Source organism: Capricornis sumatraensis, chromosome 1 (assembly GCF_032405125.1).
Source record: "Capricornis sumatraensis isolate serow.1 chromosome 1, serow.2, whole genome shotgun sequence".
NCBI classification, from domain to species: Eukaryota; Metazoa; Chordata; class Mammalia; order Artiodactyla; family Bovidae; genus Capricornis; species Capricornis sumatraensis.
This window is the reverse complement of record NC_091069.1, coordinates 176982221-177033788: the sequence shown is the minus strand read 5'-3', so window position 1 is coordinate 177033788 and position 51568 is coordinate 176982221. Positions and strand designations below refer to the sequence as shown.

The window sequence follows — 51568 nt, the reverse complement described above, 5'->3', positions numbered from 1 at the left end:
GCCAGGCCTCCCTGTCCATCACCATCTCCCGGAGTTCACTCAGACTCGCGTCCATCGAGTCAGTGATGCCATCCAGCCATCTCATCCTCGGTCATCCCCTTCTCCTCCTGCCCCCAATCCCTCCCAGCATCAGTCTTTTCCAGTGAGTCAGCTCTTCGCATGAGGTGGCCAAAGTATTGGAGTTTCAGCTTCAGCATCATTCCCTCCAAAGAAATCTCAGGACTGATCTCCTTCAGAATGGACTGGTTGGATCTCCTTGCAGTCCAAGGAACTCTCAAGAGTCTTCTCCAACACCACAGTTCAAAAGCATCAGTTCTTCGGCGCTCAGCCTTCTTCACAGTCCAACTCTCACATCCATACATGACCACAGGAAAAACCATAGCCTTGACTAGATGGACCTTTGTTGGCAAAGTAATGTGTCTGCTTTTGAATATGCTGTCTAAGTTGGTCATATGAAAATCAAAACCATAATGAAGTATCATCTCATGCTGGTCAGAATGGTTATTATCAAAAATCTACAAACAAATGCTGGAGAGGGTGTGGAGAAAAGGGAACCCTCTTATACTGTTGGTGGGAATGCAAACCAGTACAGCCACTATGGAGAACAGTGTGGAGATTCCTTAAAAAACTGGGAATAGAACTGCCATACGACCCAACAATCCCACTGCTGGGCATACACCTGGAGGAAACCAGAATTGAAAGAGACACATGTACCCAATGGTCACTGCAGCAGTGTTTACAATAGCCAGGACATGGAAGCAACCTAGATGCCCATCGGCAGACGAATGGATAAGAAAGCTGTGGTACATATGCACGATGGAATATTACTTACCTATAAAAAGGAACATATTTGAGTCAGTCCTAATGAGGTGGATGAAACTGGATCCTATTATAAAGAGTGAAATAAGTCAGAAAGGGGAAGACAAATAGCACATATTAATGCATAAATATATGGAATTTAGAAAGACAGTAATGACAATCCTACATGCAGGGCAGCAACGGGGACGCAGATGTAAAGAACAGACTTTCGGACCCAGTGGGAGAAAGCAAGGGTGGGAGGATTTGAGAGAATAGCATTGAAACGTGTATATTACCATATGTAAAACAGATGGCCAGTGCAAGTTCGATGCATGAAGCAGGGCACCCAAAGCCAGTGCTCTGGGACAACCCAGAGGGATAGGGTGGGGAGGGAGGTGGCAGGGGGTGTTCAGGGTGAGGGGACACATGTATACTGTGGTTGGTACATGTTGGTTGATATATGGCAAAAGCCATCACAATATTGTAATTATCCTCCAATTAAAATAAATTAATTAAAAAAGAAAGATAAATACAGTATGATATTGTTTATATGTGGAATCTAAAATAAAACAACAAACTAGTGAATAAAACAAGCAAAAAAGCAGACTCACAGATACAAAGAACAAAGTAGTTGTTATGGGGGGGCAATATAGGGGTGGTGGAGTGGGAGGTAGCAAGTATTGGGTGTAAAGATAGGCTCAAGGATGTATTGTACAAAATGGGGAATATAGCCAATATTTTGTAACTTAATTTTAAGGGAAAAGTAACCTTTAAAAATTGTATTAAAAATTGAAATGAATAATCAGTAAACGTGTACCTTAGTCCAAGCAACTTAGCAGCAGCAGTCCGTTTGTCGGTTACCAACTTCAACTCAAAGTGTCCACCAGGGGGCGTCAGAACCCAGGACTATGGCGCTTCATTCTGAATGGTCTATGTTGATCCAGGGCTTGTAAACTCTGGGCTCATCTGGCTCTTTCTCTAGCATGGCAGAAGGCGCAGGCACGTGGGAACAGCTGGCAGAATCTCCTCCCACTGCTCTAGTAACTGTCTGAACTGTTTGGAGGCGTGTGAGCCCAGCTGCCCGAGCAGCTCTGAAGAGCTCCGACTTGCTCGATAAGATGAAGGCACTGTCCGTTCTCGGTCCTGGGAAGACGTGACCTAGGTTAACAGATAGCCCCATGCCAAATAATTCCTTTAGAAATCCCTCTCTAAAAGCTCCACTAAGGGGCAGATGGTCCATTTCTGACTAAGAAATCTCTGCCCTTTGTCATACTGCATCGTTTGCTCAGATATCTGTCCTAACCCCACACCTCACTTCCCTCGCACCTCAGCTCAGGCACTGGAGGTACTCCAGGGAACCAGCACCCACTGTTTCTGTTTGCACATGGTGAACTTTTAAAACCAATGGCTGCTGAGCCCCACCCTAGAGATTCAAATTTAATTGTTCTGGGGTGGAACTTAGGCAGCAGAGTTTTTAAAAGCCCTTCCCATGTGATTCTTATGTGCAGCCTTATGGAGAATCTCTGGGTTCAAGGCACTACTCAAGTGTAGGAGCCTGAAAAAAATACAGAATCTCAGCATCCCCTTCCCAGCTTGCTGAATAAGAACCTGTTTGAGAAGCACTGGTCAAGTCAGCATACTGTTTCACTTCATCCATGCTCATCGCCCTGGCCAGAACCACAGGCCTCCCCAGCTTTCTCAAGTTAGAGCACTTGCCTTCAGAAGTTTTTGCCTCTGACCTACAGAGAGAAACACATTTTATAGCAGGATGTACAGCACACACGTGTGTAGATAATGAAATTAAAATATCATAAAAATACTTCTATTATCCTTACTGAAGCAAACTTGGATTCGTTCACTTGCGCACAGATAATCTACTTTCTTGTGATCAAGAAAAGTGCAGCATTCATTGCAGGACACCACGCAATGAGTCCAGGCAGCTAGAGTTCCAAAGACCCAATTTCCTGATGATTCCAGGAAAAACTTTTAAAGACCGAGTGAGGGAGGGGAGATTGAAGGATGCATGACCAGCTCATGGATATTCTTCTGATTGGCTGGTGGTGATGTAATTGGGAGTCAACATCACCAACCTGCTGGTTCCAATTGGTCTGGGGTCTACATGCTTGTGGGCAGCACACAGTTAACTTATTCCACCTGGTGGGAGTTTCAGTATCTGCCAAACAGCTCAAAGGACATGGCTCAGGATATTATCTATAGCCCTTGAGGAGGAACTAAAGGTTCTTGACGTTGTTTAACGGCTAAAGTATTATTGTTTCGTCTTGCTTGGCTGTTATGCTTTCTTTCTGCATTTTCTTACCTCTCTGATCCAATTTATTTTTTCTTGTAACTTGGGGAGGGCCTAAGAGGCTAAAGTTTTTCTACAGAAAAGAGGCAGGCAGAAGACATGGTGGGGCGGGTGGGTGGGGGCGTCTATCCCGGGAAGCCCCACAGAGTTACACTATCTGGTTGTTTACACTGTCTGTGATGAACTCTAATCCATTCAGTAGGTATTCCTGGCACCTACTGTATGCCTGGCATTGTTCTAGGTGCCTGTGCCAGTCTGTTCCCAGGCAAAACTTTCTGTTATTATGGAGTTTATGTTGGGGTGGTGGCAGGATAGGGTTGTCAGAAAGTTAAAAGTAAATCATGAATATGAAGGGCATGCTTGAAGATTAATATTACAAAGTTTCTTTTAAAACATATTTGGGGGTACTTACGAATCCTGATTGTGGTGTTTTTTGATCTCAGTCCTGGGTATACACACTTTGTAAAACCCAAGTCTTTGCATTTCTCTGGATGCATGTTATGACTCAGTGAAAAGTTCAAAAAAAATTATATTCTGATATTTTCTATTATTGTCTTCTCATTTAAAAAAAGCCAATTAAAACACTAAATTCAGTTCAGCTACTATTAGGTTGTGACAGGAGTTTAAAAAACATTGCTTTCTTTTAAAACACAAAACAGAACCAAAGAAAAACCTTCAGCCCAATAACTCCACAGCATCTACCACTCTTGAGCATCTGCTTACAGGTATGAGACAGGCTGCCTTCCTGCTTACCTTGTGTGCAACTGTCTCAAGCCTTCTTAAGGGCAGTGCCACAAGCCTCCCTCAAGCAGCTCGGGCCACCTCTGCTTAGAACTAGACCTGACAAGCCCTTCTCCCTGCAGAGTCACTCTGCTGTGGGCAGCTCTCTTCAGGTTCCAGTTCTGGGAAGAGACTGGCACAGGCACATAGGAGGGCTGGGGTTATTTCTGCAGCCACCTCCTGAATCTTCTGAACCTTGTGCTTCTAGCCTGTCTCATTTACTCCATTATGGTGTCAGTCCCCTTGGGGGAGATGAGACTCCCTGGCTACTAGTACCAGAGTCATCAGACAATGCAGAGAAGGAGCCATCCTCTGAGACAATTCCCATCACAGCCCCCACTGCTCAACGTGGTGGTGGGGACAGTCCAGAGTCGGGCCTGGGTAGGATGGGTGTGGGGAGCAGGAGGCCTCTTTTCTGTGAGCCTACGGTCCAGATAACCCTGAGCTAGGGACACCAGAGGCATGGGTCTGGCCCCTGAGAGCAATGGAGGGGAGATGGGAGAATGGGGAGTTGGGCTCCCCTAACAGAATCAGCAGGACCATCCACTATGTAGGTGGTTTGACCTCTTGCCTTGTTTAATTTTGAGCTTGATTTATCAGCAGAAAAACTTGCTCCAAATCAGTTGTTTGCATCTACTGATCCCCCAAACCTAGTCAGACCTGATGCTCCCCAAAGTCCCTGGGTTTGGTGTTGCTTTGCTGTGTCTTAGTGGTTCAGAGCAGACTTGGGAGTCAGAAAACTGGATTTGAATCCTGGCTTCACTACTGCCAGCTGTTGCTTAATTGTGTACAGCCTCATTTCTATCACCTGTGGCGTCTTGCATGCCCTACACCCTGTCTCGGCCCAGGTTGGGTGCATTCACCTTCCTGCTCTGTGGCCCTGGCTCCATGACAAAGGGCAAACCCTACAGACACTGGTAGCGAATGATTTAGTAGGAAGTTGTCCTGCTCACCTCACAGAGCAAGACGCCATGACCCAAATCCACCCAGTCCAGCCCCCATAGCCGTCTAGAACCCACCCCTTCTCATTGCCCCACTGTCCTCAGACCAGAGCCTTTGGGCCCAATGCCGGAGAATAGGCACGCAGAGAAGACACCTTTACAGAGTTCTCTGCTGTCTGATCCTTGAGACAGTTCTGTCTGGAGTTGTTTGATTACTATACACATTTTACAGATGAAGTACGGTCAGTAACAGGGCAAGTCTTCGGGTTCTAAGCCTCACCCCCCGCAAGGCTGCCTGGGGCTGGGTCAGGCAGGCTGCACGGTCACGGTCACGGAAGAAAGAGCTCTGAATTTGCTCCTCCTTTCGAGGTGGAGGCCCAAGAGGGAGCAGTGGAGGAGGGAGGAAGGCCCCCTTTGCCTGGAGCTCTTTCTGCTTGTACTCCCCTAGCAAGAAGTGTCACAGGCCTGAGCCCAGCTCCCCCTTAGACCCAGGGAAAGGGTCAAGGCGGTTCAGTTTGGCCTCTGGGCTGCTGCTGAGAGATTAGGATTAGACTCCCTCTCTGCAGTCACTCACTCACTGGACTGGGACCTTGGAAACTTCCCAATTCAGTCTCTTCACTTCAGATACGAAGGAACTGAGGCCAGGGGAAGTGATGATTTTTTTTTTTTTTTTAAACACTACATGGTAAGTCTGGGGAGCGGCTGAACTGCTGCTTAGAATTCGAGGCTCCTATTTCAATGCTCCTCCACTGGGCCCTGTTGACTACACCGGCTGTGTGAACTTTCTACCTTCTGCTTCACGTCTTCTCCCTTTGGCTCCACCAGAAGGCGCAAGCAGCTCGTCCGGTGGGATGAAGAAGGGGGAGTGGTAGCCGGTTTGAAGGAAGAGGGAGAGGGAGGAGTAAGTGGGACAGGGCCCCTTAAAGGGGCGGGTCAATCCCGCCGGGCCCCGCCCCCCCTGGGGCGGCGCAGGCGCAGGCGGGCTCCAGGAACTCCGGCGGGAGGGCGGGCGCTCCTGGCTCTCGGGCCGGCGCGCTGGGCCGCAGCACCTGCGGGGGCCGGCGCAGGGCGCGGCGCCCGGCGGGCGGACCTCGACGCCCAGGAGCGAGGGCGGGGAGCCGGGACCGGGATTAGGGGCGGAGAGGGAGGGGACGCTACCCCGTAGCCCCCTCCCCCGGGGGACGGGGCGGAAGCAGCCGGGCTGGGGGCGGTGTGAGCGGGCGCCGAGGACGGCACCATCTGGAGGGGCGGGACCGCGCGGCCTCTGGGGGGCAGGCGAGTGCGTTGGGCAGTGCCGGCTGGGGGCCCCAGGCGGGGTGTCGTGCAGGAAGAGCGCGGCGGGCTCAGCCCAGGGCTGCCGGAGCAGCGGCCGCAGCGGGTCGGGGTTCTCAGCTGGGGCCCGCAGCAGCTCCGCGGGCTGAAGCTCGGCGTGGAGGAGCAGGGGGGCGTGGGTCCGGCGGTGCAGGAGGAGGGCGGGGTGGGCCCGGGGGTGCAGGAGCGGGGTGGCCGGGGCCACGAGCCCAGCCTGGGGGTGGTGTGGGGGCCGCCGGACGGCGCGGACTGGAGGCGCCCGCCGCCGTGGACTGGCTCCGCGGGCTGGCCGGTGGTGCAGGAGGAGGGGCTGGGGCCCCGCAAGCAGCACCAGGAGAAAGGGGAAGGCAGCCCCGCAGTGCAGGAGCGGGGGGAGGCCCGCACCGGGGTGCAGGAGCGGGGGGAGGGGAGCCCACGCCGGCTGCTGCAGCAGCCCGAGCAGCTGTCCGAGCTCGGGGAGGGCTCTTGGGAGCGCAGAGACGAGCTCGAAAGTTCCGGGGAGCAGTACTGGGAGAGCTGCGGGCACCTCAGACGGGAGGCGGTGGTCCTGGGAGCGGTCCCGGCCCGTCGCAAGAGACTCGAACTGCTGGGGAGGGCCCGGCCAGTGGGGCCCCGGGGGCCTGAGGGGGAGGGACGTCTGGGGGTGCAGGAAGCGAATTGGCTACCTGGGGTACAGGAGGGACAGGTGGTGCGGGCTGTCCAGGAAACATACCTGGACGGGAAGGGGTCCCAGGAAGGGGAGGGGCCCCCTGAGGGGCACAGGATCCGGAGGCGCAGGCGGAGGAGGAGGTGGTAACCCACGGGCCGGCTGCTCAGCACCAGGGCCGGGCCGGGCCGGGGTCGAGGTGAGCGCAGAATGTAGGGGCTTGGGGAGAGGGGAGCAGAAGAGCACCGCGAACCTGGGGGCGATGGAAACCATTGCCCGGTAGCAAGCAGAGTCCTGCTGGGTCCTTTTCTGCCACCTCAGCTGGGACATCATAGAAGCAGTGTCTGCAGTGAGCCAGTGGAAGGCAGCAGGTAAGGAAGCCCAGTTCTGTTCTCAGTTGGAATTGATGTGCTTGGAAGGAGGGGGCTGTAATTATCTCAGGAGAGCGTGGTCTCCGAACTGCCTTTTTTTCATTCCCCGTGTTTAAACCTGGAGAGGACCCAAGCAGTGCAGTTTTCAACGGCAAGGCAGGGCCCCTCCCCCCAGCACTGTTTGTGCCAACTGGAGTGATGGGACATTTCCTTAGAGTCTAGACTGGTGGTGAGACTGTCTGGGTGACTGCCAGGCCTGGGCAGAAGGAAGAGAGTGGTAGCCCTAGGGTGAGGTTGCAGAGGAAGTAATCAGCTCCCCCCACCCCACCCCCCCCAGCCAACTACCGGTGGAGGTAGGGGTGCTTCATGCCCTAGCTGGGGTGGTGCAGTCAGCACAGGCTGCCTCACGTCCTCAAATCACATTCCAAAAAAGGGAAGGGGCAGCATTGCAAGGACAGGACCTTATCTTGTAACTGTAGCCACATGAGCTGAGATGAGTGTGGCAACCAGTGACTTGGGCACGAGCCTGACCTGCTCCCGCCACACCTTCTTGTCACATTTGATTAATAGTGAGGGCCCAGAGCCAAGGATAAATAGTGGGCAGGAGGTTGGAGAGCCACTGGTGAGGCCCTGTCTCCGTGTGGGCTCTCAGGACCGCAGTCTGAAAATGAGGGAGAGGAGGGGTATCTGCATCGCTAGACTCTGGGCATCCTGTGTGGCCCAGACCTCAGCCCCGCCCCAAGGAGGTGGACAGATGAGCAGCTGAGCTGTGGCATCATGAGTTCTGTACCAGTCAGGGCCAGCTTCTAGCCCGGTTTAGAGGTAGGGCTTGCAGAGGTGGGGGCTAAATTTGGCTTCCTTTTGACTCTTTCATGGTCTGGGTGCCAGGCTGTTCATTCCTGCCCCATAGGGACTTGGTGGTTCATCTGTGGGCCTCATCCTCTTAGGGATGTTCATCTCTTACCTGGCACTGTGTGGGTTCTTGCTTCTCTAGCCCTCAGGCAGAGGTGGGTGCAAAATTGCTGCCTATCTCAGGACCATCGCCAAGACCCATCTCTGCCCCAGCCCAGGGAGTGGCTCTGAGTCAGATGGCCCCCAGAACCCCTGTCCCAACCGGACTGGGTGGAGATAGTCCTTTTCTATCAGGCATGGGGAGTGGTGGTGGCATCCTCAGCAGGCAGCTGCTGCAACTCCGCTGGAGGAGCCGGTTAGCCTGCTCCCCATGCAAACCCAGACTTGACTGTCAGCTTCATCCCACGCCTGCCTGTCATCCTGCCACCACAAACACTCAGGCACCGGAAGTTCAGCTGCTGTATCCAAGGAGTCTGGCTCTTTTGGGATGGCCAGACTGGTTCTGGCTCTCTGGCTTCAGTGGAGAGAATTGTTCTGAACACAGACACACAAGCGCACACCTTTACCCTTTTTCAGGTTGATTCTTGAATTTGTGGTAGATGAAGAGAAAGAGGACTTTGGCAGGTCTGGGTTTAAACCATTTACTAGCTATGTAACCCTCTGAGGCAAGGTCATGTCTCTGGGCTTCAGTTTCCTCCTCTGTGAGGTGGGCTGCTGTTTTCCCAACAGCGTCCTCAGTGCAGAGGGCTCAGACCCTTTGCCAACCTAGCGTCCACCTTCCTAGGAGCCATGGGAGTGGGCATTAGGTAGGAGGGGTTGGTGCTCCCAGACCTTTTCCTGTGTCCCTGAAGTCCATGATTATTCCCCTGCCCTGTGTTATATTCTGGAAGATGAAGTGCTTTTTCATTTTTAATAACAGCTTTATTGAGGAACATATTGGAACATATTTTAAACATAATTTAATAAGTTTTAACATTTGTATATACCTGTAAAACTACCACCACAATCAAGATAACGAATATACCCATTATTTTCAAACTGCCCCCCCACAAAGTTTTTTGTGACCCTTGGTAATCCATTCAGCCTATCCCTCCTTTGCCATCCCCCTTCCCTAGATAACACTGGTCTGCTTTCTGTCTCTACACATTAGTTCACATTACCTAAAATTTATGTAAATGGAATCATACAGTATTTTTGTTTGTTTGTTTTGGCTTGGCTTTTTTTAAGTCAGCATAATTATTTTGAGATTCATCCATGTTCTTGTGTGTATCAATTGCTTATTCCTTTTTATTGCTGAGTAGTATTCCTTTGTATGTGCATACCACAGTCTCTTTATCCATTAACCTCCTGATGGGTTGTTTTCAGTTTTTGGTTATTACAGTAAAACTGTTAAGAACATTTGTATAAGTATTTGTATGGACACACACTTTTATTTCTCTTGGATAAATCCTTAGGACTGGAATAGTTGGAGCATATGGTAGATGTACATTTCATTTTTTAACAAAGTGCCAGACTGCTTTCCACAGTGGTTGTACCATTTTACATCCCCACCAACTGTGTATGAAAGTTCTAGTTTGCTACTTTGTCAGCATTTGTCAGTCTCTTTAAATTTAGACACACTAATAGGTCTGTAATGGTATCTCGTTTTGGTTTTAATTTGCATTTATGTAATGACTAATGTTGAGCATCTTTTCATGTGCTTATTTGCCATCTGTTTATCTTTGGTGATGTGTCTGTTCAAATTGTTTACCCATTTTTTAATTGTGTGTGGGTTTTTTCCATTCTCAGTTTTGGGCGTTCTTTTGTATTCTGGATTCAAGCCTTTTATGGGATATATGATTTGAAAATATTTTCTTCTGGGCTTTGGTTTGCATTTTGATTCTCCTAACTGTCTTTCAAAGAGCCAAAGTTTTAAATTTTAATGAACTTCAATTTACCAATGTGTTCTCTTATGAATTTTGCTAGTGGTGTCTTAAGAACTCTGCCTAACCAAAAGCATGATGGTTTTCTCCTATAACTCTTATAGTTACGGATTTTACATTTAGGTCTATGGTCTATTTGGGTTTAATTCTTGGGTTAGTATATGGTGCCGGGTGTTCAGTTTTTTGCATGTGGAGGTCCAGTTGTTCACCAGAATTTTTTGAATAGACTTGTTTCTCCATGGAGTTGTCTTTGTACCTTTATTGAAAATCAGTTGTGTATGTGTAGATCTGAGTGTGAATTTTGTTTTGTTCCATTGATCTAACTTTTCTATCTTTATCCCAGGACCACATTATCTTGATCACTAGATTTTATGATAAGTCTTGAAATCACGGAAAGATCTTGAACTTTGTTCTTCCTTTTCAGAACTGCTGTAGTTATTCTGGGTTTGTTGCACATTTGTATTTTAGAACCATTTGTTAATTTCTACAAAATAGCCTGCTGGAATTGCACTGACTCTATAGACCAATTTGGGGAGAACTGATACCTTAGCAATACTGAACCTGACCCATGAACAATGTATATTTCTGTTTATTTAGAATTGATATCTTAGAATATTGAAACTGACCCATGCACAATGTGTACCACAGTATTTATTTATATTTTTGAGTTTCACCAGTGTTTTGTAGTTTACAGTGTACAAACCTTTTAAATCTTTTGTCAGATGTATCCTTAAGTATTGCATATTTTTGATGTTGTTATAAATGGCATTTTTAATGGAATTTGGCATTTTGTTTAAAAATGTACCTACCTTAACTGTGGTGAAATATACACAACAGAAATTTACCATGTTAACCATTTTCAAGTGTATAGTTCAGTAGGGTTAGGTACATTTATGTTGTTGTGCAACCATTGCTCTCATCCATCTCCAGAACTTTTTTTTTTATCTTGCAGAACTGAAACTCTGTACCTATTAATCAACCCCTGTATTCCTCTTTCTACCTCACCCCCTGGCAATCGCATTCTACTTTCTGTCCCTATGAATTTGACTACTCTAAATACCTCATACAGTATTTGTCCTTTTGTGACTGGCTCTTTTGACTTATCGTAATGTATTCAAGGTTAATCCATGTTGTAGCATGTGTCAGAATTTGTTTTCTTTTAAGGCTGAATAGTCATCCATTGTATGACTATATTACATTTCATTTATTCATCAATCAATGATTGTTACGACCTTTTGCTATTGCCAACAATGTTGGTGTAAGATGGTGTTGTTTTTTAAATTTCAATTTCCAATTTTTTACTTCTGAATATTATATACTCATATCCTCCCACCTGCTAAACAGACTTGTTCCGGTAGCTTTTTTGTAGCTTCCATTGGATTTTAGACATAGACTGTCATGTCATCTGCTAGCACAGGCAGTTTTACTTCTTCCTTTCTGATCTTTATGTCTGTTATTTCTTTTTCTTGCCCGATTGCACTGGCTAATCCTCTGGTATAATATTGAGTGGAAGATTGGATATATTGTTCCTGACCTTCAGGGGAGAGTGTTCAGTATTTCACCATTATGAATAGTTTAAGTTTTTCATGTGTGATCTTTATCAGTTTGAAGAAGCTCCCCCTTCTATTCTTATTTTACTGGGATTTTTATTAGAAAATCCATAGAAATGGATGTTGGATTTTGTCAAATGTCTTTTTCTGTGTTTATAAAAATGATCATAGGGTTTTCTTTTTTAGTTAATGTGTGGAATTGTCATGCATTAATTTTTTTCAAATACTAAATCAACCTTGCATTCCTGAGACAAGCTCCATTGGGTCAGGATGATTATTCTTTTTGTTGCTGAATTCTGTTTTCTAAAGAATTTGTGAAGATTTTTTGCATCTGTCTTTATGAGGTTAGTTTTCTTTCCTTGTAATGTCTGCAGGATTCATGATATACATCTTTAATTTATTATAGTCTGCCTTCAAGTGATGTAAGAACCATAAAATAGTACATTTTCACTTTTTCTTTCCTTTACGCAATTATTGTCAGAAATTTTATTTATGCATGTGACACCCCCCACGCAGCAATGGTAAAATTTTTGTTTAAACCGTTAATTTATCTTTTAAAGTATTTTGAACAGTAAGAAAAATATGTTAACTATTTAACCATGTAGTTGCCATTTCCAGTGCTCTTGCATTTCTTTGCATAAATCTATGCTTCTATACTGGAGAAGGAAGTGTCAACCCAGTCCAGTATTCTTTCCTGGGAAATCCCGTGGATAGAGGAGCCTGGTGGGCAACAGTCCATGGGGTTGCACAGAGTTGAACATGACAGCAACTTTCACACACACATGTTTCTATATGGTATTATTTTTCTTCTGTCTGAAGGATTTCTCTTAACGTTTATTGTAGTGCAGGTCTGCTGGTATCTAATTCTTTCAGCTTTTATTTATTTAAACAGTTTATTTAGTCTTTATTTTAAACTGATATTTTCAGTGGAATAGATTTCTAAATCACTAGTTTTAATGACACAGTGCCTCTGTCCTCTCATTTCCATTGTTTTCTGCAAGAAATTTGTTGTTATCTTTGTTCCCTGTATGTAGCATGTCTCCCTTGCCTTTCTCAACTACTTTTTGAGATGTTATCACTGACTTTGAGCAATTTGGTTATGATGTGCAATGATATAGTTTTCTTGTGTTTTGTGTTTGAGTCACTGAGCTTCTTGAATCTGTGGGCTTTTAGTTCCCTGTTCGGTAGCCTGGAAACTCATAGGGCTGACTTCTCTTTTCCTCTCTCCTAGGTATCACTGGTCTTTGTATCTTGATATACGGTGTCTTCAAAACCATTTTGTATATTTTGTCCATTTTTCTGTTTTCTCTGTCAGGAGGATAAGTCTGATCTATATTGTTCTGTCTTGGCCAAAGATGGGGATTTTACTTTAATTCTCTCATTACCACCCCCTACTCTTCCCATCTTCCAATCCATCCCCTCTGGATGTATCTCATTTTTCATCAGTCTGTACTATGCATTGTTTATGGTATGATGTAGTGAACCGTGACTTTTCCTTTCCTGCACACTTTTTTGTTTTTCCTGGAGTTGACTTTTCTTGTTTGCTTAGTTTTCTATGTACTTTGCCGGAGAAGGCAATGGCACCCCACTCCAGTACTCTTGCCTGGCAAATCCCATGGACGCAGGGCCTGGTGGGCTGCAGCCCATGGGGTCGCTGAGAGTCGGACACGACTGAGGGACTTCCCTTTCACTTTTCACTTTCATGCATTGGAGAAGGAAATGGCAACCCACTCCAGTGTTCTTGCCTGGAGAATCCCAGAGACAGGGGAGCCTGGTGGGCTGCCGTCTGTGGGGTCGCACAGAGTCAGACATGACTGAAGCAACTTAGCAGCAGCAGCAGCTATGTACCTTTCAGTTAGACTCTCCACTAGCTGTCTAAATTTCTCAGGATGTCAATTCTTTTAAGAATTCTATCAAATTCACCTTTCTGATGAAGTCTCTTTCAGACCTTGTGCTCTGACAGCATGGATTAATTGCTCTCTATCCCTGATGCTTAGCTGTCCTCCTGGGCTCTCCCTTTCAGTATCCTGGGCATTTCCATCACTGCCTTTCTGTGTTGCGTTTCCCATTTCCTATCTTCCCCTTTGTTGGTTTATTCTCTAGTTTGGTATAGCACATCGTTCAATAGCTTCCCAAGAGGAGGGTGATAGAGTGGTAGATTATTCTGAGACCTTGCCAGTCTCAGAGTCACTCAAGTCACTTAATTACTGAATATAGAGATCTAGGCTGGAAATGGGCTTCCCTGATAGCTCAGTTGGTAAAGAATCTGCCTGCAATGCAGGAGACCCCGGTTCGATTCCTGGGTTGGGAAGATCTGCTGGAGAAGGGATAGGCTACCCACTCCAGTATTCTTGGGCTTCCCTTGTGCTCACCTGGTAAAGAATCCGCCTGAAATTTGGGAGACCTGGGTTGGGAAGATCCCCTGGAGAAGGGAAAGGCTGCCCACTCCAGTATTCTGGCCTGAAGAATTCCATGGACTGTATAGTCCATGGGGTCACATACAGTCCATAGGGTCACAAAGAGTTGGACACGACTGAGTGACTTTCACTTTCAGGCTGGCAGTTGCTCTGGAATCTTAAAAACATTGCTGTTAAGTTCCAGAGTTAACATTGATGTCTAAAGTCATTCCCAATTCTTATTTTGTTCCCTTGCCCAGAAGTTTATAGCGTCTTTTCTTCATCTCCAATATTCTTTAATTATGTAGCTTTGGTGTGAACTTTTGCTCTCCATTGTGGCAATTCCCTGTACTTTTTCCTCCATCCCTTCTGTTGTGATTTTAGCAATTTTGATAGCAGAAAATCTCTGTTGGTGTTATTTTATCCCATGGCATGGATGAGATAGACAGAAAACTACTAAATTCACCTTAAGTTTAATAGACATATTGGAAGAATGGGTTAGGATTTTTGGCTAGGGAATTATCCATATTTCACTAAAAATAAGAAACACCTTTTTTTTTTAAAGGACTTAATTTGCTAACATTTTAAGACTCAGATTTTTTTTAACTAGAAAAATTAAGAGAAGTATGTGAATCTAAGGAAGAAATTTTCAGAATGAATTTCTTAGAAATTTAGTAGAATGGTTTTTCCATCAACTGACATTGATAGGATTTAGTGTTGAGAATTATCATCGGAATAGTAAGTAGTCCCGTAAACTGGTTCTCATGGCCATGATGAGAAGGGCCTTCTGAGAGTGGTCAGGGTCAGTGGGGGAGAATATTTGAAAACATGACTGTTCTGGCCAGGACCAATGATTAGCACAATTACAGACTTTCTCCAGAGCAGCAGTTCTCAACCCCAGTCTGGATTCATCTGAAGAGACTTACCGACATGGTGCCTAAATCTCACTTGGAGCAAGTTTAGAATCTCAGTGAGTGGGACCCATACATTGACACTTTCCTACCCACCAGGTGATTTTTTTAATACACAGCTAGTGCAGAGAACCACTGCTCCAGAGTTTAGCAGAGACCCTTGCTTCTCAGAGTGTAGACTAAGGACCAGCACATTATCACTGGGAGCTTGTTAGAAATGCAGAACTTAGGCCCTACCCCATATCTGTGGAATCTGAATCTGCATTTTAACAAGAATCCTCAGGTGATCTGTATGGGCATTAAAGTTTGAAATAGTACCTCAATTATTTATTCAACAAATAGATTTGCAGATAGATCTGTTGAACAAATTTATAAGCACCTACTGCCAGGGCAAGATTGCTGGGAGAGGTGGTGATGGGTCTGTTGAATTTTTTATGTCTCCTGTCCTGTTTGTAATTTCTTATTCCCCTTGTTTTAAAAAAAATAATATCCTCTTCTTGTTTTGTATAAGAAGACAAGATAAAATGTCTTGTCTCTCTCAGGATATTAATGAGCATTTTCTGTCAGAAATTTTCTTCTCTTGTGTAGTCTGTTTCTTCTCAGCTCTTTTTTTCTGTGTTTTTCTTCCTTCCATGTTAGAGGCTTTGCTTGGGCGTCTGAAAATTTTTTTGTCGTCTACTCTTGACTATAAGCACTGGGTGGTCTTGTTGACCGGGCCTCTTCGTATGATGACCTGGCTGGACAGTTTGAGGGGGGCTCCAGGGTTGGTTTCTTTGTATTTTTCTTGCCTGATCAGGGTCTCGGGAAAGGATACCCCTGTCCTCTGGTAGGAGATGGAGGCCTGGCTCCTGGTTGCTGGAGGGAAGGGAGAAGGGCAACTAGAATTGCCACATCTGTGTGTGCTCTCCTTTTTAGGGCCACGGCACCCGGCTCTCAGCCAAGCCTGCTGTGCCAGTCAGGGACCGGCAGTTTACCTCTGAAGGAAAGTCCCGACTTTGCTGGGTGGTACCAGGGCAGCCACCCAGTGGCTTTGTACTGGGGAGGGAGTCCAGAGGGGTCTTACTGCTTCTTAAACAGCTTTTAACTAATCCTGTGTATTTTTAGCACTTCTCTCTGTCTCCTGTTCTTCTTCTAGAGGTTTCTGGGGCTGCTCGTTCCCAGGTCTTCTGAGGATTCTGTGGGGGGCAGTCAGGCACTTTTCACCCTGAGATTGGGGGTTTTCTCAGGTCGGCTCTCCGTAGCCACTGGTTCATCCGCTTTCTGGCTGCTGAAGCTTTGTTGTGGTTTTTCTCCTCTACTCCTCTTCCTGTCCTTAGGGACTTTTGCCGTTCAGAAAGTGTCTCTTTCGACGGTTGCCGCCTCAGTAGGGTTTTGGGAAGAAGTGGAATTATGTGCATGTGTGCCATGTGTCTTTTCCTGAAACCTCTGTCCCCTCTTTAAACTTCCTCCCAGGATCCATGAATTCATTCAGTTAAATATAAACAAATAGGACCCAGTCCTGCCCTCCATGAGCCCCAACCCTCCAACCAAGCTGTGTCGTGTCCGGTTGTATATGGACTGAGTTCTGGTTCACCTCTTACTCCCTGCACAACCCTGGTCATGTCTCCAGAGCCTCAGTTTCCTCATCTGTAAAACCGGGATAATGTAGGGTAATAAGGGGGAAGGTTATTCAGGCAATAAAAAATGAAAGCTTTTAGTAAAGAACTTGCCACAGTGTCTTTTTGAGGACCCGGGCTGTGACTTCTCCGTCACACTCCCCCAGACCTAGCATCGGGTGAGCACATAGTGGGTATGTGGTGAGTGACTGGAGGAGGCGGGTGTGGAGAAGTTTGGTCTGGGCCCTCCTTCAGCACCTCTAGGTTCTGGGAGCCACAGGCTTCTGCTGGAGGTGAGAACTCCAGGTTCTCCGTCTCTGCCTGTCGCCTGGATGCTGTGACTCCCACTGAGGCAGGTTCTCCTCCCAGGCCCCTGACCTTGGCCAGGCTGCCCCTTCGTGGCTAGAAGGGAATCACCGTTGCTCTGAACTGTTGATCTCCCCTCACTCGTAGGGATCCATTCCCTACGACAGCTTCTAAGGCGCCTGAGATCTGGCGTGGTCCTTCCCTCTCAGGGTCTCAGTTTCTTTATGGCTAAAATGGGTGGGATTTAAGCGACCTTAAAATATTATGTAGTCCCTGACATTTCTCTCCCTCCCACCTTCGGACTCCTCCTCTCCCAGTTCAGCAGTCCACCCTGCGCTGGATATTCGTAGTTCCTAGGGTTCTGCTGTGGACATGGTCCCAGGGGGATGAGCAGTCCTGCTCTCAGAGTAAATGCTCTCCAGTTCACAGCCCTGGCTTTATTCCCCACCCCACCTCCAGGCCCCAACAATAGGCCCCTTCAGCTCTAGGCTCTTGCTGAGGGGCTGGGGGTGGGGTGAGGCCCGAGCGGGACCAGCCCTGGAAGAGCTCTGGGAGTGGCTGGCTGCTGGGAGCCGGACTCATCCTTCATCTCTTCCCAGGAGCCTGTACTTCTGGGCCTTGGTGCCGTGATGATGCTTGGGCCAGAGGGTGCCGAGAGGCAGCTTGCTGCAGTGGCCTGCATCCCAGCCCTGGCACTCAGGCGTGTGTGGTGCGTGTGTGCAAGAGCCCTAGACAGCTGCTGGAATTCACCCACTGACACACGCGGGTGGTGTTTATATGTGGGGGAGGGATGCCTCAGGAATGTGTCAGGACTCTGTGTCCTCTCTCCGGGTGTCATGGTTGGCACACCAGTCTTCAACTGAGGGAGCATGAAACAGCTACAAAATTTGTTCAAGCCCAAATTGATAGATATGGGGAGGCGCTGGGCTCAGCCTGGGCCCGTGTTGTGCTGTTTAGTCAGCTTCTTCCCTTTGCTTTCTGGAAGTTACACTTCCTTCTCTGTTGGAGTCAAAGGAGATGAGGCATAGGAGGGTCTCTGGACCTGGTGTGTGTGCCCCGGCTTCCACGCCCTGCCTTCCCACCCTCTCACTCCCTTGTCCCTGTCCTTTCTCTCTCTTTGAGGCTGGGATGCCTGACAACCCAGACCCCCTTCCCGTCAGTCAACCCTGCAGCATCCTGTACCCCAGCTCTCCCTCCCTCAGCATCTCCGTCCAGTCTGATGAGAAGGCAGTCTTCAGTCAAAACTCCCCCTCTGTCTTGAGGGACTGCTGTGCTCTCCCCCGGGGCTGAAGTAGCTCTGTGGGAGCAAAGTAGCTTAGTAGTTCTGGGACGGGGGTAACTGTGACGAGATTGGTTGCCCACAGAGTTACTTGGTTTTCTGGATTAGAAATAATGACGGAGGGTAGGGGTGTGGAGGGGAGCGGAGCAAAGCCAGAGCCAACGAGGGCAACCAGGCTTATTCCTGATGTTCACTGGACATAAGGTGGCACCAGCTCAGTGGAATAGAGACAGGTCCATCACAAAGGCTTGAGGTCCTTTTCAGCGAACTCTCTTGACCACCTATGCCTTGCCAGATTCTTCCTTCAGGGTGACATAAACAGATGGTTATTTTACAATGTACAAACCACAAGAGAGGTACATATGTAGGGCTCCCTCAATATAATTTTATATTAATACAGAGTGGTACAGAAACAGTGACCCTTAAAGAATCAGAACATGATGGATAATTAAACATTTTTTTTCCATTCGCTTAACTATTTTCCATGTGTGCTATTATGTGATATGCCACTTTGGTTTCAAATATATTTTAACAAGATAACATAGGAAGCATTGTAAAAAAAAATAACCATTTGGGAATAGGAAATAGGAATTTACAAAGGAAGTGATGTTTTAGCTGGGTCTTGAGGGATGTGTAGGAGTTCTTGATGTAGACAGTAAATCACAAAGCTTAGCGCAAAGACATTAAGCCAGGAAAGGCTATTTGATTTGGTTGGAATATGGAGACATTTGAAGGAAATGATAAAAGGGGTGGAGGTGGACAAATATGCGAGAGGTGGATTGTTGAAGGGCCTTGTGGTTGGCTCAGTGAGGAGTTACAGAAGGATGTAAGCAGGAAAAGAACTTCAGACCTGTGTTCAAATGACAGTGTAACTGTAGGGAACTATGTACCAGATGCTGTGCCAAGTGTGCTATTCATGACCTCACTGAGTTTGCACTTGATGCAGGAGGCACTGTTTATTTCCATTTTACAGATAAGGAAATTGAGACTTAGGGGTTGTCATTTGCCCAAATGATTAGAGAGAGATACAACCAAGATTTCAGTTCAGGTTCTTTCTAACTCTTGTCCCAGTGAGATTGATGGGAAGAAGAATGAGGAGGCAGAGAGCAGATTTTATGGTCTGCCCCATGGGGGAGTAGGGAGTTATGGTCTGGGAGCCCAGGGTGAGGTTTCCAGCCTAGGTGGCTGGCGTTGGCTTATGACATTTTCAGTCCGGAGACAGGAGCACATGCTTGGTTTGAGGTGGAGGAGGCTGAGCTCAGTGTAGACATGTGTGGTACCCCTGCATACCCCTGGCAGAGCCAGCTGGACATGTCTGGAAACACAGGTCTAGAGCTTCAGGAGCTCAGGAATGCACATGGGGCTAATCGGAGCCCTGGGAGGAGAGGAGGTGACCCCCAACCGCCACCCCCCAGGTACAGAGAGAAGGAAGGGAGAGTTTCAAAGTCTTAGGAAATACCACCAGCTAAAGGAGAAGGGTGAAGAACCTTCAGGGTTAGTTAGACTCAAGGCCTGTGCGCCCAGCAGTGCTGGCAAATATGCCTCAGCCTTGACTGTCCCAGGACCTCAGCTGCCAAGCTCCCCTGGAAGGGAGTGGGTCGCTGTGTCCTGGAGATGGAGAGGGTGTGGACAGCCATGGTGTGTGTCTGAATCACCCTCTTCTCTCCCTTGGCCTGTGGCCAGCCTCCTCCCAGACCAGTGTGATTTCAGACCTGGGATGACCTGAAGGAGTGAGGTTTCCTGATGCAGTTCCTCTGGGATGAAGTCCCACGGGGAACCAGCCTGGCCCTGGTCCAGAAGCTTAGGCCCTGCACACAGAGGGGTGAGTTGAAGTTGACTGGGCTTGGTGGGGCTAGCATGTGGAGGCAAGATAATCCGCAGGTCGGAAGAAGAGCCATAACCTACCCCCCGCCCACCCCACACACTCTTTCTCCTCTCCTATATGTTATCTTCTCTCCAGAGCCTGGAGAAGAGGGAAGGCAGAGGTGGGAGAGGGCTGGCCTGGAGGTGGGGTTGGCATATATTCCCGAGAATACGGTAGATTGTTTTGGAAAAATCCTCTGGCCGGAAATTACATGTCACGTCTGCTCCTCAGTGTGGATCTGTCACTCCACTGATGCTGTAGGAGAGCCTGGGGGAGGGGAGGGGAGGGGACAGCAGAGGCAGGCTGGTTCCTGGCCATCATTGGCTCCCTTTGGAGATAAGGGGCCAAGTTGTTGATCACGGGGTGTACCTGTGGGGTGGATTCCCCAAACCCGAGAGGCAGTTTGGATCTTGTGGATGTCTTGTAACAGGATGGCAGTAGGAGGCAAGAGATTTAGGAAGGGAAGAGGCAGGGAGAAAGCAGGAAGGGGCAATGGTTTAGATCGGACCCTTTATCCAACCTGGAGAAGGGATGCGTGGGCATCTTTTTCAGCCTCTCTCTCTCCACAGTCTCCTGAGTTTGGGTTCCTGCTGCTGTTCCCAAAACCAGTTTCTGCCTTCTGGAGCTCTGGAGACCTGCAGTAGGAGCAGAGGAGCTTCTGCCTAGAATAAGCACCCTGCCTGGTAGGGTCGCTTCCCTGGTGGCTCAGCAAGTAAAGAATCTGCCTGCAATGCAGGAGACCCCGTTCGATCTCTAGGTCAGAAAGATCCCCTGGAGAAGGGAATGGCAACCCACTCCAGTATTCTTGCTTGGAGAATCTCATGGACAGAGGAGCCTGGTAGGCTACCATCCATGGGGTCACAAAGAGTTGGACACAACTGAGTGACTAACAACACGTACCCTGGCAGGGTCATCCCCTGTACCAACATGCTTCACGGTGGAGAAGGAACTTTTGAAGACAGTGAGCCTTATGGGATCTCACTTGGTGCCCACTTGGGGTCTCTTTCCTCAGTCTTGAAGTGGTGTGTGTTGATGCCTCCTCCTCTGCCTCAGTCCCCAAAGGGGTGAGGGTGCCTTGAGCTCAGCCCTAAATAGCTGGTGCTGAGGAGTCAGTGGATGCTTCACATGCCATCGTAATGAGAGGGTGTGCATGTGGCACCTTGGGGCCCTCCGGGCTAGAGGGAGAGGGAGCCTCTGCAGTGGGCCTTCCTCCATTGGCACTGTCCTCATCGCGGCACTGGGGAGACTGCCCGTTGGACTCATGTTGGAGCAGCTCCTCCAGCATGAAGTGTGGGTACTTGCACTCTTCTGAGGCCACAGAGGTCAGCCCCAGCACTCTCCCCAGCCCTGAAGGCTCTGGGCTCCCTGGCGCTGGGCCAGCATAGTCTTGGGGTGGGGTCCGGGAGGGATGGCAGCAGGGAGAAGTCAAGGCCGGGAGACGGAGGCGGGGGCTGCGGTGGCCTGCGGTCTCCTTCCCTGTGCGGATGCTGGGGGCGTGGCTTCCATAGCCGGCGAGGAGTGGGCTGGGCAGGTTAGCTGGGAGTGCGGAGCGGCAGTGCGGAGCCGCGGCGGTGCACTGCGGAGCCTGCCAGGTGGGCGCATTCTTGCAGCCAGGTAGAAGCTGGGCTGGAAGGAGAGGTTTCAGGCCCCAAGGTCTGGAGGGAGGGGTCTCTGGTTGAGTCAGGATAGGGGCTCTTGGATGGACTCCCCTCCTTATCATGGAGTATGGGGGCCCTTGAATTCCCAGGACCTGACCGGTGGCTCTGAGGTCCTGGAGGCGGCCAGGGGCTGAGGGGAGCTGTGGGTCTGTGGTCAGTAAAGGTGCGGGCCCCCACCTGGCTCTCTGGGTCGGGGCGAGAGGGCAGCTGGTGGCGCTGCTCTGCGGAGAGGTGGCTCCTTGGAATGGAGGCTGGGCACGGGATTGGGGGAAGGGCAGCCGCAGGCACAGCGGGAGAGGCCGCTAACCAACCCCCTCTGCTCGGGCTGCAGGTGGCAGATGTGGGGCGCATGTGGGGCAGAGGACCCGGCCTTCCCCTGGCTGAGGCGCTATAACGGCCCCTGCCCTCCTTCTGAAGGATGTCGGAGGCCCGGCCCCTCAGGACGCAGGGCAGTGACGCTGCCGGTGCGCTGGAGCGGTGGGGGGCTGCGGGAGGGCTCTGCTCCCCTCTCTGGCCCGAAAGCCGGGAGTTTGGATTTCATGGGGGAGAGATCGGCATATCAGCGCCTGACTGGGGCCGAGGAGGAACCGCAGGTAAAGGGGCAGCCAGATAGCCGGGACCCCGTCGCCTGCTGGTGAGCTAAGGGCAGCCTGTCAGCAGTGAGGGGTGTCTTTGCTTCTGGGCCCCAGGACAGATCCTGGGGGCTAGGAGGCCGGGTGAAGAAGGGTGGTGTGTTTGTGTGTGGGTTAGGATGGGAAAGTCAGTAGTGGTGAATTCCTGTTGCTGACATCTGCTTCAGTGTCTCTTGAGTCCTTAGGACCCAATTAAGCTGCCCTTTGGGCTTGCCTTAGTGCTGCATGGGAGCACTGGAAGCGCTGCCAAGATATGGATTTAGTCTTACACGGACACAGAGTCCGTGTGCCTGGACATTCCCTCTTACTGGCTTTATGAATCTGCATATTAAGCCAAATGTCCCTGTTTGCTTTGGAAAATATGATCAGGGTGTTTATGGGTCTGCCTCCCTTACCCTTGGAGATCAAGCACTTTCTCTCTTGGCCAATAGAGGGCAGTCACCGACAGGACAAAGCTGGGGAAGAAGGGTGCTGTTTTCCAAGGCTGGGAGAAAGGGGTCCAGAGCTGGTCTGAGCTTTGACCCCTGACCACGCTTTGCTTTTCTTCACAGCCTCCTACAGCTGGATTGCTGAGCAAGTTGTTGAGGCTTGTTCTTACCTGACTTGCAAGGGGAGAATCAGGTCTGGGGTTCCAGTGAGTTTGGGACACATCTTTCTGGGCGGTTGTAATTTTCAATTCGGCCCTTCCAATCCAGTAGTTCCCCCAACTTTCGACAGAGGGAGTGATCCTGCTTAAATTGTCCCCTGTAAGTCAGGTGCCTGGGTCTCCTTCAGAGTGGTGCTTGGTGGGAGGAAGGTAATAGGTTTCTCTGTGCTGTGGGCATTGTGTGCCAGAGTTTAGGGGAAAATTAGCTCTAGTGTGACCGCGACCTGACCTCCTCTTGTCCATTAGCTGTGATTCCATTCTAAGACTGGTGATTCACTGGGACCCAGGAGAGGCTGCACCTGGCTGGCATCATAAGTGTTGGGTAGTGGGGGATGAGAGGGGGATGGGAAAGAGGGACTGATTGCTGGGGGTGTCCCATTCCCCCTCCCCCTGCCTTGGGTCCAATCAGGAAACGTCTGTGCCTTCAAGCACCTCCTTGCCAGGAAGGTCAAGCACTGAGAGAGAGGCCCTAGAAAGAGCCTGGGATGCTGACTCCCCAAAACTCTCACTCCAGCTGCCTATTCCACCAGCCAGCTCGGGCTCCCAGAACTGGTGGCCAGCTGGAGAGGGACAAGAGAGCAGTGTGCAAGAAACAGGGGCTCCCCGGGCATGGCTGAGGGTGGGGGCTGAGGGAGCCTGAGAGAACTTCCTGCAGCTGTCAGGTGTGTCTGGGGGCTGTAGTGAGGGGGGTGTAAGAGCAGCTGGCATCCTTGAGGAGGGCCAGAGGGATCAATTGTCAGCTCTAGGAACGTGGGGGGCCCAGGGGGGTTGATGGAGTGACGCAGTTCCCTCTAGCTGGGGCTGTGTCTCTGTATGTAGGTGCTGTTCAGGAGACATCTTATAGCCTGGAGTCCTATAGTTTTGGGGTGAGCCATCACAGGTTTTAGGGGCGTATTTGTTTTTTTTGAGGGGGCTTTGGATCTTGGCCAGCTGGTCTGGGGAGGCGGCATCCTGGGTGATGTGCATAGCAGACAAGGGAACCCCAGGGGAGGGGGTGGAGATTCCTCACTGTCCCCCCCACCCCCACCCACCCTTGGCTGGACTGCCCCACTCTGGCAGGCTGCCAGACTCCTATTTCCGTCGGGCACCAGGGTAACAGGGCCGCATTAGGGCCTGAGCCAGGAGACGCCCAGCCAAGGCTGGGGCTGGGAGATGGGGGAGGGTCTCTGAAGGATCTGCATGCAAGGTCCAGGATTGACTTTCTGGTGTCCAGGCCCCCTCACTAGCCCTCAGAGCCCCCACACAAGCACATATGGGGGCCTCTTTGTATATTGCTGCTTGATTGATATGGCCCCCACCCTAAAATCCCAGGAGTTGTCTGTGACTATGGGGGCTGGGGTGGAAGCCAGAGACAGGGGGCCTTGTGTATGTGGAGGTGGGGGGGGCAGCGCGGGTGGCTGGGAGGAAGAGTCCCCCCATTCCCGCCGCCTTCTTGGCAGTGATTCAGAAAGGTCCTTTTTCAGCCAGTGTCAGAGCTGCTCAGCTGGGGAGGGAGGGAGGCGGAGGGAGGGCGGGCAGTTGGGTGGGGGAGCCCGGGAGTAGGGCTGAGCTGTGACCACTGCACTGGAGAGAAGACAGAGAGACAGGACAGAGGACCCAGGCTACAGCCACCCCAGAGAAGAACTAACTCGCTCCTGCCAGGCTGTCCAGCTGTGGAAGCAGCTGTAGAGTAGGGCAAAGGGGACCACCCTATTTTTCTGCTGTATTCACCGCTCCTGGTGTGGGCTCTGGGGGGCCTCTGGGGCAGACCTCTGGCTAACCTCCCTTCTGGGCAGTACCTGCAGTTCAGGAGCTGAGACCACTGCTCCCCATCCCCCCCCACTTCTTGGGCCAGAGCCCCGGTGACCTGGTCAGGGTGGGTCCGCCTCCGTGGAGATGCCAGCAGCTCGTCGGTTCCCGGGCCTCGAGCTCTCGTTCCCTCTTCTAGCCAGACTCCGGCGGAGACTGTACACAGTGAGTGGGGGGCTGGGGGCGGGAGTGGACAGCCGGGACTGCATCAGCTCGTCAGAGCCAGCCCTGCACTGCGGGCCAGCGAGCAGGATGGGGCGGGCTCGACAGGGGCTCAGGGCTTCTCTGCTCCGGCGGCTGCGTTCTTGGTGACGAGTGTGTCAGAAAAGTGTTGTGTGGGAAGTGTGTGTGCCAGCCACGAGAGCTACACGTGTCAGACACAGGTGTGTAGACTGGGCTGTGCTGGGGGAAGCAAAGACACGGGCTGGTGGTGGGGTTTCGGGGGAGGACTTGTCCAGGGTCACCCTGGGCTGGGGGGTAGAGCCAGGGCTGGGACCCTGGCTGCGTTCTTCTTTTCCCCGGGATCCCAGTGTTCTCTCCCATCTTCCCACACAGGCCCCCCCACGCAGAGCAGCCCTGTTCCCAGGGTTGGGGAGCAGGGAGATTTGTTAGCTGGTGTTTCAGGAAAAAGGAACAGGCCAGACTGTGCTTTCTCAGAGACTTCTTCAGGGGAGGGGCCCCTGGGTCTCCCCCAGCCCTGACCACACAGGGCAGTTCTTTGAGCTGTTCTCAGGAGTGGCTGCCTCCTGCCCCCAGGAGTGTAGGGTTGCAGGGCCTGGAGCCCTGGGACTTGGGGACTGGGGAGGATGCGATGGGGGTCTTCAGATCACCTGCTCTGGTGGCCAGCCTCATCTTAGGCTCAGCCGTGCAGGGGGTGGGATCACTCTGCTCCAGGGACCAGGTAGTGATGATGGAGGCACAAGCTGGCCTCCTCTGGTCACTCCACAGAGAGACACTGCCTGGGTTAGTGATTTTCACAAGGGTCCTTTGGCGTTTTCTTCTGGAAAGAAGTGGTGCCCTGTTCTCTTTAAGTCCATACCCCCTTGTTTGTAATGGATGGCTTTGTTGAGGATAAGTGAGTTAATCAGCTAAGTGCTTAGAACTGTGCCCAGCATCTGGTTAACTGTAGTTGAAGTGTTAGTTATTTTTGTTTTTCTTAAATAAAATTAATAGAAATACAGCCTGTTTATTCTGTGTGTAGGAGCACATGCCTATGTGTGTAGTCAATCAACATAATGCCTCCTGTAATATAAAAGAAAACTGAAAGGAAATCAGTTGTAACATCTCATATATTCTACTATGTGAGTGCAGTGGGACAGTTATGAAGCAGTCAGATGCTAAGACCTCAGGAAGAGCCAGCATGGAGGCAAAGATGTTGTCAGGCAAGTGCTGACTGAGAGGAGACATTTGAAATAGTAAGGATGGGCTGTCTGCAGTGACCTCTTTCTGAATGGTGGACAACCTCTCAGCTCCAAACAAAGCAAAAGGCCAGTTTCTCCTCAGTTTAAACAGCAGTTCCATTCTAGGAAAATTCAGTCTATATTAAAATTGCAAAAATATTTTCTTGTTCATGTGTAAAATGGAATTTGATTCTCTGTTCAGATGATTTTAAGTTTTTCACCTGCATAAATTAAGTTGTATGGGATTTGGGACTGTATGAGAATCCCAGCCACCCATTCACTGCCACTAGCGGTCCCCAACATATTGACAGCCAGACATGTTCTCTAAGGGGGCTACCCAGCCCTCCTGAGAACCATGTGGGTGAACAGTTAGGGCTTACAGTTTGGAAACCCCCTTCTGGGCCGCCGCCTTGGTGGAGGAGCCAGGGTTTGAACTGAGGGCGTCTCGTTTCTGTCCGTGGCTCTTTGTACTGCCCAGGGCTGCCTGGGAAAGTCTGAGCTCCTGGCACTGGGCTGGCAGCTCCGCTGGGAATTGTGGGGGCAGGAGGCTTGCCCTGGGCCCGGGCTGTGAGCTCCTGCTCTCCCAGAGTGACCTGAGAGGAGAGCTGGGGGCACAAGCCTGCCTCCCAGTGGGGAGGAGGGGTTCTCGGAGCAGCTGGCCTTTGCCCTGGTGCCTGTCTTCTTCAGCGGGGATTGAACGCAGGTCAGGGGTGGGCCAAGCCCTCAGCTCTGAGAGGGTCTTACTCAGACCAGGATGGGTTTGATGTCTGATGAGTCAAGCTGCCTAGCTTTGTGGGTGCCGCTGGCCTCATTCTCTGGGCCCCAAGGAGTGTAGGCCAGAGCCCACTCCCTGGTGGCCCTGTGCCTGACTGTGACCTGCACGTAGTTTTGTTTGGCCAGCACAGTGTACACACGTGCTTGCGTGTATATACTTCAAACTTGAATTAGTTGACATAGTTCAGAAGTCAGGAGAAAGATCTAATGTCAAGTGTAAACAAGGAACAGAATGGTGTGGGTAATGGGTGAGTATGTGTGTGGGGGGAAAACAAGTCTGGAAGAATGGGTAAAAGTCATTAACGCAGCTGACTTTGGGGAAGGGGGTGAGGTGGCTGTGCAACAGGTGGGGATGAGACTTTATTATGGCTTCTGTGTGCCTTTTGGTATTTCACATGTGCCTTTATTACCTTTTCAAAAAATTTTAAAAGATATTTACTTGGCTATGTCGAGTCTTAGTTGCTGCACGTGGGATTTTTGTTGCCCTGCACAGGCTTCTCTCTAGTTAAGGCTTAGCTGCCCCACGGCATGTGGGATCTTAGTTCCCTGATCAGGGTTTGACCCCGAGACCCCTGCCTTGGAAGGTGGATTCTTTACCACTGGACCACAGGCAAAGTCCCTCAAACTTTTTTTAATGGTGAGATTTCACACATAGATTCCGATTTCCGGTATTTCTTTTAAAAATTGAAAAGCTTTGACACCACTGGGCCACAGCCTGTTGTGACAACTGTTGACTGTAGCTGAGCCACACTGCCTCCCTGGGCTGCGGCTGCGAGCCCGCCCCGGCCTCCACCCCTCTTTCCCTCCGACCTCCTGTGGTTCTGTGTGGTGCCTGGGGAGTGTTTTTTGGACCAGAGGAGAGGCTCCTACAATGTCAGGCATTGGGAGGAACATGCTAGAGCTCATCTAGTCCCTGTGGGGTCCCTCAGATCTGCAGAGCTCATGGATGGGTCTCAAGGGACACTGCACCGCCCCCCCCCCAAACTTTTTTAAGTAGAACATTATGAATAAGAATGTGTGTATTTTCCTGGAGACACAATCGATATTCTCATCAGATTCTTACAGAGTTTGTGATGCCAGGAGAGTCGAGCCAGTGGGGAACCAGAGGACAGAATTTGATCTCAGGTCACTCGACCACAGGTGACAGATGTGGGGAGTAAGACCCTGACTTCAGGGCCCGGGCCATGTCCCAGGCACCCCAATTCTACCCCTGTTGCCATAGGAAGCAGGGCATGGCTGTAGGCTCTTACCACGTACGGCTGTTCTGGGGAGCAGGAAGGGGGTTTGAGTACTTCCCTGCAGCACACAGTAGGATGTGGGTAAGCCCAGGGCAGTAGCAGGGCCGCATGTTACCTCCCTTCCTTCTGCAGTCCCTAAGCAGCTCTTCTGTTCCCACAGAGGCTGGGGAGCAGCAGCATGCAGCCGGAGGAGGGCACGGGCTGGCTGCTAGAGCTGCTGTCCGAGGTGCAGCTCCAGCAGTATTTCCTGCGGCTCCGCGACGACCTCAACGTCACCCGCCTGTCCCACTTTGAGTATGTCAAGAACGAGGACCTGGAGAAGATTGGCATGGGCCGGCCCGGTAGGTGGGGGTGTTGGCCTCGCCCATCGTCACCCCATGGACCAGTTACCTTGTTTGTCCTTAGAACTGCCAGCCTCGTGGAAGAGCCCTCCCTGCTTTGTTCCGTGGAGCGGCAGAGCTGAGAGCTCTCGCTGCCTCTCCAAGATCCGGCCCCCTACCTCCCCAGGTGGGGCAGAGGGGTATCAGTAGACGCTGTGCACGATGAGTGTGCAGTGGTGAAGGTGAATTGCAGTTGGAGGAGTCTGACTTAAATTTCCAGCTACTCAGGATTAACTACACACTGAATTTTGTTTGTGCAGACATAGGTAGGCTGTATTTCTTCCATCTCCTCCTCATTTGTAAATGTAGAATTGAGTCTGTGCTTAACACCCGGAGGGCTAGTGTCTGGAGGTCGATGGAGAAGAAAAGATAAAAACCCTCAGATGGATTGCTGCCTTTCTCCTGATCTTTCCCTTTCTCTCGTCTCTCCTACAAAGATCAACAGTTCTATAGGCTAACTTCCCCAACCCGCCCCATGTGTTTAGCCTTAAAGTACTGACTGTAGCTTCTGGAAGTCATGGTGTTTCTTGTTTCATTAGCAACTTTTTAGTGCATTCAGCCTAAAATAGCTAAATAAGTGATAATGTGAGAATTTAAATACTGATTTACGCTGCTTGTAGCCTAGAGAACTGACAGTTAATGCCAGTAACATAATACAGTTTTATGGGTGAAAAACTCAAAATTGAAGAAATTCTGTCCATTACCTTGACTTAACTATTTTTTCTTGAGAGTTGACATAAGAGTACTACTGTTCAATTTAGAGAGTTGACATAAGAGTACTACTGTTGAATTTTGGTGGTTAAACACCTCCATCCACTTGGAGAAGAACTGCCTGGAAGTGGGATGCAGCGCCCATCTGGTTAATGGCGGCCGGCCCCTGGTTGGTGGGGATGGCTTGTTCCCTTGGCGTCGCTGTACTGCGCAGTGTCCTCCCCCCAGGAGGACTGAGGAAGCAGCCTCTGTAGGGGTATGAGCACCTTAACAGCATGGGTTCCCCTTCCCCCCTGCCCCGCAGGCCAGCGGCGTCTGTGGGAGGCCGTGAAGAGGAGGAAGGCCATGTGCAAACGCAAGTCCTGGATGAGCAAGGTGGGTGGACAGGGAAGGAGGCGGGAGTCGGGGTTCATCGGGGCGCCTCTGACGTCACCTGGGAGCCTTCCCCCGTCCCTGCGGTATAATCTCACACTTGGTACAGACCTCCTCCTCCGGGGTCTTATCAGGCAGGGTACTTGCAGAGCTGCCTGGCTAAGTGTCTGTCTCCGCTGGAGACGGTGCTGAGTGGCCTGTGTGCAGCCTTGGCTCCACATCCTCTTCTGCTGGGCCGTGGTGCCGGGCATGGAACAGGCGCTTGTTGACAAGTGCTCTGTAACTTGAGCCCTTGCGCTGTGTTGGGGCCAGTGTCCAGTATGGGGCGGTGGGACTGTCTGGACCCAGGATGGCTTTGCTTCCCCCCTCCCCCACCTTCCTAGTCTGTGGGGGGTTTCTCTGGTCTACTGGCCTCCCTGACAGCTTCCTTCCCCAAGGCCTCCCCCACCCCCTTGCTCTAATTTGGGTCTGTGGAGTGGTGAGTCCCAGGTCTGACTCAGTGGAACTTTGCCCATTGTCTGGAAGACAATGCGAGAGGAAATGAACCAGCCGGGCCTTCCCACCCCACTTCTGGCCTCAGGGTTGGGTGGGGGGTGGGCAGTACCAAACAGCTGGACCTGGGATTGGGCAGCAGAGATTTCCTGGCTGTGATCTGGCAAAGGGGCTGTCTCTTGGGATCCTGTGGCCTTTTCTGGGGACACTGTCCTGGTCCCTTGCCCAGGTTTTCAGGAAGGATAAGTGTGTTGGGGCGGTGAAGGCAGGAGAGAAGAGTTGTGTGGTGTGCAGGTCTCAGGGGTCTTGGATCTACTTCCGACTCACTGGAGGTCCCTGGGCCGGTCAGTTGACCTCTCCAGATTTGAGACATGTGGTCAGTAAAACAGTGCCAGCCACACTGCCCAGCTCACCTCAGAGCCTTGGGGAGGATCCCTTGAGAAGAAAGCTGTGAAGGGCCTTGTCAGCTGAACGTGGCTTGCAAATGGAAGAGATTCCAGTTGCTGGGAGGAGAGATGGAGCAGTGGTCAGAAGAGGCCCTCAGATTAGAGACCCCTTCACCCTGTACACAAGACTCTGCCAGCCTTGGGGGCAGGTGCCCAGCTGAGCAGAGTGTGCCACCTCAAGGGCTTTGCATGCCCTGGTAGGGTGGCCATGTCAAACTGACAGAGCTGCTCTGACCCTCAGGGCTTCCCTCCTGTTCCCTGACCTTTGGCCCCTTCCCTCCCAAACTCAGGCTACAGAGTCCCTCCAACCTTCCTTCTTTCTGAGCTCTCAGCTCTGGGCCTCTCTCCAGAAGCCCAGCTGTCTTCCCAGGCCCTTCCCTAGCAAGGCCTTGCTTCATCTTCACCCCCTCTCCCCACTCCCCCCCCACCACATCACACACACACACACACACACACACACACTCTCTCTCTCTCTCTCTCTCTCTCTCTCTCTCTCTCTCTCTCTTTCACGGTCCAACCCCAGGCTCAAATTATCCTCTCTCCTGGCAGGATGAAGGGCAGCCGACTCCCTGGGGAGGGTGGAGACAGACAGCGCCAAATGGGCAACCCAGAGAAGGGGCCAGGGCTAAAAATGGACGGGAGGTGTTTGTGAGGGCCCCTGAGGCTAAAGCCCATCTGCTTGGGTGAGGGGCTGGAGTCTGTGCTGGGCAGGGGTGCAGAGAGGGACAGGTGGGGTGGAGAGGGCTGCCTGAGTGGCTTTGGGCTGTCTCTGTCCCCACAGCTGGGTGTGGAGCCACAGCAGCCATGGGCTACACTCCTGTAGTCCATTTCTGGCACATATCCTGAGGCCACACTGAGGCCGTGGGCTCCCATTTGGTGGTGTGGTCAGGAGGGGACATGGGCCTCCAGCCAGGCTGCCTCCTGGAAGTTTGGCAAAGCCAGTACCTGTGTGGAGGCCTCACTGAGGACCAAGTGGGGCAGGACGCAGTGACTGGCCCTGGGACCTCAGGCCTCCATCTGGCCCCTGACTGCCTTCAAACAGGTGTTCAGTGGAAAGCGGCTGGAGGCTGAGTTCCCCCCTCATCACTCTCAGAGCACCTTCCAGAAGACCTCGCCCACCCCGGGGGCCTCTGCTGGGGAGGGGTCCCTGCAAAGCCTCACCTGCCTCATTGGGGAGAAGGACCTGCATCTCTTCGAGAAGCTGGGAGATGGCTCCTTTGGCGTGGTGCGCAGGGGCGAGTGGGACGCCCCCTCGGGGAAGACGGTGAGTTCCCTGGGTCCTCAGGGGTATGGCGGAGGGGTAGAGGCCCTGCTCTGCCCTCCAAGGTGGATTGGTCCTCTCCACTCGGATGTGAAGGGGGCTGGGCACAGGTCCAGAGTGGCTCGCCCTGGAGTCCATGCTCAGGGTTTACTCAACACATGGGTTTCTTTTTCAGTTATAAAACTGTTTTACTTATCATAAAACTTTGGAAAGTCTTTTAAAAATTAAAATTTAAAAATATCTGTTTCCCACCACTCAGAGGAAGCTGAGTTAGTGTTTCCACCTGTTTCCCCCCTCAGGCATTCTGTTGAATTTCTTCAAGATACAAATTTCATACACAGCTTTTTAACTCTTGCCCGTTTGTCTTAGTATTGTATCTTTAAAAATTTCCCCAGAGGGATAGATAGTACGTGTGCAATAAAGCACACAGTTTTTGAGCATACAGCTCAGTGAATTTTCACATACACATGGGCCTGCGTGACTATTGCCCAGATCATGGTATGGGACGTCTCTCTCGCCCCAGGAGGCTCCTGCATGCCTCTTCCACTGGGCGTCCTCTTCCTTCAAGAGAAAAGCCACTAGTCTGACTCCTGTCACCATAGCTTAGTTTTATGGCATTATATTTAAAGCATTTTAAAACATGTTTTATTATAATATTAATATTCTATCATCATACCAGTCATCTCTTTCCTTACGGTTGCTACTTAACCTGGGCATTCCCTCACGAAGGGGAGGCCCAGCTCGTGGCCTTTGGACGTCAGCCAGCTGCCCTCCCCCTGCCAGACCACAGGCACCTGGGATGGGCTCACCCAGGTGGGCAGACCTGAGGCGGAGGAGGAGCAAGCTGGCCCAGTGGATTGGGACTGGGGTCTGTCCTGATCCCTGCAATCCCCTGTTCTGGCTAGGTGAGCGTGGCTGTGAAGTGCCTGAAGCCTGACGTGCTAAGCCAGCCGGAGGCCATGGACGACTTCATCCGGGAGGTCAACGCCATGCACTCGCTTGACCACCGAAACCTCATTCGCCTCTACGGGGTGGTGCTCACACCACCCATGAAGATGGTGCATACCGTGGGCAGAAGGGAGGGGCCTGTGGTCTTGGGCCCCCAGCCCCCCTCCCCTCCTGCTAGTGCTGCGGTCACTTCTTCCCGACGAAGGCCCTGCTTTGGTCCCCCCATGAGGCAGAGGGGTTCCCAGGCCTGCCCTGCTGACTGCACAGCCAGACCTCTCTTCCCTCTCTGGGTTCTGCTTGTGTCCTCTGGCGAAGAGTTGTGCCTATGGGTGGGCCTGGCCCCCGAGTTTAGCTTTTGGCATTGCTAACCTGAGCCCCTTTGGGTGGCTTCTCTGGGCCTCGTTTTCCCATGTTCCCTGGAGGGCGAGGTCCCTGGAGGACAGGTGGGGAAGGAGCATGGCAGTGGCAGGCCTTCAGGGGAGGGGCAGGGCTCGGCCATGCTTATGCCTCCTTCCCTCCTCCCCCGTGGCCTCAGGTGACAGAGCTGGCACCTCTGGGATCATTGTTGGACCGGCTACGCAAGCACCAGGGCCACTTCCTGCTGGGTACCCTGAGCCGCTACGCTGTGCAGGTGGCTGAGGGCATGGGCTACCTGGAGGCCAAGCGCTTCATTCACCGGGACCTGGCCGCCCGAAATCTGCTGTTGGCCACCCGCGACCTGGTCAAGATTGGGGACTTCGGGCTGATGCGAGCACTGCCCCAGAATGACGACCACTACGTCATGCAGGAACATCGCAAGGTGCCCTTTGCCTGGTGAGGGGCAGGCGCTGCTGGCTCCCAGGCCCTGGACTCCGCCATGCCCTAGTCCCTATACACCAAGGCCTCGGAGCTTCCAGGGCCTTCTGTACTTCCACTAGGCATTATGTCTTCTGGGCCTGGCTTCCCTTCTCGTGTGCCCATCCGTTCACTTGTCCATCCATAAATGCTTGAGGGCCCCTGTGGCAGGTGCTGGAACACACAGGGCTAAGTGCTGTGGGGATGTGGGAAGGCTTTTGGGAAGACCCAGTTTTTAGCTTCTGAAATACGAGAAGTCAGCCAGGCAGAAACTGGCTGGTGTGTTCCAGGCAGGGCCTTGTAGACTGATGAGAAATGTTCACCTGCACACTGGGCTGGTATCTGGCCCTGCCCTGGCCCCTTCTTGAGCTTATCCTGCGCTGAGACCATCATGGGCCTCTGATATCAGAGGTGCCCGGAGGAGCAGGGTCTCCTTGCTTTGGGGTGGGAGGAGTCGGTCCAGTTCTGCTTGCCAGAAAACCCCTCTAATCCAGGATAAATGGCCACCCTAATTAATTATTGACCTTATATTGAGGATGATCGCACATCCTGGATCCTGCCTAGTGTCCTCAAGTAATTAATAGCACCTCCTTTCATAGTCAGGCACCCTGGTAAATTATAAGGTCACTTTTTTATGCAGCCCTCTTAAAACAACCCTATGAAGTGAGCAGACTATTGTTATTACCATTTCATAGATGAGGAATGTGGGTCTTAGAGATCATGATTTACCTGGCTCCCTCCCTCCCCCACCCCCCCCCCCACCCCCCCCCACCCTCCCCACCCCCCCCACCCCTGCCCCGTTGAATGGCTGGGCCAGCTCTCCAGTCCCACAAGACATCTCTGATTCTCCCCCGAGGGCACTCCTCACTTCGGGTACACTCGAGTGCTTACCCCTTGCTGGCTCAACTGCAGTGGCCTATTTCTTCCTCGCCCCGGAGGGCGTGTGGGGACATCTGGGGACACCACTGTGCCTCTTCCCACCCTTTTTGGTTCTTCTTCAGACCCTGTCCAGATTTCCCACCCACACCTTCCTGCTGAAATGGCCTGAATCCTAGGATCCTGCCCCAAATCTGGAAATTGTCATCCTCCCACCACAATTAGAAAACAGCCTGGGATCTTATCCCCGCCCCCCTTTTGCCCCTTCTGGAGCCTCTGACCCTCCTCCTTGCCCTGCTTCCCTGTGGGAATGCCCCCATCTTCCTGCTCCAGGCTGCATGTGGACGAGAGACCTGGGCAGAGACAGTTGGGCCCACGACTGTGCACCCCGTAGTCTAGAAGGCCTGCCCTGTGCACACTCTGCCCCCAGTCCCTGCTGTGTGCCTGGCCCCTCAGGGCAACAGCATGCTTGCACAGGAGCATTTGGGGTCCACTGGGGCTGCTGCAGGGGCAAGGGTTCTCTGAGAGACCTTCTGCTTGACCCCTGTCTCTGCCAGGTGTGCCCCAGAGAGCCTGAAGACACGTACCTTCTCCCACGCCAGCGACACCTGGATGTTTGGGGTCACGCTGTGGGAGATGTTCACCTATGGCCAGGAGCCCTGGATTGGCCTCAATGGCAGTCAGGTGAGGGGGCTGGGGGGGTGCTCCCCACTGGGTGTCCGGGGGTTGATTTGATCCCTGGCTCTCTGCCTGGCCCAGTTGGAACTGGCTCTCACCTGTTGGAATCACTGGGTCCAATGCCCTGTGTCTGCCCGAACCCCTCAGAGAGCTGAGTGGGGAGCATGGCCCCAGTGGTGAGGAGCGGACCAGCCTGGCTTGCTCGCCACCCTCCTCTGCCACGGCCCTCTCTTTGGAGCCCGCAGACCTGGGAGTCAGGGTCTGAGGCCTGGGGATCAGGCACAGGTCGTCTTCGCGGTACAGGCATGGCAGACTATGGTTCTAGTGGTTCCATGACTGGGGGACAGAGAAGATGGGGGTGAAGAGCCGGGTGCTCTGCTTGTCCTTAAACTGCCCTGCAACCCCCAGATCCTGCATAAGATTGACAAGGAGGGGGAGCGTCTACCCCGGCCCGAGGACTGCCCCCAGGACATCTACAATGTCATGGTCCAGTGCTGGGCTCACAAGCCCGAGGACAGACCCACCTTTGTGGCTCTGCGGGACTTCCTGCTGGAGGTGAGGCAAGTGTGCCCACGAGGGTGGGGGTATCTAAGCAGAGGTCAGCCAGGGGCGGGCAGTGACCTGTGTCTCCCCCAGGCTCAGCCCACTGACATGCGGGCCCTTCAGGACTTCGAAGAACCGGACAAGCTGCACATCCAGATGAATGACGTCATCACCGTCATCGAGGGGAGGTAGGGAGCGTGGGGTCTGCATCCCACTGCCTTGAAGGACTCAGCCAGGAGGCATCCGGGGCCCCGAGAGCCCCTCTACCCTTCAGGCTCTTGTGGAAACACCCCGGCTCCTGCAGCGAGATGGAGGGCAGGCTTGGGTCCCCTCCTGAGTGTGAGGAGTGAAGTATGCAGGTGCCGAGGCATACAAAGGGCTTTCCCTACCTGGAGCCTCCTTCACCCTTTGCCCACTGGGCTTCAGCTGTGGCTCTGTGAGTCAGGGCCATGCTGCCACTGTGGGTAGGAAGGCGCATCAGGGCCTAGGGCCCAACTGGGGACTCGGGGGCTCCTTTTACCCTCTCCCACCCTCCTCTTCCCCTCCTGCCAGGATAAGGACTCTGGACTCTCACCTGGGTACCCTGCAGTAGCCCAGAGCAGCCCCACCTCTTCCTGGCAGCCTCTGCCCTCCACTGAGCCCATAGCTCCTTCTGAGGGCTCCTCTCATCCTCTGCTGGGACTTTTGTCCCCAGCTGTCCTCGCAGGGTCTCTTTCCTCCCTCCCCCTCACCCCTGGCAGCACGTGTCCGCCCGCAGGCGGCATCCCCTGAGTCACATCTTCTACTTGCAGGCCCCCCCACCCCCCCACCCCGCAGTTCAAGTGGGCCTGCCTTGGAGGAGGCCCCACCCACCGCTCACCCCACCCTCTGTTATCTGATCCCTGGGATGTCTGAGGAACTGACTGAGGTGGGGCCGGCTAGAGGTGCCTTTGGGGTGGGGGCTGAGTGTGGAGGAGCAGGCGAGGAAATCCCCTGGACCCCGCACCCTACGCCCCAGCTCCTCTGACTCAGAGCTGGGCAGGGATGGGGGCAGGGGCTTCCCACGGAGCACTTTCTAGACCTGGACTTCACGTTTGGGGTTTGGGGCCTTTGGAGAAACTTTGTTCCTCATGGGTGTTTGTTGAGAAGGGAGCGCTTCTAGGTCTGAGTCAGACTGATGACACAGGCCCCAGACCCCAGGCTGTCTGTGGAGGAGCGTGACCTGTACCCCTGTGGCCCCCAGCATCTTCCTCCAGGTCAGCATTCCGGCTTGGCAGTCTGGGCTCTGGAAATAGGAAGATGAGGGTGAGGGCCCTCCTGGAGGTGCAGGCAGGACCTTGGGCCGGAGTCTGAGCCTGCAGCCGTTCCCTCCTCCAGATGCCAGAACCCTGGGCCTGCACCCTCCTCTGCCCTGTAGACCCCAGGCCTTTACTTCCCCAAGGCCCTTGCTCTCAGGGCCCATGTACCAGGGCCCAGCGTTCCCCAGGAGGTAACTCGGGGACTTGGTGTGTACTGGGGCATGTGTCTCTGGAGCTGGCACCCAGGGTCACCCCTGGAGAGAGGTGGGGGACAGGAGGCTCCGGGGAGCCGCTCCTCCTCGGAGGCCCCAGTGGGCGGGCCCCACCCCTGCCCCGCCCCGCCCCACCCTTCCGTCCTGTCCCAGCTGCTGGCTCTGCTGCTGCCTGTCAGTGTGGCCTCCTTGGGCTCTTTGACCACCCTGGAGCCGCTCAGGAGGTGGGAGTTGAGGGCAGGAGGTGGGAGTTGAGCCGGTGAGGCTTGGGGAGTGGGCCCTGTGTCCGCGGTACCAGGGCTTGAGCTGCCGCCTCGTTTCCTCGGTCCTGAGTGCGTGTGTTTGCCTGGCTCTGTCTCCCTGTCTCCAGGTGGACGGGCTGTCTGTCTGTGGGTGTACCTTTGGGTCCTCGGGTCCCGAGTGTGTGTGTTTGCCTGGTTCTCTCTCCGCGTCTCCGGGTGGGTGGGCTGTCTGTGAGTGTCCCCTTGGGTCCTCGGGTCCCGAGTGTGTGTGTTTGCCTGGTTCTCTCTCCGCGTCTCTGGGTGGGTGGGCTGTCTGTGAGTGTCCCCTTGGGTCCTCGGGTCCCGAGTACCTGTGTTTGCCTGGCTCTGTCTCTGGGTGGACGGGCTGTCTGTTTGTGGGTGTCCCCTTGGATCCCAAGTGCATGTGTTTGCCTGGCTCTGTCTCCGCGTCTCCGGGTGGGTGGGCTCTCTGTCTGTGAGTGTCCCCTTGGGTCCTCGGGTCCCGAGTACCTGTGTTTGCCTGGCTCTGTCTCTGCTTGGACGGGCTGTCTGTCTGTGGGTGTCCCTTTGGGTCCTCGGGTCCCGACTGCCTGTGTTTGCCTGGCTCTCTCTCTCTGTGTCCGGGTGGATGGGCTGTCTGTCTGTGGGTGTCCCTTTGGGTCCTCGGGTCCCGAGTGCATGTGTTTGCCTGGCTCTGTCTCTCTCTGTCTCCGGGTGGACAGGCTGTCTATCTGTGGGTGTCCCTTTGGGTCCTCGGGTCCCGAGTGCATGTGTTTGCCTGGCTCTCTCTCTCTGTGTCCGGGTGGATGGGCTGTCTGTCTGTGAGTGTCCCTTGGGTCTGGGTTTGTGTGTGTGTGTCTCAGTCTGTTCCATGTTCTCCTCCTCCAGCAGCCTGGTTCTCAGTTCTCTCACATCTGTGCTCTTCTGTTAGACTTGGATTCCTTCTTGGCAATACTGTCTCCTAGCCACAGTCTGGGAGCACCCTTGCCCCTGACTCTGACCAGTTCTTTAGACTCAGTGCTTCTCGAGGTATCAGTCAGTGGACAGAGAAGGACACCAGATGTTCTGTGAGGCCACCTCACGAGGCTCTGTCTAGACCTAGAGGGACGGATGAAGACCGCTCTTCTCCAGTGGGTCTTTTGGAGGCTAGGATGGCTGACAGAACTCTGATGTTCTGTCTCCACCAGCCAGAGAAGGGGAACAGAGGTATGGGGGAACAGAGGTTTTGAAATCCATTGTGCTGGTCCGTGGCCTGGCTGGTGCCTGGGGCCTCTGCTTCCTCTGGTAGGTGAGGGAGGAGGAAGCAAAGGCTGTATTGTCCCTCAAGGCCAGGGGCTGCCAGGGTCACCCGGAGAGAAGCGCTCAGGTGGTGTTTTGAGCGCTGCTTAAGCCACGTTTGTCAGCCATTTCTAGGCTACCTAGGCTGGGACTGAGGTTTCCAGGGACTGGTCCCCAGTAGGACTGGGGCAGCCTTCAGTGGTTCCTAACCCAGGTCCCGGTTCCTGGATGCTGTTTCACATCTAGCCTGTCCCAGGATGCTGTGAGGCCATCCTGCTGGAGATGCTGGTCTGCTTCAGGGACTGTGCCCTCCCGTTGCCATGGAGACTCTGGGCTGAAGGGAGGTGTGGCCAGAGCAGTCTGGGTGGGAAAGGCTGACCTGGTTCTCCTGGGCTGATGGTGTCTCCATCCCACTGAGCCTTGGAGGGCAGGGGAGGGGACTGGGGACAGTGGGACGTAGCATTGGCCACCTCGGGAGTTATATTTGACTCTCCCTGGGAGGATGCTGCTCCCGTGCTTAGGATGTGGTTCCCAAGTATGTTTGCTACACCTACTCTGCACTCTCCTCAGCCCCCACCCTGTAGCAAAGCCTTTTTTGAGACTTGGTATCAGGATTCCCAGCAGTGACAAAGGATCCCTTCCTTCTAGGCCTGGCTCTCACCTTGGCCATACAGGTAGCAAGGAAGGTAGGCCCAGTTCTGCTCTCCCCTCTCAGAAGTGGGTCCAGAGGAGGCATCCATGTGAGGGGCTGTGTTAGCAAAAGGAAAGGAGTGGAGGGAGTGCCCACCTGCCCACCCGGGTGGTCGTGATTCCCGTGTAAGCCCGGCCTTGCATGTGAGTCTGTTCCACTCTGCACTGCTTCTCCAACTCAGTTAGTGAGCATCTCTGGAGAGGCGTGCAGGGCAGAATCCAGCATCCAGCTGCGGGGTTTGGTGTCTGAGACTGTCCCGTGGAGGGGCCCATGAGACCTGGGGGCCTGTGGGTGTTGGGGGGAGGACAGCATCGGGGGCCGGGTGCCAGGCCCTCCCCCCTGTGCCTCTTTGGCCTCAGCCAGCCTGGAGGTGGGGTGGGGAGGGGAAGTGCTCCTCTCCTTGGAATGGCCCAGCTATTTTTGGATGGGCTCTGTCCCTTCCCGGGTGTTGTCCTCTCTTGTTCTTTCCCTTCCTGCCCTCACCCCCGAGAGGCAGGGCAGTAATCACAGGGTTGCTGTGTCTGTGGTGGCTGGGCAAGCCGCCTTGCTGGCAAGGAGTCTGGGCCCTCAGCCCTCCCCTTGCACCTCCTGGCTCCCCCCAGATCGCTGTGCTCATGGGCCTCACTGCCTCCTTCCTGCCTCCATCTCCCCCAGCCCCCTGATCTGGCTGCAGATTGGAGGAAACCTTGCTCTGCGCCCCTGGTGTGGACAGGTGATGTATGGGTGGGGCGCTGACAGTGAAGGGACACAGCTCGGTGCTACACGGACCCCCCCACAGCTGCAGGAGGCCCTCACCACCTCTGCCGTTGCCCGAAATCTGGGCCTGTTCCCAGTGTGAGCGATCTCAGCGGCAGGTGCAAGAGCCTCAGGGCTATTGACTCTTTGGCTTTCGAAGGATCCAAGAGGGCGCTCTATTCTTTCCTGCCCACCTGGCCCGGCTCCCACCCTCGACCCCAGGCCTGGACCTAGGCTGTGCCAACAGAGTCTGTCTGAGGTCAGAGTGAGGGGCTGGTGGTCCCACAGTCCAGCCACACTGAGAGGCTGGGGTCCCTCCTAGACCTCTTGTTTAAGGCAAGGAGGTGGGTGGGGCCGAGAGCGGGGGTCCCACAGTCCTGGCAGGAGGTGGTGGAAGGCACTGGAAATACATAAACCTTGGGTTGCCCCAGGTACTTTCAAACTTTTGAAGGACTACCTGCCTGCAGGAGGGATATGGTTGGAGGGCTTGGCCCCAAGCCCAACACTAAGGCCGTGGTGCTCCTTTGGGCCCCTGCAGCTTAGAGCTCCTGGAACCAGGTTGAAGAGTGAAATTGGGTGGCCAGGGGCGGACATGGGCTTAGGCCTTGCCAGGGGAGAAGGGAGGTGAGGTGGTATGGTGAGAAGAGTGCTGGCTTCACAGACTGACAACTGGGTTTGAATCCTGGATCTGCTGCACTCTGTTTGGTAACTGTAGGCAAGTTGTGTCACTTGTTTGAACGTGTTTCCTTATTTCTAAACTGGAGGAAAAGCTGTCTGACCCATCTGAGTCGCTTAGGGTAAGGCTCTGTGCTGACGCCAGGCCCTGTGCTGGGTGAGTGGCAGATCCTGGGGTGCTGCTGGCGGGCTGCTCTGATCCTGGGGCCCTTGCCCTGGTACTCCTTTCCGCTGAGATGGTCAGATACCACGGTGCAGAGAGCTTGGTATGAAAAGGGTCCCGTCCTTGGGGCCTTCCACCACATCCTGGTGTTCACCACGTCACCTCTGTTGGGCAGGGCTGAGAATTACTGGTGGCGTGGGCAGAACACGCGGACGCTGTGTGTAGGGCCCTTCCCTCGCAACGTGGTGACCTCCGTGGCTGGCCTTTCGGCCCAGGACATCAGCCAGCCGCTGCAGAATAGCTTCATCCACACGGGGCATGGCGACAGCGACCCCCGCCACTGCTGGGGCTTCCCTGACAAGATCGACGAGTGAGTACTGGTGGGGCTCCACATGGGGGCTCCACATGGGGGCTCCAGGGCCAGCAGCCCTTCCCTGGGCACGCAGGCTCTCCAGGCCTCCAACGTCCCCATTACAGCCCTGGGCCAAGGGTCTCCTGTCCTAGGCCTTTCCTTGCAGGCAGGACTGAGGTTGCAGCTTCAGAGGTTGGACCAAGTCTTCCTTTGGTGGAAGGGCCTCTAGGGCCTGCACCTCTTAAGTTGCCCCTGCAAACTGACCTTAGGAAAATGGTCTTGGAAGTAGCCTTTAGAAGCAGTTGGTAGGAAGCATCTCCTGATCCCCAGTACTTGGTGGCAGTTTCCTTTCTCCTGCTGGAAGCACCCATGTCCTGGAGATGGGAGCTGCTGGCTCAGGCCTGAGAGGCAAGGTGCAGAAAAACTCCCTGCAGGGACACTCCAGAGGGAATTTAGGCAGCAGCTCGAAGCCCTCTGCCCCTCCTCACCCTGCCCCGCCCTGGTTACTCTGTACCTGGGAGGGGGTTCAGCTTCCTTTAAGCGAAAGGATGAGGTCATCTAGGGGCATCTGGGGAAGACACACAGGAGGATTAGTCACTTCCTGAGGGCCCCGCCCCAGGGAGCCACCTGGAGCTCCTCCTACTGGGCCACCAAGCCTCTGTGCCAGCCCCACTGGGCTTCCGAGCAGTGCTTTCTTCTCCACCTTCTGACAGGCCTCGTCCCAAGGGGCGAGGTTCAACCTGCCCTTCACCCCCTGCTCTGCACACCAGGATGCTGAGCCCTGGGAGGGTGCCAGGGCTCTCGCCTCGCGAGAGCTGGGGAGGGCCTGAGAGAGCTTGGGTTGCAGACCCCCTGCAGGAGGCGGCCGTGGCAGTGTGGCCTGGCAGCAGAGAAGAGAGTGGCAGCAGGTGGCTGCTGAGCGGGGGTGGGGGTGCCGCGGGTGTTGCAGAGGGCCAGCTCTACCCTTTTAGGGAGTACTTGGAGCCCATACAATCCTAGGCTTTTCAGCCTACGCTCAGGAGTTCTTCCTCTGACCCCTCTCCACGGCACCCTCCCCTGGTCACTGCTGGATCTTTGGAAGGGAGCTCCTGGGAGGCAGAAGTCCTGTGCTCCAGACCCACTTCCGCCAGGGGCTTGGACAGGACTCTTCTGTCCTCTGCCTGAGGCCAGGGCACAGGCCCAGCAACTCCCCAGGGTGCCCTCTCTGCCACCACCCTACCTGCCCCCATCTCTGACCCACTTTTCTCCCCACAGACTGTATCTGGGAAACCCTATGGACCCTCCCGACCTGCTGAGCGTGGAACTGAGCGCATCCAGACCCACCCAGCATCTGGGCAGGGTGAAAAGTAAGGGCCCCCAAACCCGTAGTCCCCTAGCTCATCAGCTACCGAGCAAGAGGCGCTGCCTCCTCGGGCCACCCTGAGCCAGTTGGGTCAGGGCTGCAGGGGACAGCTGTGTCCCTGGCTCTGGCGGGGCGTGGGGCGGGCAGTGAGAGGCAGTGGTATCCGCCGAGGTGGGCATCGTCAGTCTGGCCAGCGCTGGCCTGCCCTCTCTGCTTTCCTCCTCCCCCTCCTCCTCCCCGCCATGCTCAGATCCTGGCTCTCCTCACTGCCCCCTAATCCTGCTCTCCTCTCCTGAGCCAAAGCCACCCCCCTGGCTCCACCTTGGCCGGGAGCCTCATCCATCTCCCGGATCCTGGGCCTGTGGGGCCGGAACACAGTTTTCCCATCCCGCCGCCCCGTTGCTTCCCATCACCGCTGGGTGTGTGCGTTCACTCCCCCATTCACTTTCTCTCTCTCTCTCTCCCCGCATTCTGCCCTCCCCTCCGGCTCTGTCTCCCCGCCCCTGTCCTCCTCTCCTGCTCTGCCCCTCTACTCTCCGCATGGCCTTTCTTGCAGGGGAGCCTCCACCTCGCCCTCCTCAGCCTGCCATCTTCACTCAGAGTAAGTGGGGCTGCTCCCGGTGCCTTGGCCCCCGCCCCCGCCCCCTCTCTCCTCTCACTCCTCTCCTTCTAGAAGGTACAGAGCCCTGGCTGGCTGGCTGGGTGGGAGGGGGGGTGGGCGTGTGCTGTGAGCTTCTGTGACTGACCTGGCCCAGCATGCCTGCCTCTCCCCCCACTCCCCAAAAGCCCGGGCTTCTGGAATAAGAGTGTGATCCTGGTGCCCACCCCCGCCTCTGCCCACCGTTGTGCAGCCCTGCCTCACTTCCTGCGGGACCTACAGAAGCTGTGTCTGGGCCCTCGTGCCAATTTGTTGGGAGCCCTGTCCTCTCTAAGGATGACTCCTGTCACCCTTGACGGTGGGAGATGGCCCATAGCCCCTGCCTGCACTAATGGTGTGCTGTAACGGGGTAGGGATTGCTAACCAGGGCCCACAGGGATTTGGGGTCTTGCATCAAAGGGGAGGGTATCAGAAACGGGCAGATGTGGGGTATTGCTTGTTCTAGCTGCAATGGAGGCAGGGGCTCACTGACCTGGGCTGCCAGCCCCCAGAGCAGGTTCTCCCCTCCTGTTTGGAAAGGGTCTGTGTGCACGGAGAATTCTGGTGCCTGAGGGCTGCCCTTCCGGGGAATTGGGAGCTGGTAGAGATACTTGACTGTCTTCCCCACCCACCTGCCTGACGCTGCCTCCCTGTTGGGGTTCTCCCTTCCATCACAGAACCAACCTATGACCCCGTGAGTGAGGACCAAGACCCCCTGTCCAGCGACTTCAAGAGGCTGGGCCTGCGAAAGCCAGGACTGCCCCGTGGGCTGTGGCTCGCGAAGCCCTCAGCCCGGGTGCCAGGCACCAAGGCCGGCCGCAGTGGCGGCGAGGTCACGCTCATCGACTTCGGCGAGGAGCCTGTTGTGCCAGCCCCACGGCCCTGTGCCCCATCACTGGCGCAGCTGGCCATGGACGCCTGTTCCTTGCTGGACAAGACCCCGCCGCAGAGCCCTACACGGGCCCTGCCCCGGCCCCTGCACCCCACGCCTGTGGTGGACTGGGATGCACGCCCACTGCCCCCGCCTCCCGCCTACGACGACGTGGCCCAGGATGAGGATGACTTCGAGGTCTGCTCCATCAACAACACCCTAGTGGGCGCCGGGATCTCTGCTGAGCCCAGCCAGGGCGAGACCAACTACGCCTTTGTGCCTGAGCCAGCGAGGCTCCTCCCCCCGCTGGAGGACAACCTGTTCCTCCCACCCCAGGGTGGGGGCAAGCCACCCAACTCGGCCCAAACTGCAGAGATCTTCCAGGCGCTGCAGCAGGAATGCATGCGGCAGCTGCAGGTCCCGGCTGGCTCTCTGGTCCCCTCGCCCAGCCCCGGAGGTGACGACAAGCCCCAGGTGCCCCCCCGGGTGCCCATCCCCCCGAGGCCCACGCGCTCGCGTGGCGAGCTGTCTCCGGCCCCCCCAGGCGAGGAGGAGATGGGCCGGTGGCCCGGACCTGCCTCTCCTCCCCGGGTGCCTCCCCGGGAGCCCCTGTCTCCACAAGGCTCCAGGACTCCCAGCCCCCTGGTGCCACCTGGCAGCTCCCCACTGCCACCCCGGCTCTCCAGCTCACCTGGGAAGACCATGCCCACCACCCAGAGCTTTGCCTCAGACCCCAAGTATGCCACACCCCAGGTGATCCAGGCGCCTGGCCCACGGGCCGGCCCCTGCATCTTGCCCATCGTCCGAGATGGGAAGAAGGTCAGCAGCACCCACTACTACCTGCTGCCCGAGCGGCCGCCCTACCTGGAGCGCTACCAGCGCTTCCTGCATGAGGCCCAGAGCCCCAAAGATCCAGACCCCCTGCCCGAGCCCCTGCTGCTGCCCCCTCCCAGCACCCCAGCCCCAGCCGCCCCCACTGCCACTGTTCGACCAATGCCCCAGGCTGCCCCAGACCCCAAGGCCAACTTCTCCAGCAACAACAGCAACCCAGGGGCCCGGCCATCCACCCTGAGGGCCACTGCTCGGCTGCCACAGAGGGGCTACCCTGGGGACGGGCCAGAGGCTGGGCGGCCTGCAGACAAGATCCAGATGGTGAGTAGTGGGCCTGGCTGCAGGGTGAGAAGGGGCGGGGGCCCAAGGGACCCAGAGGAAGGGGCCCGAGTGGTGCTGACGGGTGGGGGTGGTGTGCCCAGCTGCAGGCCATGGTGCATGGGGTGACCACAGAGGAGTGCCAGGCGGCCCTGCAGAGCCACAGCTGGAGCGTGCAGAGGGCTGCCCAGTATCTGAAGGTACCATCACCTCCTGCCCACTCTGGCTTTCAGGGACCCTGAGGACTGTTCTGCGGCTCTCCTCCCACTCTCTCCCTCCCTACCCCCACCCCCTTCCTCTGCCCCGCCCTGGTCCAGCGCCCCGCCCTGGTCCAGCGCCCCTCCGCCCCAGTGTGTCCCATGGCAGCACCCTCTGCTCCCCAGGTGGAGCAGCTCTTTGGTCTGGGTCTGCGGCCACGAGGCGAGTGCCACAACGTGCTGGAGATGTTCGACTGGAACCTGGAACAGGCCGGCTGCCACCTGCTGGGCTCCTGCGGCCCTGCCCACCACAAGTGAGCAAACCCTGCATCTGCCGTCTTCCTGTCCCCGGGCTTCCTGGAGCAGCCACCCTGGGAGTAGCCAACATTGCACGGCCAGACACAGGGCCCCAGGCCAGGAGAAGGGAGGGGGTCCCAGTCCCACAAGACAGGCAGTTCTCGAGGAAAACAGTTTCTCCTAAGCACGTTTGTCTTGACTTCATAGCTTCTGTGTTCAGATGAACTAATGAGTGAGAGGAATCGGAGCCGCTCTGGTTGCAGGGGGCTTGCTTCCTAATCAGGCTCTAGCGAGCAGCAGTTTAGGATCCAATAATTTAAACAAATACTTCTCACCTCCTCATTTCCTATTTGTGTTTAAAATAACACCTAGAGTTTTAATGCCTTTTTAAAGGAATGTCTAATAAAAAAAAATCCATTACTTTTCCTATAAAAAATTTATATGTAATCTGACATTAATATATAGATGTATATTAATAGCAAACTTGATATAGAGTGTAAATATCAATGAAAGTTTTATTGAGTCAAAAGTGAACTTCTGCCCTGGGAGGAAGTGCTGGCGGGGTGTGGGGTGTCAAGAGTCCCCTGGCAGGACAGCCTGATTGGAGCCCAGCGCCCTGTTCACATATGGTGTCAGCTTATGCTCCTTTCCTGATCTCTCAGGGTGCTCATCTGTAACATGTGTATCAGTGTTAGTTCCAACCTTATAGAAATTTTTAGAAGAATTAATGAGGGATGCCTCTGTCATACCACACAGCAATTGTCTGGCCCACAGGACGCTGTCTATCACTGAATGTTAACCGTTCGTTACCTTGTGGTTATTCTTACTCATTTGCATCAGTTATTGATACACAGTTAGCTTATTAAAGAAGGCATACAGAATGATAAATTCCAATGTTATTCCCTAGAACCACCCATTTTCAACCCCTTTGGCCAGCACCAAGAGGCCTTCTCGTACCTGCTCACCCTGGACCTTCCATCCTCTTGCACTGACCCCTTCTGATGGAAGGCTTTCTGATTGTTTCCCATCCTTTAGGCGCTGAGATGCCTGAAGAGCCAGAGGATCTGCCCTGAAGGAATCACTTAAGCTTGTCCATCTGAGGGGGCCGGGGAGACTCCCTGCCAGGCCTGGAGGACCTGCTGCACCCACGGCCCCCAGTGGCAGAGCGAGGCCACGGCAGCAGGAAGCTGGGACCCCCGCCCTGCCTGTCCCTCGCTCCCCCAGTGCTGACCCTGCAGCTCTAGAGCCCGTGGTGCCCCAGCCAAGGTGCAGGAGGGAGCCTCTTGAAGGCAGGCTGGGGTCGGCCTCAGCAGGCCCTGCAGCTGACCTGCCTCTGGGCTTTAGTCCCTGGTGGAGCCTGTGGCTAAAGGGTGTGGCCAGGCCTTGCTGGCGGGAAAGCCAGACTTGACCTTGGGCCAGTAGGATGTGTTGGCCATACAGAGAGGTGGACCAGGGAGTGGGTGGGGGCCCTTCACAGGGCTAGGCCCTTTCCAGGGAGCCCTGTCGAACAGAATGTGGCCTCACCATGCACGTATTATGGGACTTGGCCGGTCTTAGGATCTTGTGCCTGAAAATAGCTTGAGGTGGCTCAGGTAGCAGAGCTGGGGTGCCAGTTCATTCCCTGGCAGGGACCAGGGCCCCAGGGCCCAGGATTGGAAGGAGACCAAGGGGGCAGCTGCCCTGGAGGGACACCAGTGCTTCCTCTTTGACCCAGCTCTTCCCCTCTGCTGTTCCGTGTTTTCCCACCAGTCTGTCGCCAAAGTCGCTGCCCCAGCTATGAATATCTGCTTCTTCCAGAGAAATAAAGTTAGTTTCTATTTTATGTTACTTATTTGTGTCTGCCTGTTTCTTTTGTCAGCTGCTTGAGGTTCCAGGGCTCCCCAAGCTACTGCTGTCTATCCCAGGCAGCAGGCCCTGTAGCGCCATCTGTTGATGAAGAAGAGGAAGTACAGGCCTCTTTGACCCTAAGGAGTCTCTCCCTTTCCTGGGCTGACTGAGGACAGAACCCACCTAATTCAGTGTCCCTTAAGTTTTATCTCTCGAGTTCTGTGAGGCAGGATATACTGTGGGACAGAGTAAAGTAACTCAATTAGCTGGACCTAAGCCAGAAATTTTTTTAGCACGTGCTAAGTCACTTCAGTCATGTCTGACTTTTTGCAACCCTATGGACTATAGCCCACCAAGCTCCTCTATCCATGGGATTCTCTGGACAAGAATACTGAAAAAAAAAAAAAAAATATTGGAGTGGGTTGCCATGTCGTTTTCTCCAGGGGATCTTCCCGACCCAGGGATCAAACTCGTGTTTCTTGTATCTCCTGCATTGGCAGGCGGGTTCTTTACCACCAGCACTATCTGGGAAGCCCTTTTGTTTGTTTAAGCATGGAAGGCCTCAATATGTATAAGCATTTTAATTTTCTGGATAGCTAATAATTCACTTGGTTCAAAATGCAGAAGGTACTAAGGCGTATATGGTGAGATTTCCCACCCCAGCTGCCACCTCCCCTCTTCCGAGGCTGCCTTCATCCTCAGTTTCCCATGTTTCTTGTTTTTTTCACTTAGTGTTGTGAAGAGCTCCTTAGCCATACTGAAGGAGCTTCCCCAGGCCTGTCTAGGGTTGCGTGGATGTGGCTGAACCATTCTCTGTTTAACCAGGCCCTTTTGGATGGTGAGCTATTTGGTTGTTCCCAGTCCTCGACAGTTACAGTCCTTGCAGCAATAAACGGCGAATGTGGGTTATTCGTCACTCGCAAGGCAGTCTGAAGGATGGGTTCCTAGAAGCGGTGCTCCTGCGCCAGAGTGTACGCAGCTCCTGAGGAATCCTGCCCGCTTTCTCCCCACAGAGGAGGGTCTTCCCAGTGTCAGTCACTGGTGTGTGAGAGCTTTCCGTGTGGCATCAGAGCTTTCTGACTTTAGACAGTCTGACACGTGGAAAATGGTGTGTTTTAAAATGCACTCTTCTAAGTGGGGCCATTTATATCTCTTTTCTATGAGCTACTTATTAATAGCTTTGACCCATTAAAAATTAGATTATTAATCTGTTTCTTACTGGTTTTAAGGAATTTAGTGAAAGAAGAAGTGTACCCTTTTGAGGTTTATCATATTATCATCTGAACTTAAGGAAAAGAGATAAGTCATACAGTAAGCTGATGGCTTGGGTTTATTAAAAACAGGCAATTCAAGATGTGCCTGAGTTGTTCTCCTTAGTGTCTGGGGCTCTAGGTTGGCTGTGGAGTAGGCCCCCTAGGAGATCTTTAGCCTTCGGACACAAATGTTTTCTGAGTATGCTATTCACAAAGGCAGGAATTATATTTAGCTGCAATTTAAAGAAATTAATCAAATATATTATCAGGTCAGTTCAGTTGCTTAGTCATGTCTGACTCTCTGACCCCACGGACTGCAGCACACCAGGAAAAAGCATGTTGTCATAGTAAAGGAAAAAGTATTTGGGCCTTGCTGCTAGACCTGGATTTCATTCTCAGTTGAATCTTGGAAAAATGACAACTTTTCTGAGTCTAAACTAGGGGAGAGTGTAATTCCCACTTTATAGAACGGTTGTGAGGATTAAGTGAAGTCATGTAGGTGAAACATTTTGCTAGGTGACTGGCCATGGGAATTACCCGGTAAACTATAATCATAACGCATTTTGTTTCTTCATATTCCTGCCTGTTGATAGCTTGCATTATACACTGAACAACTCTTAAGTGTACAAATCTCTTCTTTCACCTACCCTCTTATCTGGAAACAATTTGTTTTTTGCTAGCAAGTCACTTCTAGTTACAGATCATGGGCACTTTTAGCTCCATTAAAAAATGTCATTTTTTGGAGAAGAAAATGGCAACCCACTCCAGTACTCTTGCCTGGAAAATTCCATGGACAGAGGAGCCTGGTAAACTACAGTCCATGGGATTACAAAGAGTTACATGCAACTGAGAAACTTCACTTCTTAAAAAAAAAAAAAATGTTTTTTGGTGAATGATGGCAGAGCTAATACATTTCAGAATTATATTTTATAAGGGGGATACCAAAGCATCTGGAGTTTCCTCAGGGGGTCAGGAGAACCAATGTACTTTTCTTGCCAGAGACACAGCTCCCTGAATTCTAGGTTTTCCTGCCATTTTTCTCGTTTCTGGTCAGGCTGCCAGCTTCTGCCAGCATCTCTTGGGTTTATTGAAAAGATCTTAAGGAAAGATACTGAAAGAGCTGACCCAAGTTTGTTTGCCAATACGGAGCATCAGTAAATCAGTGAGGAATCACTGGATATCTTCTTTGTGTCAAGCCTTGAAGAGGGGATACAAGTTAAAGAGACATAGTCTGTGCCCAGGGGGACTGTGGCATTGCAGCAAGACGATGCGTACTCATTACATGCTACATGCCTTGGAATGAGAGAGGAGGTGGCTCCCTGGAGGAAGACATTGTGCTGACCTGATGGGGAGGAATAGGTAAGCGCCAGGAAGGTGAGGGGACAGGACAGCATGGTAGGTGTGGGAAACGGCACTCATACCCTATGGGGATGCAAACTGGCTTGCCCTGAGAACAACAGTTGGCAAGGCTAGCACTCCTCCTTTTGTTAACTTTCTGGGGTGGGTTGAAAGTGACTTTCATTGTGTGATCCTAGTGAGTGGATCCGAGGGCTGGAACCTGAAGACACTGGTGTGAAATGCTGAGTCCTCTAACAGACAGAGGGAGGTGGCAGAGGAATAATGTGGTCAGACCTGTGTCTTTAAGAGACATGGGATAACCACAAGGTCCTACTGTGAAGCACAGGGAACTGTATCTAATAACCCGTGATAAACCATAATGGAAAAGAGTATGAAAATGTGTATATGGGGACTTCTCTGTTGGTCCACTGGTTAGGACGTCACCTTCCCTGCCGGGGGGATGGACTCGATCCTGTCCCGGGGAACTAAGGTCCCACATGCCTAAAAGCCAAAAAATGAAATAAAACCAAAACATAGACAATAGAAACAATATTGTAACAAATTCAATAAAAACTTTAAAAATAGTCCACGTCAAAAATGCTTAAAAATTATAATATATGGTGGCTCAGACGGTAAAGCATCTGTCTACAATGCAGGAGACCTGGGTTCGATCCTTGGGTCGGGAAGATCTCCTGGAGAAGGAAATGGCAATCTACTCTAGTACTATTGCCTGGAAAATCCCATGGACAGAGAAGCCTGGTAGGCTACAGTCCACGGGGTCGCAAAGAGTCGGGCACGACTGAGCGACTTCACCTTGATGTATAATTGAGTCATTTTGCTCTACAGCAGAAATAAAATACAGCATTGTAAATGTACTTTATTTCAATACAATTTTTTAAAAAGAGAGAGATGGCTCTGCTTTAAAGTGACTTGCCGCTTCACTGTGGCCATGAGTGGAGCAAAGGTCTAGTGTGTCGTGTCTCACTGCACACTGGGAAAATAAAGGTGTTCTTGAAGCAAATTGACTTTTACAGAAATTTGAACTTGGAAAATGAAGAGGCCACCAATTCCTTAAATCCTTGGCTAGAACAGGGGTCCTGAAGGCCAGTCCGGGGCCTGTGCTGGTCTAGGGTCAAGTTTTCACTGGCCTGAGGTGCAATGTTAAGAATAAGAACCAAACAACTTTTTCTCAAAATGTACTGCTCCGTTACAATGATTGTCTGTATCCTGAGATTTTCGTCTTCCTACATTGGTATTGAAGTGGCTGTTCTTGTGCAGTGATGGTAGTGGTCGTGGTAGGTGGTAGAGTCGTCCTCGTGCCTTTACATGGCAATGCTGTGTCTGCACAACCTCACAAGCAATTATTAGTTTTACATCATAAGCTCTGAAACCCATCTTCAGAACGCCTGGACAAGAGTGCTTTTGTGTTAGGCAGCACCACCTATTGGCAACATGTGACACTGCGGTCTCTTGGGCCAAATGTCAGATGAAGGGATTGTGTGAAGTCATTGCTCAACAAACAAGTCCC

The 51568-nt window shown here is 53.2% G+C and overlaps 1 protein-coding gene across 11 annotated transcripts; it reads left to right on the top strand.

Annotated features, from left to right (window-relative positions):
- The first annotated feature begins 7001 nt into the window (after nucleotides 1-7001).
- On the top strand, nucleotides 7002-47377 carry TNK2 (tyrosine kinase non receptor 2). 11 transcript variants are annotated; one of them, XM_068985554.1, is made up of 15 exons: nucleotides 7002-7152; nucleotides 28124-28304; nucleotides 29359-29429; nucleotides 31458-31628; nucleotides 32531-32683; nucleotides 33109-33386; nucleotides 34841-34967; nucleotides 35370-35516; nucleotides 35598-35692; nucleotides 40953-41147; nucleotides 42384-42475; nucleotides 43786-45131; nucleotides 45233-45328; nucleotides 45512-45639; nucleotides 46658-47377. In XM_068985554.1, exons 2-15 carry the CDS (start codon nucleotides 28142-28144, stop codon nucleotides 46662-46664), a joined length of 3069 nt encoding a protein of 1022 aa, XP_068841655.1. In that variant the 5' UTR covers nucleotides 7002-7152; nucleotides 28124-28141; the 3' UTR covers nucleotides 46665-47377. The 11 variants fall into 11 exon arrangements, with proteins under 11 accessions (XP_068841655.1, XP_068841627.1, XP_068841661.1 ...); XM_068985526.1 differs by having other exon boundaries at nucleotides 31407-31628; XM_068985510.1 differs by lacking the exons at nucleotides 7002-7152; nucleotides 46658-47377 and adding exons at nucleotides 22025-22078; nucleotides 43028-43072 and having other exon boundaries at nucleotides 31407-31628; nucleotides 45512-45643.
- The last annotated feature ends 4191 nt before the right edge of the window (nucleotides 47378-51568 follow it).

Excerpts from the sequence above, each read along its gene's own strand:
- TNK2 (XM_068985504.1), top strand. The coding sequence starts at position 24,639 with ATGCCAGCAGCTCGTCGGTTCCCGGGCCTCGAGCTCTCGTTCCCTCTT. Across the intron at positions 33,387-34,840 it reads CGCAAGGTGCCCTTTGCCTG|GTGTGCCCCAGAGAGCCTGA; the intron begins GTGAGGGGCAGG and ends TGTCTCTGCCAG. Across the intron at positions 43,073-43,785 it reads GCCTGCCATCTTCACTCAGA|AACCAACCTATGACCCCGTG; the intron begins GTAAGTGGGGCT and ends CTTCCATCACAG.